The 69,833-nt window shown below is 52.9% G+C and overlaps 2 protein-coding genes and 2 long non-coding RNA genes across 5 annotated transcripts in view; 2 read left to right on the top strand and 2 right to left on the bottom strand.

Annotated features, from left to right (window-relative positions):
- The window catches only part of LOC114111205 (uncharacterized), a 15,018-nt gene extending 7,401 nt beyond the window's left edge, over window positions 1-7,617 (bottom strand). Inside the window, exon 1 of one of the 2 annotated variants that reach the window (XR_009598926.1) lies at window positions 7,267-7,617. This is a non-coding gene — a long non-coding RNA (uncharacterized LOC114111205). Of the gene's footprint in view, window positions 1-646; window positions 829-7,266 lie in introns of those variants that run through there. The other variant, XR_009598925.1, reaches the window with a different exon arrangement.
- Window positions 7,618-35,355: 27,738 nt separating this feature from the next.
- Window positions 35,356-68,619, top strand: CD99 (CD99 molecule (Xg blood group)). The gene is made up of 10 exons (XM_027963297.3): window positions 35,356-35,594; window positions 46,701-46,730; window positions 48,962-49,003; window positions 50,721-50,768; window positions 51,621-51,689; window positions 53,357-53,404; window positions 54,389-54,457; window positions 59,618-59,731; window positions 64,988-65,041; window positions 65,235-68,619. Exons 1-10 carry the CDS (start codon window positions 35,378-35,380, stop codon window positions 65,258-65,260), a joined length of 717 nt encoding a protein of 238 aa, XP_027819098.2. The 5' UTR covers window positions 35,356-35,377; the 3' UTR covers window positions 65,261-68,619.
- Window positions 38,676-45,227, bottom strand: LOC121818229 (uncharacterized). Its single transcript, XR_006058300.2, has 2 exons — window positions 45,087-45,227; window positions 38,676-40,930 (listed from the first exon to the last, which is right to left on the bottom strand). It is a non-coding gene; the product is annotated as an uncharacterized LOC121818229 (long non-coding RNA).
- Window positions 68,620-69,473: 854 nt separating the features above from the next.
- Window positions 69,474-69,833, top strand: part of XG (Xg glycoprotein (Xg blood group)) — a 29,154-nt gene continuing 28,794 nt past the window's right edge. Inside the window, exon 1 of the transcript XR_006058299.2 lies at window positions 69,474-69,833. This exon is cut by the window's right edge and continues 2,639 nt beyond it. The gene's annotated coding sequence lies outside the window, so the exon portion shown is untranslated.

The following is a 69,833-nucleotide window of genomic DNA, read 5'->3' as shown; positions in this document are numbered from 1 at the left end:
AGACCACATGCCTGGACTCTCGTTTTCACCACACGGAGGAAAACCCCACAGCACCTCCCAGGGATTTGCAAGGAGCACGTGAGCCAACCTTAAACCTACAGGAGATGCTTAATGAATTGTGGTCCCTGCTCTCAGCCCCTTAAAAGCCACCCGGTGGTGCGGAGGGACTTCCCAGGTGGTCTTAAGTGGTTAAGAAGATTCGTGCAAATGCGGACGCCATGGGTTCGATCCCTGGTCCAGGCAGATTCCATATCAGTTCAGTATTCTCACTCAGTCGTGTCCGGCTCTTTGCAACCCCATGGACTGCAGCACGCCAGGCTTCCCTGTCGATCACCAACTCCGGGAGCTTGCTCACACTCACGTCCATCGAGTCGGTGATGCCGTCCAACCATGTCATCCTCTGTCGCCCCCGAGATCCCACAGGCCCCAGACCAACTAAGGCTGTCCTCCGGAACCGCTGGACCTGCGTTCTGGACTCTGGGAGCCCCAGCCAGAGAAGTCATCGCAATGAAAAGTCCAAACATTCCAACTCAAGAGAGTAGCCCCCGACCGCCGTAATTAGACAAAGGGCGGGCTCAGCAACGAAGACCCCCAGTGGAGCCAGAAATAGGCAAATACATTAATTAAAAAGAAAAAAACATTCCACCTGGGGAGGGGAGGTGTAAATGCAGCATCGAGAACAACCAGTGTACCGGACTTCTCCACACACACGTCGACCCCTCGCCCCACCAGCGGACAAGGCTCTGCGCTATTTCGGGCATCCTTATGCAACTGCCTCCGAGGGGCCCATCCAGCTGTCACCTTCTGCTCTCGCTATTTTAAGCTAGAAGCCGCATTTGCGAAATTGGTGTCCACAGTCATTTCCCTGGATTGGCTCCGGAAGAAAGCTGAGCTTTTCTCCAAAAGTCCCGGTCGTGGAGGGGAGTCGAGGGCAAGCTGGGCGTTGTTGGAAAGAACAGTGACAGGTCTACGTCAGTCCCATCACAGTGGGGACATGGGTTTCGGGGAAAAGACACTCCTCCCAGTGAGAAACGGGGAGGGTGTAGACCTCATGCGGCAGGAAGGTCAAGTTATAGATTCCACTTGGGGTGCACGGACTCAGCCTGTGTTGGCGTTGGAGGTGGGGGGGGTGTGACTTATGGCAACACCACCTTTTAGAGACAAATTGACTCCAAAGGCACAGACGGGTCTAGAACATTCCATGCGTGCTAAGTCGATTTCGTCGTATTCGACTCTTGTGTGACCCCGTGGACTGTAACCCTGCCAGGCCCCTCTGTCCATGGGATTCTCCAGGCAAGAATACTGGAGTGGGTTGCCATGCCCTCCTCCAGGGGATCTTCCCGACCCAAGGATTGAACCTGGGTCTCCCGCATTGCAGGTGGATTGTTTACCATCTGAGCTCCTAGGAGAGCCCCAGGACACTCCACGGGGCTGTTCACCTCTTCGAATGAACTGTCTTATCCCGGTGTACACAGCGCAGCATCTGAGCCTGGACTGCGGGCTTCAGACACTGACTCGGGGCCCCACCAGCCACACGGCCCGCCGCCCCTGACGAGAACTCTCCCCTGCCCCTTCCAGGTTCGGATCCATTTCACTCTGCAATCTCAAAGTAGCCTGACACGCAGAGAATACGGTGTCTTGAAACTTACAGGTGAGATGCTCCATCTTCGTCCAGTCGCTCAATTGTGTCCGACTCTTTGCGACCCCATGAACCGCAGCACGCCAGGCCTCCCTGTCCATCACCAACTCCCGGAGCTTACTCAAACTTGCATCCATTGACTCAGTGATGCCATCCAACCGTCTCATCCTCTGTCATCCCCTTCTCTCACCCTCAATCTTTTCCAGCATCAGGGTCCTTTCCAATGAGTCAGTTCTTCGCAGCAGCTGGGCAAAGTCATTGCAGTTTCAGCTTCAGCATGAATATTCCGGACTGATTTCCTTCAGGACTGAGTATCTTCATTACCTGCCAAATATTGCATCTTCGTGCCCACGTCTTTTAGAAGCATCTGCACCTCAGACCGCTTTGAGGGTGAACATCTGTGAAGTGAAGCAAAAGTGGGAACCGCAGCTACGGTACGAGCCATCGAGATGTTTCGACAAACGTTCTCTCCTTTTTTTTTTTTTTTCTTTTCAAAGCTGAAAATAGCTGGAGGAGCAGGAATCAGATTCCGTACCTGATTCTTTCCTGCCCTGAAGTCACTTATCTGGAGTTGTGACATGCTTACTTCTCCCACAGACTCTAGCTTTTCAGGGATACGGCATGGCGTGAGAGGGAGGCTGGCGTGTAGACCAGCTCATGGGGTATGAAACCCCTGGACCCAAATTTTTTTAGCTGAGACCACCCCCCCACCCCTGTCAGCACCCTGGGTCACACATCCTGAGCAAAGATAACTGCCCAGAAAAAAAACACTGAAAAAGTTGAGCACAGCTTAGCAACTGAACACCAACAATCAAACTAACACCTCTAACTACTTCTGGGCCTGTCTGCTCCTGTGCTGCTTGAGTTTAAGTGTTAGGAAGCTCTTTCTTCTTATTAAAGAAAATTTATTTTTATAGGTGGCAGCGTGAGAGCCCTGTGGCATATGGGATCTTAGTTCCCTGACCAGACCCGGGATTGAACGTGTATCCCCTGCACTGGCGGGCTGATTCTTAACCTCTGGATCTCCAGGGAATTCCCAGGAATGGGTCAGTTGCTCAGTCGTGTCTGACCCTTTGCGACCCCCATGGACTGTAGCCCACCGGGCTGCTCTGTCCGTGGGATTCTCCAGGCAAGAAGACTGGAGTGGGCTGCCATGCCCTCCTCCAGGGGATCTTCCCGACCCAGGGATCGAACTGTGGTCTGAGCCTGCAGGGAAGTCCCAGAAAGTTCTTTCTTCTCTGATTGACAAACACCCTCCTTATCTGTGTCATCGACGTGCCCTGCTTCTAGGCCCTGCAGGCTCTGTTCTCTGTTTTCCATGACGCTTATCTGCAGACTCAAGGAGCTCACTTCCATCAACTTAACTGATCTTTCAAAGAAGCTGAGATTTCTCTTTGCCTCTGTGGAGACTCTCCAGTTTGAGGAATGGGGCGGGGTGGGGGGGGGGCGGAGAAGCTGCAAGTGGGAAGTCTGGAGGTGTCTTTACACAAATCTCTGGTGGATCAAAACCGTTAAGAATCTTGTCTGCAGTGCGGGAAAGCTGGGTTCGATCCCTGGAGGAGAAAATGGCAACCCACTCTGGCATTTCTGCCTGGAGAATCCCATGGACAGAGGAGCCTGGTGGGCTACAGTCCATGGGGTCACAATGAGTCAGACATGATTTCAGGGACTACACAACAGCACCTGGAAATATACACTAATAAATTTTAATTTCTAGTGTACCCAGAAAAGCCTTAATATGACAATATCATTCTTAAACCGTAAGGAATAGGTTAAGATAGAAACACAATTTAAAACTGTTTTGAATGGAAATGAAGCCAATGCCGGTTTTGGCTGTTTTTAAACAACAAAAACATTTTGTACTGGGGAACAGCTGATTAAAAGTGATGTGATGGTTTCTGGTGGACACTGAAGGGACTCAGCCATATCCACTCTCCCCCAAACTCCCCTCCCATCCAGGCTGCCACACGACACTGAGCAGAGTTCCCTGTGCTGGACAGCAGGTCCTTGCTGGTTCTCCGTGTTAAATACAGCAGTGTGTCCATGTCCATCCCAGACTCCCTAACTATCCTTTCCCCCATCCCTCCCTGCTGGTGACCATAAGGTTATTACAGAGGATTGAGCAGAGTTCCCTGTGCTGCCCAGCAGGTCCTTGCTGGTTCTCCATGTTAAATACAGCAGTGTGTCCAGGTCCATCCCACACTCCCTGACTCTCCCTCCCATAAGTTCGTTCTCTGAGTCTGTGAGTCTCTGTTTGGCAGTTAAGTTCATGTGCATCATTTTGTTTTAGATTCCGCATTTAAGGGATGTCACAGGATATTTCTCCTTCTCTGACTTCCTTCACTCAGGACCAACACAGCTTTTGTTCACAAACACAGGTGAGCATGCACACAGGTCCGCGGGGACAAGAGCTTGGAGACTGTTGGCGACTGATCTTGTTTTCCTTGTGATCTTAGGAAAGTTACGTAACCATTTTCTTTTCAGCCTGTTTTTTTTTTTTTCCCTTCTGTTCTGTATAATTGAGGTAATCATTGGACTCATGTTGCTGTCAGGAGCATGAAACGCGATGTAAATAATAATCCTCTTTCACTGTCTGGAACTTTGTAACACGCTCTCGGGGACTATTAGATGCAAGTGTTATTTATAGGAATCCACATTCTTTTTTTTTTTTTTTCCTTTTCTTTCTGGCAAGCACTCGGCATTCCTTGCCCACCCCGTAGAAAGTTCAGAAGGGTACAGGGCACCTTGTCACTCTCTCTCCCCAGCCCTTGCAGACCAGCGACCTGGGTGGGCTTGCGATTCGTCTATCTGGACCCCCGGAGAATGATCCTTGGCAGAGACTGCGTTTTCATTAGACAGCTTACAGCCACAGGGTCCCCAGAGCTCCACCTCCAGGTCTCGGAGCTCCCGTGGAGAAGGGATGGAGGGGAGCCGTGGAGAAGGGATGGAGGGGTGGACAGATATGCTGATGGACATAGCAGGGGACGGGCCTCCCGAGTGGACCCCGTCTCCCGCCAGGGTGAGTCTGTCCTTCACCAGGGACTCGGAACTTCCTGGCCCTGTGACCTTGGGCGGCAAACCACCTTGCTTTCTGCACCTGAAATGGGGCTCCTGGCAGCGATCCCGAAGCCCATTTGGGAAGGTCTTCTGTAGATCACAGAGGCCACAGTGAACACGAGGGCCAAGGTTTCATTTTCTCTAAAGTGCTGTCTATTATTATTATTTTTTTTAATTTGTAAAGACGAGGTGTCTATATCCTGTGACAATTCCTATCTGACACCAAGAGCATTTACTTGGGGGCGGCGTGGCTTTACCAGACTGCGCTAGCTTCTGCTGCACCACACACGGACCAAGCTCCGAGCCCCTGCATATGCCCCCTTCCTCCCTGAGCTCCCTCTCACCCGCCAAGCCACCATGAGGCAGCCGCCTTTGTGCCCGACAGCCCGTCTGCATCCTGGGTCCCTGCCCTGATTTTTGCCGTGCCCCACTCTGCAGACACGCGGGGACGGCAGTGCGGGAGACACGTCTCCCAGGTCGTGGAGGTGACATGCAGGTGGAGGGGAAGGCTTCTCTGGGAAATGGAAGGGACAGCCATCTGCTGGGACTGAAGTGGCTCGAGACAAAAAGAACCCACAGGGAGGCGGACAGTGTACCAACCAGAGGGGAACGGGGCCCCAGGGCTCTGGGCTGCGTGTGTGGCCGCAGGGACCGACCGTCCACCAGCAGGAACCCCCACACACACAGGATGGTCACAGTTACGTAATGTGGGCTCTTTTTCCCCATCGACTGTGTTTTCCTCCCAGAAAGGGGGGGGGGGGGCGTCCCACGAGTGACGCCCCTCGATCCCAGCATCCTCATCTAAATCTTTTTTTTTTTTCCTTAGATTTCAATTTTAGAATTTAGGCGTCTGGACGACGTTTACATGTTGGAGTGCCTCTGCTTGTCACCACTGTGACCTCCCGCAGAGCGTGTGTTTGTTATCGTGTGAGCCGCGTGCTGTGTGTGAGACTCGGCGGTGTGAAGTGCTTTCTCCGATGATGGGGAGGGGGCGGAATGGTTTTTCAAGGTATCCGGACACCTTTTCATCCTGCTTCTGCCCAGCTCATGTCACCTGATACCTAGAGCACTGGGGAGCTTCAGAAATTGACATGCTGCTTCAGAAATTCACAAGTATTAGCCTGGTCTCTTTACAGAGTCAGTCCTAAGCTTTGGTTGTTGAGCTGGGAACGTGGTGGGGGGCGGGCAGGGGAAGGGGCTGGAGGTCTTGGGAAGCTGGGACAGGCTCTCTATGGGTGTAGGAGATAAACAGTAACATCTTAGGAGACAGGTTCCCCCAGCCAGCCCCACGCAACGCCTTCAGGACTCTTTACAAGGGGTGTGTGTGTGTGTGTGTGTGTGTGTGTGTGTGTGTGTGTGTGTGTGTGTGTGTGTGTTCGGGGAGGGGAGGCTGGGTTTCCTGGGATCTTTCTTGATTCCTCCTTCCCGACCACCACCAAAACCAACAGTGCTTTTGTTAATTTAAAAATGGGTCTCCCTTCCTCTCCCTCCTGGGGCCCAGACACTGGATCCTGGCAGATACACAGCGTGAAAAGCCGCAGAGCGCCAGTCGCTGGACTGGGGTGACACCAATTTCAACCCCAGGAGAAAACCCACAGGACCCAGGAGCGAACGCACAACACAAGGCTGATCGCCCCAAACAAGACGCTCTGGCTCCCCTCGGGGGAGGGGGGTTGTCCAATCATTCCTGGGGAGCAGGAGACAGTGTCTGCCTTTTCCGTCTCCTTTACCCTCGGGAGAGGGGGGAGCTGGAAATGGCTTAGTGGGAGAGAAACACCCCGGAGCGCGAATCGCACAGAGCAGAGCCGGTTGAGGGTTGAGGCAGCGCGCACATGACCGCCAGGACCCCAAACGTCTCCGCCACCCCCGGCTCATCCCCCCGCCGCCGCCCGCATTCCTGCCCTGATTACCCCAGGAAGACGACCTAGCTGTCTGCGGATGCATAAATTGGCAGTCTATTCCAGCTGGGTGTTTTCGCTCACACGTTCTTTCTGTAGAGGAACGCTCCGGAGGGATGCTACTTTTTTTTTTTTTTTTCCCTAATGTTCTTGCTAACAAGATCTTTATTTAAGTCACAAACTTGCTCCCGCAGCCCTGGTGTGGGGCAAAGCTTTCTCTTCTCTCCGTCTCCTCTGGGGTTGGTGGGGCGGGGGGGTGAACGCACTCCCCCTTGGGAGTGCCCGGGAACGCGAGGAGGGCGCACCGCGGGCTTTCGACCGCTTTTCCCGCGAGCCACGGCCTGGGGTGGCGGGGGGGACCCCGGGCGTTCGGTCCCGCTCGGACCCGGGCCGCTGCGCAGGGGTGACCGATGGCGGGAGCGCCCAGCCTCTCGGAGGGACCCAAGGCGCCCCAGGCGGGCGCGGGCCCCCCCTAGCGCGTCCCCCCCCCAGCGCCTCCCGCTGGCCGGAGAGTCCCGGGGCGCAGCGCCCCACCGGGGACGCTCCCGCGCCCGGCTCCCGCGCCCTGCGCGAAGTTGTGGCTCCTCTCCGGAACCCCCCCAACACCGCCGCCGCCACCACCACCCCCCGCCCTCGGCTGGCCCCGCAGGGCGGCCGCCCGAGCGCGCTCACCCGCTCCGTCCGGTCCGTCGTGAAGGTCACGGGCGGGGGGCGCGGCCCCCGTCCCGGGCGGCGGGGCGGCCTTGGGCGCGGCGGGGCGCGGGCGCGGCGGCGCTCAGATGCCGTGGTCGCAGTCCACATCGCGGCAGATGTACCAGAGGATCACGTAGAGGATGAGCAGGATGGCGAAGATGAACAGCGCCACCAGGACGGCCTTGGTCACGGGCGAGATGATGGACTGCATGGCCCCGGCGCGGCGCGCGGGCGGGGGGCGCGCGGGGCGCGGCGCTCACGACCCCCGAGCGCGCCCGGAGCCCCGCGCCGGCCCCGCGCCGCATCCGCAGTGCTCCGTGCCGGGGCTCCGGGCGCGGGGGGGGGCGGCCGGCGGGCAGCGAGGCAGGGCCCCCGCCGCTCGGCCGCGGCTGCTCCCGGGGCGGCTGCGCGCGGGGAAACCCCCCACCGCCGCAGCGCCCAGCCCGGGCTCGGTCCTGCGCTCAGCGCGCCCGGCGGCCGCGGGGCTGGGCGGGCGGCGGGCGGGCGGGGGCCGCGGCCATGGGCGAGGACGCGGACGGCCGCGAGGAGGCGGCGCGCCCCGGCAAGTCCCCGCAAAGTTGGGCGGCGGCGGCGGCGGCGGGCGCGCACTCACAGGTGGATGGAAGCCCGGCCCCTCGCGGGGCGCAGCGCGCGGCCGTGCGGGCGCGGGGGCGCGCGCGCGGGAGGGGCTGCGGAGCGGAGGGGGTGGTCGCGGGGGGCGGTGGCCGGGGGGCGACACCTGCCGCGTCCCTTGCCCCGCGCCCCCGCGCACGCGCGCCCCCGCGCGCCCCTGGCGCCGGTGCGCCCCGGTCCCCTCGCGCTCGCGGTCTCAGCCTTGGCGACCTCCCGCTGCTGGCCTCTCCGCAGGGTGGGGTGACGTGGGAGGGGGGGAGCGCCCGCCGCAGACCCGGAGGTGGGGGGCCGCGTCCCCGGAGTCTCGCCCACCCCCGCGCACACGCGCCTCGGCGCGCCCCTTGCGCCTGTGCGCCCCGCTCTCCTCGCGCGCTGTCTCAGCCTTGGCGGTGTCCCCAGCTTGCGTCTCCGCGTGGCCTCCCCCCGCCCCCGTCTTTCTAGCTGTCTTTCCCGAGTCCACACGTCTCCGCGTGACCCCTCCCTCCTGAATTCTCTCCGTCCCAAACCCCTAACTCTCCACCGGGCCCCCTTGCCCCATGCGACACTGGACAGCTGGTGCCCTGAGCGGTGATGACACAGGAATGCGGAATTCAGGGCTGGGGGCGAGGGGTCAGCTGATGGAGAAAGCCAGCCGCTTCCTCCTCTTTTCCCGCCTGTGGTTGAACTGGGGTGCAGGGCTTTAGTTTCAACCAGAGCGTCCTTACATAGAGGGGGGTGGGGTGGGGAGCGCACCGCAGCGGCTGCAGCTCCTGGAATAGCCATGTGGGTTTTGCCCTGCGGGGCAGGAAACCTCCCTCCATAGACGTGTGTCTCCCAGCCTCCAGGACTCGCCGTGTGGGTGAGGAACCGGATACTGTCCGCAAACACACACGCACCCCATTCTTTAGGCCGCAAGGGGCAGGCCCAGGGAAAGGAGAAGAAATCGGCTAAGGCAGGAGGAGAAGGGGGCGACCGAGGATGAGATGGCTGGATGGCATCACCGACTCGATGGACGCGCGTTTGAGTAAACTCCGGGGGTTGCTGATGGACAGGGAGGCCTGGCGTGCTGCGGTCCATGGGGTCGCAGGGTCACACCTGACTGAAGTGACAGGCCAGCCGTGGTGGGCAGGACGCAGGACCTGGCCTCTCCGGAGCAGCGTCTCCTGTGATGAGAGCTGAGTGGGGATGCAGGCAGGACGCCTGGGGTGACTGCAGGGCCAGGCTCTGGTCTGGTGTGAACCCAGGGCAGGAAAGACTCAACTGTGGATTGCAGAGAGACCCTGGACCCCTTGCAGAAGCCCCGCCTCTGCCACTGCAGTCTCCCCATCAGGACAGTATAAGGTGGGGCAGAGGGTGCCCGCTGGACCCAAAGCCGGATTCCTCGATGACAGCTCCTGGCGGCCAGGATGGGTCTGCGGTCTGCGCAGGAAGTAGGGGATGGACGCACCTGGGCAGGCGGGATTTGCAAGTAGGGGGGCGTCTCAAGCTCACCTGGAAGGACGAGTACCAAGTATCTGTACACACAGTCGCCCCCAGGAAGGATCTGCTGAGCAGGAATTTGTTGCTGTCCAGTCGATCAGTCGTGTCCCACTCTGCGACCCCATGGACCGCAGCGCGCCAGGCCTCCCTGTCCATCACCAGCTCCCGGAGCCTGCTCAGACTCCCGTCCATCAAGTCGGGGATGCCATCCAACCATCTCCACCTGTGTACGTTTGCCTAACACCTTTTCTTGCCCTCCCCCCCACCCCCGAGTGTAAAAACCAATCTGGAAATCCTGGCCAGAGCCTCCCTGGAGGAAAACTTGAAGTTTAGAAGGAAATCGTGGCTGGACGGACCTGCCCTCCTCCTGGCTCTGCTGCGATGTTTTTCAAAGTGCAGGTCGCCACTGCTGACATGGTCCTGGGTTTGATTGGGTGGATGCGACGGGCATCTGTAAGAAATCTGGTGGGTTATATATAATACGGCAGAAGGCGCCGCCTGCAGCCAGCAGCAACCTTGTGAGGAGACTCTGGTGTGTGTGTGTGTGTGTGTGTGTGTGAGCCCACACGCACGTGCTGGCTGGTGAAGCAGATTATATGTCAAAGGGGCTAGAGGCTCACATGGTGAAGAATCCGCCTTCCAATGTACGAGACCAGGGTTCGATCCCTGGGTCGGGAAGATCCCCTGGAGGAGGGCATGGCAACCCACCCCAGTATTCTTGCCTGGAGAATCCCAAGGACAGAGGAGGCTGGCAGGCTACAGTCCCTGGGGTAGCAAAGAGTCAGACATGACTGAAGCGACTTAGCACGCGTGCATATACTAATTTGCATGTACGAAGCCCAAATCCCCACTACATCCCTCCAGAGGTTCTTGACAAGCAAAGTGATGAGTGGACATCCTCTAAGCAACAGGCGTGTCCCCTGGATGGGTCCTCACTGGAGCTGGAGGTAACATTTGGGAACTCAGGGGCGAGGACACCCCCAAGGACTTGGAGCAGGCGGCCGAGACCAGGAAGGGTACCCCCACCCCGTGATCCAGCGCTCCCAGGTGACTAGCAGAATCAAGCATCCAAGTCTCTCCTTCCTGGTCATCCGGCTTCACGTGTCTGAGCAAAGCATTTGGCTGTGGTCCAACCAGAGATGCTGTGGATGCCCTGGCAAGCCGCTCTGTGTGTCCGTGGGCTTGGGGAACAGGTGTGTGTGTGCGCATGCCTTTCTAAACGGGCTGCAGATCTTCGGGGGTGTGTGTGGGGGGGGGGGCGGTAATCCTAGAGCAAGCTGGAAGCCGGCCAGCGTTTCATAATACAAGACAGAGCATGCTTCTTGGGAGTTTTGGGACGCTGTCTTTCTCTGGCTTGACTCAGTTGCCTGAATGACTTCAACACTCACTGCCCCCAGCCCCTGTCACCCCTTTGAACGCCCGAACGTGCATTTTTATCATAGGGAGCCCCCCTCCGAACGCACCCCCTCTCCCCGCCAACCACATCTATCTACTGTGAACAATGATGGATCTGGGGGCCCTGTCTCCCGGAGTTACATGTGAAATCACCAGTGTTCAACAGCCCTGAAGCTTGGTCAGGGGTCCCGTTCCTGGATCCCAGAATTCTTGCTCAGAAAAGCAGATCTGAAAAACCGTCCGTTGGCTGTCTGGGTCTGCGGCTGCTGGCTGAGTGTGTTTTTCAGTGTGTTTGTGTCTTTGGGTGATGTTGAAGTTCGCGTCAGTACCCTCCTTGATAGGTTCCTCTGATTATAGGTTGAGCCTACATGTTGGTCTATGCGCAAACAGAATTGCGCATTTCGGGAGCAAAAAAAAAAAAAAAAAAGATAAAGCAAATGATAAAAACTAAGGAGAGCCAATGAATTAAAACGGGGGGTTTCCAGAGTAACGAGGTGTCACCTTAGGACCGCGCTGGCATTTTGTCTTCTCAGTACGTGGTTTCTTGCTTTGCTTTCTCAGATTTCCTATCGTTGTGGCTGACGTGGACGCTGTACTCTGACTGAGCGTGATCAGACACGCTCAGTCGCGTCTGACCCTTGGCAACCCTGTGGACTGCAGCACGCCAGGCTCCTCTGTCCTTCACTATCTCCTGGAGTTTGCTCGGATTCACGTCCATCGAGTCGGTGACGCCATCCAACCATCTCATCCTCTGTCGCCCCCTTCTCCTCCCGCCTTCAATCTTTCCCCAGCATCAGGGTCTTTTCCAATGAGTCAGTCCTTCGCATCAGGTGGCCCAAGCTTTGGAACTTCAGCTTCAATTCTCCCCATGAACATTCAGGGTTGATTTCCTGTAGGACTGCCTGGTTCTTATCTTTAGGGTGCGCCTTTTTCTAATTTATCCAGAGCCTTTCAAAGCTTCCTATGGGTAACCTCAGCGGAAAATAGGGAAAGGTTTCCCTGTGGACGATCCTAATAAAGTTAAACTAATATTTTAGATGTACTGAATTTCTGGGCTTGCCTGCTGGCTCAGACGGGCGGGTATCCGCCTGCAATGCAGAAGACCTGGGGCTAGAAGATCCCCTGGAGGAGGGCATGGCAACCCACTGCAGTCCCCTTGCCTGGAGAATCCGCATGGACAGAGGAGCCTGGAGGGCTACAGTCACTGGGGTCACAGAGAGTCAGACACACCTGAGCAGCTGAGCACACAGCATACTGCATTTCTGTCTGAACAGAAGCCCTGAGACTCCCATGGAAAGGTCAGAAGCTGTGCTCCGCCTGCCTCTTCGAAGGGGGTCGCTTTACAAGGAAGCGTTGCTGACATTCCTGGCATAACTTCTGGGTTCCAAAAGACAGCCGCGTTCACCTCAGCGCTTTGGAAAGATGGTCATCACGCAATAAAGTAATAGAGAAGTTGAGACTTTTGCACTTTTAAAAACCCTTTGTTGCAGCAACTATCAGCGGATGACAAGACCACAGGAACCACAGGGAAAGGAACATTGTATTTTTGAATGGTTGGGTTTATAAGTATTTATTTAAAAAAAAAAAAGTGTTGATCAGATTGACTTTCACCTAATTCCTACATCAGGGAACTGTTGATGAAATATGGACTCTGATAAGTGGCTTGCAGACCTGAGGCTCCCAATTAACGTTTGAAACCCTCCTCAGCTAGCAGATGCTGAGAACCGAGTTCAATCTGTATTTATGCCCTTTGTGTAGAGGTGGAAGTCCTTGCTCCCTGCCCGGTGGGGCTTGATAAAAATTGATGGTCTTGGTAGTTCCCTGTGCATCCAGTGGTTAAGACTTCATCTTCCGATGCACAGCTTGCGGGTCCAACCTTGGTCTGGGAGGTAAGATCCTGTGTGCTTTGCAGTCCAAGAAATGAAAACGTAGAACAGAAGCAATATAGTAGCACATTCCATAAAGACTTTAAAAATGATCCACTTCAAAGGAAAAAAAAAAACACCTTAAAAAATACATGAGGGTCTGTTTATCAGTTGAGGGAGGAAGTGACGAAATCTGTGTGTCTTGGCAGGACCTGGGGGGTTCACGGGTTCCAGGTGTTTAGCTCAGTTCAGTTCAGTCGCTCAGTCGTATCCGACTCTTTGCGACCCCATGGACTGCAGCACACCAGGCCTCCCTGTCCATCACCAGCTCGGTCCGAGTCTGTGATGCGATCCAGCCATACCCTCTGTCGCCCCCTTCTCCTCCCGTCCCAGGTGTGTGTGCGGGAGTGGAATCCATTGATTTCTACAATAGATAATTGGAGTACTTCCCCAGCAGTCTGAAAACTGGGGGGAAGTCCAGTAGCAAAGAGAAGTCCAGATGCAAAGTAGATGGCTTGTAAGAAAAGGCTCACGTTTGAGACCAGCTCACCACCATCACCTCCATCGTTCCAAAGAGACAGAGGCAGCCTATGAGCACGGAGTGATACAGGAAACAGATGGGACCCTCTACTCCCATCCCAGGATAAAACAATTGGGGACTCACTCCCTGTAGATACAGACTCCAAGGTGAGACCAGCCGAACAGTTAAGGCAGGAGGCTGGGGCCAGGCCAGGTCACTGATTCCTCCTTCTCTGAAGTCAGGAGAACCCCCTCTGACCACATGTGCACAGAAAAGGCTTCTTGGAGGTCAGCAGGGAGTGATGGAAAATTCATGCCAGGCTACCCACAGGCCTCTTTGGTAAAATCAGCTTGGCTAAGAGATGGTCTGAGCGCACACACGGGGAGAGGGGGAGGAGATCCTGGTGGTGGTGGTTTAGTCGCTCAGTCGTGTCCAGCTCTCTGCGACCCTGTGGACTGTAGCCCACCAGGCCCCTCTGTCCGTGGGATTCTCCAGGCAGGAAAACTGGAGTGGGTTGCCATGCCCTCCTCCAGGGGATCTTCCTGACCCAGGGATCGAACCTGCGTCTCCTGCAGCTCTTGCGTTGCAGACGCATTGTTTACCACCGCGAAACCAGTAGTTGTATACATGTTAATCCCAAACTCTTAAAGGATATCTCCCCCACGTTGCCGCTTGCCATGTCTGGGAGTCTAGCTCAGATATTTCATTGTTTAATCCCCCTCTGACCTTGTGGGACACCCGCCTCGCAGGCTTGAGCTCAGGTGGCTTTTGACAGCCTGGCTAGATTTCCTCTGGGGACAGCAATGGTCCTGGGAGGATGGCTGTGTCAGGTCATGACTCAGGAAATCAGTCCTGAATATTCATTGGAGGGACTGGGACTGAAGCTGAAACTCCAATGTTTCGGCCACCTAATGGGAAGAGCTGACTCACTGGAAAAGACCCCGATGCTGGGAAAGATTGAGGGCAGGAGGAGAAGGGGATGACACTGGGTGAGATGGCTGGATGGCATCACCGACTCGATGGACACGGGTTTGAGTGAACTCCGGGAGCTGGTGATGGACAGGGAGGCCTGGCGGGCTGCAGTCCGCGGGGTCGCAGAGTCGGACACGACCTAGGACTGAACGGCAACAATCACAAAGTCTATGGCGCCACCTAGTGGTCACATGGGGCATTGCACTGGCTTCCTGGTTAGTTTCTACCCACAGTCGCCCAAAGCCTGGTCCAGCCCTGGGTCCACAGGACAACCTGCACGTGGGATGCTGGGCGCCTGTCACCTACCGTCCTGGGAACCCTGGGAGACTGCAGCGCAGGACGTGCCTGTTCTGTTGGGGTTTTCGAGATTGCTCATCTCATTTTACTACCGTTTAGCTAGCTGCTCAGTCGTGTCTACGCTTTGCGACCCCGCCTGGCTCCTCTGTGCATGGAGATTCTCCAGGCAAGAACACTGGAGTGGGCTGCCATTCCCTTCTCCAGGGGATCTTCCCCACCCAGGGATTGAACCCAGGTCTCCTGCAGACTCTTTACCACTGAAGCACTCTTAATTTATCTCTCCTTCATTTTCCTCTTTTCCATGTCTGTGAGTCTATGTTAGATTTTGTTTATTCTTGAAATACGCTGTGACCTTGTGGGACGCCCGCCTCCCCGGGTTTGGCTGGGGCTTGCTTGTGACAACCCTGCTGGGTTGCCTCTGGGGACGGCGGGTGGTCCTGGTTGGGGAGAAGACTCTTGAGAGTCCCTTGGACTGCAAGGAGATCCAACCAGTCCATCCTAAAGGAGATCAGGCCTGAAGATTCAGTTGAAGGACTGATGCTGAAGCTCCAACAGTTTGACCACTTGATGCCAACAACTTGACTACATTGGGAAACTCCTTGACGCTGGGCAAGATTGAAGGCAGGAGGAGAAGGGGACGACAGAGGATGAGCTGGTTGGATGGCATCACCGACTCGATGGGCATGAGTTTGAGCAACCTCTGGGAGACAGTGATGGACAGGGAGGCCTGGCGAGCTGCGGTCCAGGAGGTCGCAGAGGTCGGACACGACCTAGGGCTGAACGCCAACAGTGACACAGGGTTATGGTACCACCTAGTGGTCAGGTGCGGCATTGCACTGCCCTCCTGGTCAATTTCCACCCAGTTTCCCAAAGCCTGGTCCAGCCTGGGTCCGCAGGACGGCCTGGCCCTGGGATGCTGGGCACCTCTTCTCTTGGGAGCCCTGGGAACCTGAAGCGCAGGATGTGCCCATTCTATTGGGCGTTTTGAGATTGCTCATCTCATTTTGCTGTTGTTTAGTTGTTCAGCTGTGTCCAACTCTTTGCGACCTCATGGACTGGAGCCCTCCAGGCTCCTCTCTCCATGGGGGTTCTCCAGGCAAGGATACTGGAGTGGGTAGCCGTTCCCTTCTCCAAGGGATCTTCCCGACCCAAGGATCAAACCTGCGTCGCTGATGTCTCCTGCACTGGGAAACGTGTTCTTCACCAATAGCAACACCTGGGAAGACCCCTAGTACCCAGCTCCCAGCATGGCCTCTGGGTTTCCCTGGTTCCCGGTCTTAGCACAGATTCCCAGCATCCCACGCTCGTCACCAGGGATGCTGGCGGCATGTGGAGGGGCCGGGGGAGGGTGATGCTTGGAGGGCAGGCTCAGACGGCCCGCTTTTCAAGTCGTCCAAAAGCAGAGCGTGACCCACATTCTGGCGAGCCTCCCAGCAGTGACGGCACCATGGTAATTGGTGGGGTAATAAGTCCCAGGGTGGCCAAGTCCAGGAGTGGGATTTAAGGGCACTTAGGTTGAAGCAAAAGGGGGGCCGATATGCAGCAGCTTGACAGCTCCTCGGAAGATTCAGCTAGGCTTACTGTGTGGCCCGGCAACGCCTCTCCTAGCTGCAGACACACAGGGGCTGTGGAAACGTGTCCACGTGAAGATGTGTGCACTGGGATGGTTGCTGTTTATAGCAGAACTGTGGCAACCACTGTACACGTGGAGGCAATCTGAGTGTCCATGGATGATGGATGGATGAGCGGGTGGGTGGATGGGTGCGTGGGTGGGTGGATGATGGATGGATGGATGGATGGGTGGGTGGGTGCGTGGGTGGGTGGATGAGTGGGTGACGGATGGATGCATGAGCCGGTGGGTGGGTGGATGGATGATGGATGGATGAATGGATGATGAATGATGGATGGATGATGAATGGATGATGGATGGATGGACGGTGGATGGATGGATGGGTGGATGGTGGATGGATGGATGGATGGATGAGTGGGTGGATGGATGGATGGGTGGGTGGGTGGGAGGATGGGTGGATGGATGGATGGGTGGGTGGGTGGGAGGATGGGTGGATGGATGGATGGGTGGGTGGGTGGGAGGATGGATGGATGGGTGGGTGGGTGGGTGGGTGGGTGTGTGATGGATGGATGGGTGCATGGATGATGGATGGATGGATAGGTGGGTGGATGAATAGATGGTTGGATGGATGGATGGATGTATAGATGATGGATAGATGGATGGATGGGTGATGGATGGATGGATGGGTGGGTGGGTGGATGATGGATAGATGATGGATGCATGTTGGATGGCTGGATGATGGAGGAATAGATGGATGGATGGACAGGTGGATGTTGGGTGATGGGTGGATGGACGATGGATGGATGGATGGTGGATGGATGGTGGATGACGGATGGATAGGTGGATGGAAGAGTCTGTGGATGGGTGGATGGATGGGTGAATGGACAGGTTTGCAAAGAGCAGACACTCCCGACTTAGCACCTGAACAGCAGCAACAGTGGCTGGAAGTGAGCGCCTTGTGAGAAGAATGTGGTGGAGCTTTGTCGACAGGACCACTTCAGTGCTCCGTCTTGTCCTTCTCCTTCCTCCAGCTGCAGGGTGAAGAGGGAAATGGTGCCCCTATGGTGAAGAGCCTCTTTCTTTATCTATAGAGTCTCAGGGAGGGAAATGGTGTCCCTATCAAAACCCAGAACGCCTTCGACCATGCTGGCTGTTGCCTGGACCCGTCTAGGATCGCTGAGCATCTAGCGTGCGTTTTCCAGAGTAAGCTCCCCCACCCTAAACGCAGGCTTCCCTGGTGGCTCAGTGGCAACAAATCCGCCTGCGATGCAGGAGACCTGGGTTTGATCCCTGGGTGGGGAAGACCCCCTGGAGAAGGAAATGGCAACCCACTCCAGTATTCTTGCCTGGAGAATCCCATGGACAGAGGAGCCTGGTGGGCTACAGTCCCTGGGGTCACAAAGAGTCAGACACGACTGAGCGGCTAACCCTTTCACTTTTCACCCCCAACCGCAGCGTCGTCCAAGTTGTGTGTGCCCATCAACTAGGAAAATCGGGCTCACTGTCAATCACAGCAAAATGGTGGAAAGTCATCAGCGGCCTCCCACACGTCCAAACTGGCTCTAGCCCAGCCTGGGTTGGGGGGGTGGGGGCAGAGGGGGGGTGGGGCGGAGCAGGAGGGGGCGAAAAAGGACATTCGATTCGAAGGGTGGCCGCTCTCTTGATGAGTTTCAAAGACCCGCTCGTTTATTTTTCAAGAAGCGTTTTCACGGGGGAGAACACACACAGTAACTGGTGATGTTGCAAAGATCATGACTGTGGGTGAGACTTGGCCATCAGGAATGGGAAGTGGCATTTAGTGTGTGGTCGTGGTAGATGAGATTAATTAATTGATACCAAAAGTTATGACTCTGGAGGCAGTGACTTTATGGGCGTTAGAGGCTCAAGTGGTGAAGAATCTGCCTGCAGTGCGGGAGACCCCGGTTCGATCCTTGGGCCCGGAAGATCCCCTGGAGGAGGAAATGGCACCCCACTGCAGTATTCCTGCCTGGAGAATCCCATGGACAGAGGAGCCTGGCGGGCTACAGTTCACGGGGTTGCAGAGAGTTGGACAGGACCGAGCAACTAACTTTTCTCTAAGATGCTTTGAAGAGGTGGGCTTCGGAGAGCCACGTAAATCAGCGACTGGGTCCCCGGAAGAGGTTGGCGGACTCTCAGAACGTTTATGTTCGTGTGCTTTTGAATATGTACCTGTTCATTTCGCTGCACCACGTGTGAGCTGCGGCCCATGCGAACGGGTTCCCTGACCGGAGACGGAACCCAGGCATTTGGAGCTCAGAGTCTTAGCCCCTGGACCACCAGGAAAGTCCTTATTGTCTGAATACGTGCCCAGGAGCAGCCTTCCTCCTCCATTTATCCTTTAGCTTTTTCACATTTTTTTTTCCCCAGGAAGGTGAATCTCTGCATGACCAAGGCTTTAAATATTTTAATCAGTCAGTACTGCACACAAACAGGAGAATCCCAAGGAAAATGGAAAGGAAACATGAGTCTTTAATTTGCCCAGGTTCCTGCTAATTATGTTCCCGGGGGAGGCAGACGAAGCTCTCTTTTACATTAAACGTATAAAGAACCTCTTGACTTCTCATTCAGTTCAATTCAGTTCAGTCGCTCAGTCGTGTCCAACTCTTTGCGACCCCATGAATCGCAGCACGCCAGGCCTCCCTGTCCGTCACCAACTCCCGGAGTTCACTCAAACTCACGTCCATCAAGTCAGTGATGCCATTCAAACATCTCATCTTCCGTCGTCCCCTTCTCCTCCTGCCCCCAATCCCTCCCAGCATCGGGCTCTTTTCCGATGAGTCAACTCTTCGCATGAGGTGGCCAAAGTATTGGAGTTTCAGCCTCAGCATCAGTCCTTCCAATGAACACCCAGGATTGGTCTCCTTCAGAATGGACTGGTTGGATCCCCTTGCAGTCCAAGGGACTCTCAAGAGTCTTCTCCAACACCACAGTTCAAAAGCATCAATTCTTCGGCGCTCAGCTTTCTTCACAGGCCAACTCTCACATCGATACATAATGTCATACATAAGGACTTCTCATTAGTCCCTTGAAAATATCGCAGTGATTTCTGTGATATTAAAACTGCAAGCTTGGAAGATACACTGATTGTCGGGGAGCAGAGAGAGACGGAGAAGAAGGCTTAGCTTACCTGCGGTCAGGATGGCTGCTATTGATCTCATGGTATTAATTCTTCACATCATACTTTTAACTAAGTGCTAAGGCTCAGATTCAGACGTGGCTTCAGGGGCTTGAAGTGTTTCAGAAAAGTTTTCTCCTATCAGTGAAATATGCGATTGAAACAGAACACGTCTCTACCAAGGGGTAGCTGAAAATCCAGAGAGACTTCAGAGAGCTTCCTTGTGCCCTTAACATAGAATTACATTTTGACCTGGACGCTTCAATGCTCTGTAATAACCTTATGGTCACCAGGGGGAAGGACGGGGGAAGGGATAGTTAGGAAGTTTTGGGAAGGACATGGACACACCGCTGTATTTAACATGGAGAACCAGCAAGGACCTGCTGCCCAGCGCAGGAAACTCTGCTCAATACTCTGTAATAACCTTATGGGGGAAGGATGGGGAAGGGATAGTCAGGGAGTTTGGGATGGACATGGACATACAGTCTGCAGTGATTGAATTGTCAGGGAGTTTCCACCGAAACCGGAAGGCCCTGAGTGGGACACCTGGGGAGTCTTCTGCTTTTGTAAAGGTCAAACAACACACGGGCACTTCTGGGAAGGGGCGGGGCGTGTTCGGAAGGCACAGCTGAGCGCTCCGCCCCCTTCCATTCACCTTGCAAATCTGAGAGTGATTTTTGAGGACTCACCCTGGCCGTGGTGGCTCCCAGCCCTGCCTGCGTGATCCGGGGATCTGAAAAAAAGAAAAAAACAAACACAAAAAAACCCACCGAAGTCAGAGGTCTCCTCCTGCCCTGAAATTCTGATGTATCAGGAGGTCTTGGACAAGCCTCACTGCTGGCCAGAATCTTCACTTTCTCTGCCCACTGAAGCCGAATGAAAAATACGGAGACAGAGGTTGCAGGAAATAGAAACAGGGCTTTTATTCTCAGCTGGTGGAGAGGGGAAGCCAGTAAACTCATGCCTCAAGGACTGTTCCCCGCCTCCTGATGGGGAGTCTTGTTCAGTCCCTGTCCTGGTCCAACTCTCTGCGACCCCAAGGCCTGCAGCACGCCAGGCCTCCCTGTCCTTCACCAGCTCCCGGAGTTTACTCAGACTCATGTCCGTCGAGTCAGTGATGCCATCCAGCCATCTCACCCTCTGTCGTCACCTTCTCCTCCTGCCCTCAGTCTTTCCCAGCATCAGGGTCTTTGCCAGTGAGACAGTTCTTCCCATCAGGTGGCCAAAGCATTGCGGTTTCAGCTTTGGCATCAGTGCTTCCAGTGAATATTCACATGAGGTGTCTGAATGTTAGCACAGATGAGGTGTCTAGGGGCTTTTACAAGGTGAAGGCGTGCGGTCAGAAGTCCGTGATGAGGAACAGAGGTGATACGCTCTTCATTTCTTCCTCTTGCATTCTCACCAAGACAGTCTTAAACTGGCGTCAGTCACCCGCTAATTGACTCTGGCCGTCCGCTGACGCCGCCACCTCTTTTGCAATGAGTTAACTACAAGAGGAAGGGTGTTTTAAGGGTAAACACCAGATGCAGGACGTATTTACCGCAGAGTGGAAGGAAAACTACACGTGAGGTGTAGCTGCTGCAGGCTCAGAGGGCATAAAAGGCAACTTAGTTTCAGACATGCAGACTTAGGAGCAGCTAAGTAACAACAACGACAAAAAAAAAAACAACCTCAAAATACTAAAAATGTCTAGGCCTGCTCACTGTTCTAACTTCTTTGTTCTTAGGAAAGGGAAAGGAAAAAAAACAAAAAAACTCATTCTTTTTTTTTTTCTCCTTTTCACTGCAAACAGCCTCTCCATCGCAAGCTCAGGGCTGGGATGTGTGAAACTCGGAGATGAAACTCTTGGCTACACTCAGCGCCCTAAGCTGACTGGCCTCACAGGACCGCCTGCGTGCACAGTCGTGTCCGACTCTTTGTGATCCCACGGACTGTAGCCCACCAGGCTCCTCTGGGCATGGGATTCTCCAGGCGAGAATACTGGAGTGGGTCGCCTTTCGCTTCTCCTGGGGATCTTCCCGACCCAGGGATCAAACCCAGGTCTTCTGCATTTGCAGGCAGATTCTTTAGCATCTGAGCCGCCAGGGACACCCAAGGAAGGAGAAACGATTCAGCAAGTCCACTCCAGCCAAGACATTCCACGCAAATCTCTTGATGACAACAGGGTCTTATCTAAGCAGTCTGCGTGTGTGCAGAAGCTTAGGCTCAAGAAGATGACTGCGAGGAACACCTCTGGTTCCCTTCAAGGCCAGCTGTCTCTTTTTTTCCTTTCACTGTATTCTTTTACTTTTTCTGGTTATAATGTGCAGACTGCTTTTAAGATGGAGAAAAGACCTTTGGACTTTGATGCCTGCAGAAAGGCTGTTAGTAAGGTGATCCCAGTAGAAGCAGCTGAAGAGCAAAGCCTGGGACTTCCCGTGTGGTCCAGTGGAGAAGAAACCGCCTGCCACAGCCTGGCGGGGCTTCCCTCGTGGCTCAGGCGGAAAAGAACCTGCCCGCAGTGCGGGAGACCTGGGTTCGATCCCTGCATAGGGAAGATCCCCTGGAGAAGCAAATGGCAACCCACTCCAGTATTCTTGCCGGGAGAATCTCATGCACAGAGGAGTCTGGCGGGCCACACAGTGGGGTTGCAAAGAGCCGGACAGGACTGAGCAAGTGATGGCATTGCATTGCCACAGCCTAGAGGGGTGTGATCGGATCGGAGGCGGGAGCAAAGTTCAAGAGGGAGGAGACAGGTGCATACTTGTGGCCAATTCATGTTGGAGGTATGGTGGGAACCAACACAGTATTGTAAAGGAGTTTTCCTCTCATTAAAAATAAACACATTTATTTAAAAAAAACCAATATTGTTAAGGAACTATCTTCTGATTAAAAATAAATAGATTTATAAGAACGAAGATTATAAAGGACCTATCCTCTGATTCCAAATAAACAGATTTATAACAAACAATATTGTAAGGGAACTATTCTCTGATAACAAATAAAGAGATTTATTTAAAAAAACAACACTGAAAAGCAACTATCCTCTGAATAAAAATAAACAATGTTATTTTTTTAAAAATAGTAAGGGAACTACCCTCTGGTTAAAAACAAACAATTTTATTACACAAAGCAACAACCTGCCTGCCAGTGCAGGGGACCCGCGTTCAATCCCTGGTCCCGGGAGATCCCACTTGCGTGGAGTCAGTAAGCATGAGCGTCATGACTGAGCTCCCGAGCCTCGCCTCCCGAGCCCACGTCCCTGGGGGTCTGTGCTCTGCTAGAGAAGCCCCCGCAAGGAGCATCCGCAGACCGCAGCTGCAGAGCGGCCCCCGCCCGCCACACCTCGACGCCGCCTGCTTGCAGCAGCCAAGACCCCGTCCAGCCGAAAAAACCTTTTTATAAAAGAGTGCGCACCCAGGGCGGTGACAGGCCCGGGGCAAGGAGGGGGATGCCTCGGGGAGCAAGCCTCTGAAGGGGTCGCCCAGAGATGAGAACGGGAGCGTGTCGCCTGGGAACACTCCAGGGCTGTGTTTGGGACCGGGACCACCCATGAGCTCACTGCTCGCCGGGCCCCACCCAAGACCTCACTTCCTCTTTTTCGGCCCCCTGAGCTGGTCACAACACGCAGCATCGCCCAGAGCATGCTCTTGAGGGCTTCCTTAGCAGCTCAGCTGGTAAAGAATCCGCGTGCAACGCAGGAGACCTGGCTTCCGTCTCTGGGTCGGGAAGACCCCCTGGAGGAGGGCATGGCAGTATCCTGGCCTGGAGAATCCCATGAACAGAGGAGCCTGGTGGGCTACAGTCCATGGGGTCACATAGAGCCGGACACGACCGATCGACTAACACACACGCATGCTGTTTGAGCTGCGGATCCTTCTTCATCTTCAATGGTCCATGCAAACCTTCACTTCCCCTCTGGGGAACGGCTCGGATCACCACCTGGGCCTCTGCCCGAGACCCCAGGAAGCATACAGAGCCCCCCACAGCTCAACAAGTGTTCATCACATCAGTTCAGTTCAGCCGCTCAGTCGAGTCCGACTCTTTGCGATCCCGTGGACGGCAGCACGCCAGGCCTCGCTGTCCATCACCAGCTCCTTAAAAGGTCCTTGGAAGAATTGGAGGTGGAACTGTCAGCCACTCAGTCATCTCTGACCCTCTGCGACCCCGTGGACTGCAGCCCGCCAGGCTCCTCTGTCCATGGGATTCTCCAGACAAGAATACAGGAGTGGGTTGCCATTTCCTCCTCCAGGGGATCTTCCCAACCCAGGGATCGAACCCAGGTCTCCCACACTGCAAGCAGATTCTTTATCAGCTGAGCCACCAGGGAAGCCCAAGAATACTGGAGTGGGTAGCCTTTCACTTCTCCACCAGATCTTCCCAACCCAGGAATGGAACCCAGGTCTCCCGCATTGCAGACAGATTCTTAACCAGCTGAGCCAGCAAGGAAGCCGAACCACCACGCAAATGCCTCCCGGGTCATGGCCCATTGCATTCTCTGCTTCCTGCCAGTGAGTCACCCCTGCCAGCTGCAGCCACTTCCTGAGACAGGGATCCTCGTCTTGCTGACGAGGCGCTGTCTCCTGCGTGGGGATTCCCCGCCCCGCCCCGTGCCGGGCTCAGCCCACGGCATGACATTCTTGCACGAGTCACTCAAATTCCTGAGCTTTTACACTCCTGTGTGCAAACGCATACTTGTACATTTGCTTCCCCACCCCAACCCTCCCACTGGGCACAGGACTTCTCACCCTTTGATTGCCAAACTGGGGTGGCTGTTGGGGGGGAGCTGGTTGTCTATGCTGCCCACGGGGTGCTCACAGACATGCCCTGACTGTCCCTGAAAGAGGGGTCAAACAGTCTGGTGCCTCCTAGAAGCTTGGCATTCAGAGCCACTCCCCCTGAGTTTGCCCGCTGGCTGGCAGGGCAGCTGAATGGGACACTGATGCCAGGAGGCTCTGGGAGAGTTGGAAAGGGGAGGGGCTGGGATGGCATTGCCCCTGCCCCAGGAAACTGCATTTTCATGCCCTAGTCCTGCAGCGTCTCAGCTCTTTTTCTCCATCATCCAGTGGACACAGGGGTGTGTTGGCCTCTAGTCGGTTCCCAGGGTATCACCCCACCAGGAACTAAGACGGACAGTCCACAGGCCAGGGGACCCACTTTTTCAGACAAGCGTGCGTATGCTTTTTTCCCCCATGGTGCCCATTAACTTAGAGACCCAAGTCACAGAACAGAGCTTGTAGATAGGTCAGCAGTTATCATCACAGATTGTTTGCCCCTTGGAAAGAAAGCTATGACTGAGCTAGACAGCGGATTCAAAAGCACAGACATCACTTTGCCGACCAAGGTCTGTAGACTCAAAGATACCGTTTTCCCAGCGCTCACGTATGGATGTGAGAGCTGGACCATAAAGAAAGCTGAGCACCAAAGAAGTGATGCTTTTGGTGTTGGAGAAGACTCTTGAGAGCCCCTTGGACTGCAAGGAGATCCAACCAGTCCATCCTAAAGGAAATCAGTCCTGAATGTTCATTGGGAGGACTGATGCTGAAGCTGAAACTCCAATCCTTTGGCCACCTGATGAGAAGAGCCGACTCATTGGAAAAGCCCCTGATGCTGGGAAAGATGGAAGGCAGGAGGAGAAGGGGACGACAGAGGATGAGATGGTTCGATGGCGTCACTGCCTTGATGGACATGAGTTTGAGTAAACTCCGGGAGTTGGTGATGGACAGGAAGGCCCTGCGTGCTGCAGTCCACGGGGTCGCAAAGAGTCAGACACGACTGAGCTAGTGAACAACAACATCTCATCTATTCGGGAAACCGGTAGCTACAGATACATGTCTCTGCAGTGGGCAGAGGGATGCTGGAGAGAGAGAGAGCTGCCACACCGGGCAGAACACACACATTATTTTTCATCTCCGGGGTGTGTGTTGTGTTTATTCAAAATATCCATGGCAATGACAGGTAGCTTTTGCAACGTGAATCTCTACGCCATCTAATCTGTTTGAGTGCCTTCCCCTCACTTACAAAGCTTGCCACAGTGCAGGAAATCTTAGCTGATCTCCAAGACTGTTCTTTGCGGTTACAGAAAAGCCAGATTTCGGGCCGCAGGAAGTCTCCATGGAGAACACGAAAACAAAACAGCAGAAACCGGAGGAGTCAGCAGGCAGCCTCGCTGCTGAGCCACGCGGAGACGGGGTGTCCGCCAGGGTGGGGGCAGTGGGGAGGCCGCTGGGCGTGTTGTGTTTTTTTTTTTTTTTGGTTTCTCTGCTGCTTTTGTAAGCTGTGTTTCTTTCCACTTGGTTCTGAAGCAAACAAACAAAGCCCTGTACTGTAACCTTCGTCTGTCCCGAACCTAAGAGAAGGGTGTTCCTCTTGGAGCAATAAATGTGTTATTTTCACACCAGGACCGGAGGGACGAAACTAGCATTTTCCCCTGAGACATGGTGACTTAATTTACAGTTTACAACCTCTCTTAAAAAAATATTTATGGTATACTGGAGTGTAGTTCATTGACAATGCTGGGTTAGTCTCGGCTGTACCCCAAAGTGACTCAGTTATACAAACACATGAATCTATCTTTTTTTTTTAGATTCTTTTACCATGTAGCTTATTACAGATCATTCACCAGAAGTGCCTAGGATATACAGTAGGTCCTTGCGTGCGTGTGGGATCAGTCGCTTCAGTTGCGTCTGACTCTCTGCGACCCCCTGGACTGTAACCGCCCAGGCTCCTCTGTCCAGGGGATTCTCCAGGCCAGAATACTGGAGTCGGGTGCCATGCCCTTCTCCAGGGGATCTTCCCAACCCAGGGATCAAACCCGAAGTCTCTTACATCTCGTCAATTGGCAGGCGGGTTCTTTATCGCTAGTACCCCCTGGAAAGCCCACAGTAGGTCCTTGTTGATTATTTTCTATGTATACTGAAGGATGGGCTTCCCTGGTGGCTCAGCTGGCAAAGAATCCGCCTGCAATGCAGGAGACCTGGGTTCTATCCTTGGGTTGGGAAGTGAGGAAGACAGGGGGTGTGTGGGGTCAGACACCCCCCCAGAAGCAGACACTGAGGCTCGGTCTCCAGGGGGGACTCCCTGTGGGGTCAGGACCTGCTGGCAGGGACCTCTGGGCGATGAGTCACTCCTGGGGAGGTCATCAGACACGCCCACGGCCACCAAGGTGACGGCAGGTCACAGGGCGGCCAGGCCCGTCCAGCTGACTGCCCAAAAGGACACAGCATTCCAGCAATGCCAGCCTCTGGGAGCAGTCGCCAGGGTCTCCCAAGGGGGGCTCCCAGACACCGGGAAGATGGAACTGGAAAATGCGGAAGGGAGCCCAGGAGAGGGGCAGGAACCAAGCTGGTGGTCGGCCGGGTCCTGGAAGACAGTCCCCCTCACTCCTGATCTCAATGCAAGTCCCAGCGGACGCCGGAGCTTCCAACTGAGCAGTTGCCACGTTTGAGGTTCCCAAGACCCTTCCTTGCTGTTCGGTTCAGTCACTCGGTCATGTCCGACCCTTTGTGACCCCGTGGGCTGTAGCCCTCCAGGCTCCTCTGTCCGGGGGATTCTCCAGGTGAGACCGCTGTTGCCACGTCCTTCTCCACCTCTGCCCTCACTGTGGATAAACTAAATCTCGGAGTCCCCCAGCCCCGTCCCCCCAAGTCCTTGACTTGGCCGGTGTTTTCTTCCCCCCTCCCCAGGGGGTGTCACGGCCCAGGGACGTCCTGATCGGAGCAGACAGATTAGCTCCAGAGTAAGAAGGACTCGTGATTTTGACGTGACTGGTGACTCCAAATGTCTTCCAGATGCTGAACGATCCATGCTTGTTGGTTGTTTTTTTTTTTTTTAATCTAATCCATCCCTTGGAAGATGAAAAAGTATACGGCTGTCATTCTCCTTTCTGTGGGGTTTGCTTTCTTGAGTCATCAGCTGGTTGCAACTTGGGGACCCTTCCAAGATGTGTGGGAGCCTCCCGATTGTTCTCGGGCCCGGGGGTGTTGAGCTGGGAAAGGGAATTTCAGGACAAATGAGGAGAGAGATCTCCACGTGTGACTGTTAAGGAACGCTTCCCAGCCAGCTGTCTGCTGCAAACATTCACAGATCAGGTTCTCTTTGTCCTGGGAAGTAGGAACCTATTTTACACACTTGATTCTTCTAATTTTGAATGTTTCCCTCCTATTAATGCTGTGTTTTATTCTCTTTTATTTAATTCTGTTCTATTCTGTTTTTTTACTAATGCTGTACTTTATTTCATTTTATTTAATTCTATTGGATTCTGTTGTTGTTTTTTAGCCACTGAGTCGTGTCTGACTCTCTGGGACCCCATGGACTCCAGCCCACCAGGCTCCTCCATCCATGGGCTTCTCCAGTCGACAGTACTGGAGTGGGTTGCCATTTCCTCCTCCAGGGGATCTTCCCGACCTATGGATGGAACCCAGGTCTCCTGCGTTTGCAGGCAGATTCTTTGCCTACTGAGCTATGAGGGAACCCCATAATATGTTTACGTCCTGTTCCAAAATAATGCAGTGCAGAAACTTTAGCAAACAGATACCAAAACCTTCCTCAGCATACACGAACTAATTAAGGAAAGGTTTCGTGTGCCTTCTGTCATTTTCTCTCCGTCCTCTCAGGAGAGTTTCTGTAGAATATGCATTGCTTAGGCTGTGCCTTTAGGATTTACGAGTATTTGCAAACCATTAAACGATCTTCGGAGAAGCTTTCAAACGGCTGCAGTTTCCAAGTATAGACTGATTTCTGGCAGTTCCGCTAGCTGCTTTGTATATGTGTGCGTGTGCGTGTATCTTTTTACTATTCTGCTGTTGTAAAGAATATTCTTGATAGATAGAGGTTGTCATGGAGTGAATGAGTGTGTCTTTCCCAGAATTCACATATGAAAGCCCCGATTCCAAAGGTGATCGTATTAGGAGTTGTGGTTAGATTAGGAGGCTGGGTTACACAAGAAGGTGGGGTTAGACAAGAAGGTGGGGTTAGATTAGGAGGCGGGGTTAGACAAGAAGGCGGGGTTAGATGAGAAGGCGGGGTTAGATTAGGAGGTGGGGTTAGACAAGGAGGCGGGGTTAGATTAGGAGGCGGGGTTAGATTAGGAGGCGGGGTTAGACAAGGAGGCGGGGTTAGACGAGAATGTGGGGTTAGATTACGAGGCGGGGTTAGATTAGGAGGCAGGGTTAGACAAGGAGGCGGGGTTAGACAAGAAGGTGGGGTTAGATTAGGAGGTGGGGTTAGACAAGGAGGCGGGGTTAGACAAGGAGGAGGAGTTAGACAAGAATGTGGGGTCAGATTAGGAGGCGGGGTTAGACAAGGACGGGGGTTAGACTGGTAGGCGGGGTTAGACGAAGAGGCAGGGTTTTAGGGCATTATAGACCAGTAGTGGGATAGGATTAATGTCTTTATAGGAGAAACAGTGGCCTTTGACTGTGTGGATCACAATAAACTGTGGAAAATTCTCAAAGAGATGGGAATACCAGACCACCTGACCTGCCTCTTGAGAAACCTGTATGCAGGTCAGGAAGCAACAGTTAGAACTGGACATGGAACAACAGACTGGTTCCAAATAGGGAAAGGAGTACGTCAGGGCTGTATATTGTCACCCTGTTTACTTAACTTATATGCAGAGTGCATCATGAGAAACGCTGGGCTGGAGGGAAGCACAAGCTGGAATCAAGATTGCTGGGAGAAATATCAATAACCTCAGATATGCAGATGACATCACCCTTATGGCAGAAAGTGAAGAAGAACTAAAGAGCCTCTTGATGAAAGTGAAAGAGGAGAGTGAAAAAGTTGGCTTAAAGCTCAACATTCAGAAAACGAAGACCACGGCATCCGGTCCCTTCACTTCATGGGAAATAGATGGGGAAACAGTGGAAACAGTGGCTGAGAGATGAAGAAACAGTGGCTGACTTCATATTCTTGGGCTCCAAAATCACTGCAGATGGTGCCTGCAGCCATGAAATTAAGAGACGTTTACTCCTTGGGAGAGAAGTTATGACCAACCTAGACAGCATATTAAAAAGCAGAGATGTTAATTTGCCAACAAAGGTCTGCCTAGTCAAGGCTATGGTTTGTCCAGTAGCCATGTATGGATGTGAGAGTTGGACTGTGAAGAAAGCTGAGCACCAAAGAATTGATGCTTTGGAACTGTGGTGTTGGAGAAGACTCTTGAGAGTCCCTTGGACTGCAAGGAGATCCAATCAGTCCATCCTAAAGGAGATCAGTCCTGGGTGTTCATTGGAAGAACTGATGTTGAAGCTGAAACTCCAGTACTTTGGCCACCTGATGTGAAGAGCTGACTCATTTGAAAAGACCCTGATGCTGGGAAAGATTGAAGGTGGGAGGAGATGGGGCCGACAGAGGATGAGATGGCTGGATGGCATCACCGACTCGATGGACATGAGTTTGAGTACACTCTGGGAGATGGTGATGGGCAGGGAGGCCTGGTGTGCTGCAGTCCCTGGGGTCGCAGAGAGTCGGGCATGACTGAGTGACTGAACTGAAGAGGAAGAGGCACCAGAGCCGTCCCTCCAACAGGTGGGGACACAGAGGAAAGGTGGTCACCCGCCAGCCAGGAAGCTGGCCCCACCAGACACAGAACCCGACTACTGCAGGATCTCAGACTCCCAGCCTCCAGGACTGCGGGAATAAGTGTCTGTTGTTTAACCTGTGTGCACACATCTGTTTCACAGTTTATATATATATATGAGCTTCCCAGGTGGCGCTAGTGGTAAAGAACCCGCCTGTCAAGGGACGAGACAAAAGAGACTCAGGTTTCATCCCTGGGTTGCAAAGATCCCGTGGAGGAGGGCATGGCAACCCACTCCAGTGCTCTTGCCTTGCCGGGGTCCAACCCCGGTGGATCCAGGGTAATTCGAAGGGGAGACGGAATCAGTGTCCTAGGAAAAAACTTATTTAATTACAGATATATAGAGAGACTGGAAATGGATAGTGTAGTAGGAAATATTAGTGGAGAAAAAGAGGCTGAATAACTTGGTTTACGTGGGATACCAATAAAATTCCAAGACAAGGAATTTGCACCATCTACGTTGGGCGACCGGCACCACTTGAATATCGGAAGGTGCCCCTCCTTGGGCTCCTTCTCACGTGGAACTTAAAAGCCAGGGCAAGTAAGTAGATGTGGCAGGCACCCACCCTCCAGGTGGGAATTCAGCCAGAAAAACAGGGAGAAAGAAACGACATGGGGGAATCAGTCTTTCCAGAAACTGATCTCTTTATTTTTTAGGTTTGCTTATATACCTTTTGTTACACATAGAGATAACTGGAAATTTTAAAGTCATGCAGGGGTCAGCAGTCCTGACCTTTATCAAAATCAGGTGCCTCACATAAAAGTATACATAAAGGTCTTAGGGGTTTTACATCATCTTCTGGCCATGAGGCCTGCTGACATTTTACGATCCTTTCTTTCTGATAACCAAAAAACTGATTTTTTCGAAGGGTGTTTTTTCTTAAACCAGGCACCACCCTCTGAAGGTGGCAGATAAAGTTGCATTCCTATTGGGAGAGGGTGTAGTGGGTTACAACTAAGAAAGGAATTTATTTGACCTAAGGTTAACATGATTAATCTTAAAGGTTAATACTTATTTCTCCTATATGCTAGTTATATTCATTATAAGGGCAGGGACTATGGAGATTTAGCAGCAAAGATCAGCCCAACAAATGAAAACCCTTCACCAATGTTCCCCTTAAGATCTATTTAGTCTTAAGATAGTGATAAAGTTACATTTTTGCACAGCAAGGACACAGTGATTTATAACAAAGTACAGTGATCTATTACAAAAGAGAAAATTCCTTAACTCAAAAAGTCTAGTATTGCTAACATCAAAAACTACTCTATTTCCTTTTCTATATTCCAAATACATTAATATATTCCCAGGTGCCTAAGGATATGGAGGCCTGGCAGCAATCATTGACTCAACAATGAGAAAAGCCCTATGCTAATTAACATTTTCAAAATACTCCAAACTCTCTGTGCTGTTTATGGTTGAGAGGTAGTAAACAATCATGTGCGTAGTGGCAGGAGTGTGGATAATCCTGTCACACAAGCTAGTCTGCCTAGCTGGCTGAGAGGTTTGACCTGAGACACCCTTGTTACACCCAGGGCAGGGAATTAGCAGCAATTATTGGCACAACAAATGAAAAACCCTTCATCAATATAATCCTTAACCAACCCACTATACCAATAATTTCTAACTTCCCAAAAGAATCTGCCTTTAGTAAGTTTAACACATCTCGTGCCTCTCACGATTGGGAGGCTATAAACAATCACATGTGGCCGGACGAAACTGTACAGGCGGGCTAGATAACCTTCAGAGGAGTTCGTAAGTTGAAACACTCTTGTCACGCCCAGGAATTTTTATTGACTTGGAGCTGTAAGTTAACTCCTTCTCCGAGAGAGGTAATGGGGGTCAGCCCCCGTAAAGTCAGAGGTATAGGTGAGAGCATGAAACAGTAAAGTAGGCAGACCCTGGTTTTGGGGGTAGATGCTCGGGAACAGGGGGTTTCCTGAGGCTCGATCCACCTTTGTGTATGCCGAAGCCTCCTTCCTCATGACCTTTGCCATGGGCAGAGTTCCTCACGCCCACCTGGACCCCGGAAAGTGGCGCCCAAACAGGAGCCACTTTATTCCCGGACTGTGGGAATAAGCGTCTGTTGTTTAACCTGTGTGCACACGTCTGTTTCACAGTTTATATATATATATGGGCTTCCCAGGTGGCGCTAGTGGTTAAAGAACCTGCCTGCCAAGGGACGAGACAAAAGAAACTCAGGTTTCATCCCTGGGTTGCAAAGATCCCGTGGAGGAGGGCATGGCAACCCACTCCAGTGCTCTTGCCTGGAGAATCCCATGGACAGAGGAGCCTGACGGGCTACAGTCCATGGGGTTGCAAAGAGTCGGACACGACTGAAGTCACTTAACACGCATACGTAAACACAAAGGTCTGGCTGGGACGGCAGATTACAAATGGACCAGTCAGATGAACTAGCCGTTAAAAACTGAAGAAATAGATTAGGTCCCAGAATAAGACTGGGAGACACCGAGAGTAACAGTGACAAGTAGAATTGCCTTTTGCATCCGTCAGAAATGGTCCAACCTTGGTCACGTCCTGTGGTTCAACTGGTATGTATATATCGAAGCTGTTACCGGAGTAGCTTCATTTGCTTGACACCCAGCAAGCAGTCAATCCTAAAGGAAATCAACCCTGAATACTCACCAGAAGGACTGAAGCCGAAGCGCCAATACTTTGGGCACCTGATGCAAAGAGCTGACTCATTGGGAAAAAAAAAAAAGAAACCCAGATGCTGGGAAAGACTGAAGGCAGGAGGAGAAGGGGATGACAGAGGATGAGATGGTTGGCTGGCATCACTGACTCAGTGGACAGGAATCGGAAGCAAACTCCGGGAGAAAGTGAAGGACAGATGACCCTCACAGGCTATAGTCCATGAGGTGGCAAAGAACTGAACACGACTTAGATCCTGAACACGATCAGCCAAAGCAAACTGCCATGCTGAGATCTCCAGCAGACAAAGAGCTTACTCACAAGAGCTGGACGATAAAGACGGCCGAGCGCCCAAGAATGGATGCTTTTTGAACTGTGGTGTTGGAGAAGCCTCTCGAGAGTCCCTTGGACTGCAAGGAGATCCAACCAGTCCGTCCTAAAGGAGATCAGTCCTGAATATTCATTGGAAGGACTGATGCTGAAGCTGAAACTTCAAGCAATACATGTACAGAAACTTAGCAACTGAACACAACGTTAGTTGAATGCGTTGACCTAATGAGCCCCTTTGCTTGCCTGTCCCCAAATGCGCTTGGTCCCACTCCTGGTCTGGCTAATGAACTTCACTCTAGTTCCGTGGTGTTTGGATACAAGGCAGGAAGGTTTTTCAACTAACTTAATTTCATTCTGGAAGTTAGAGCCTCTTGGAAGCCAAAGCGTCTGCATGATGTTATGGAAATTTTTTGTTGTTTGGAACCAAGGAAAGCAGCACTGAAAGAAAAAAAATGCAAAGTCATCATAATGAATCAGAGAAGTCTTCAAAATGCGTCTCTGGAGAGACATAAAGAAAAAAAACTCCAAGCCTGCCATTCAGAGCGCAGTGGTGCCAAAGATGACAGCTGATGGTGGGGACTCAAGTCTCTCACTGATCAAATATGCCCAGCTTCCAGAAGCTTCTAAAAAGAGAAACGTGTCAGCCATGGTGCAGGGCAGTTGTCAGAGGGTGGAGATTTGCCAGGTAGGGTCTTTCTTCTGAAGGTACTTGGGATGAAGTGGAAAGCTCCCAGGGAAGGGTCTTTGGAATCTGCCAGGAAGCACATGGCTCCTTCACTGAGAGGCTGACTTACCTCAAGGTGGCAACACGGCTGCAGCAGCTCCAGAATCCCTTTCCTCCCTAAGAAGCGTCCCAGAAGTCCTCTTGTTTACAACCGCCCAAGGTCCACACCCTCTACTGGCCCCAAGACCACGATAATTGGCACAGTGAAAAGCCTGGAAAGTGAGACGCGGGAAAAGATGCAGAGAGAAGTTTGCAAGGAGGTGTGGGTCTCTCTGGGCTTCCCAGGTTGCTCAGTGGTAAAGAACTCGCCTGCCAACGCAGGAGATGAAGGCTCGATGCCTGGGTCGGGAAGATGCCCTGGAGAAGGGCATGGCAACCCACTCCAGTATTCTTGCCTGGAGGATCCCATGGACAGAGAAGTCTGGCAGGCTACAGTTCCTGGGGTTGCAAAGAGTCAGACACGACTGAAGGGACTTAGCACGCACGCATTGCAGGGGAGGGGAGGCGGAGGTGGGGGGGCTCCCTGACTGAGCAGTCAGTCCACGTTAACTATAAAAAAGTAACACTTCCACAGGCCGTTTTTCTGTTTTTCTGTCCCCTGCCCCGTCCCCCACATGATTACATTATGTAACTGCAATCTTGTGTGTGTTGGGGTTTCCATTGGCCAAGAAAAAAGAACCACCGTTCTCCGCGCCTCCGAAGTGTTTGTTCAGCTGTCAAGGAGTCCTGGGGTGTGTGTGGGTCATTGCACCTCTCGAGCCAGGTGTGTGTCCCACACAGGGGAACACGTGTCCGCTGTGTGTACCGGCAGAAGGTATCGGCAGGACAGCGGTGTGCGTGCATGCGTGCGTGCGTGCGTGTGTGTGGAGGGGGTGGGGTGGAATGGGAGGAGGGTTCTGAGTCATCCTGAGTGGAAAGGCGTGTGATGGGGAGGGTCTGAGCCCAGGGGGCAGGGTGGAATGATGAAACGGTGACTCAGGGCTATTCTAGGTCTCACCCGCTGTTCCGAGGCCCTGAAGGCAGGCAGAGAGCATTTTAAGCGCTTCGCTTCCCCAGGTGGCGCCAGCGGTAAACAGCCTGCCAATGCAGGAGACATGTGTTCGATCCCTGGGTCGGGAAGATTCCCTTGGAGGAGGGCATGGCCACCCACTCCAGTATCCTTGCCAGGAGCATCCCATGGACAGGGGAGCCTGGCGGGCCACAGTCCATGGGGTGGCAGAGAGTCGGACACGACTGAAGCTTCTTAGCACCCACCTAAGCCTGGGACAGGGCCAAAGGGCCACGCTGCAGCTGTGGCTGGCGACTGTCCCCAGAAAGGTCTCTCCCCACCCCCACCCTGGGCGCCAGCTGCCTCGAATGGGTAAGAAGGCCCGGTGGCCTGCACCTCCCCATTCCTGCCTTTGGGGGGAAGATGCTTAGGGAATGCAAAGAACCTGCAAAGGAGGTTCTTGGCCAGTCTGGGAAGTAAGGATCAAGTCGTGTCCGACTCTGTGTGACCCCATGGGCTGTAGCCCCACCAGGCTCCTCTGTCCATGGGATTCTCCAGGCAAAAACACTGGAGTGGGTTGCCATGCCCTCCTCCAGGGAATCTTCCCCACCCAGGGATCGAACCCACGTCTCCTGCGGAGGCAGGCGGGTGCTTTACCGCTAAGGCCACCTGGGAAGCCCCAGGGGCGTCCGCCCTGCGCCCTTAAAAGCCTCGCCCACGCTCTGCGGTGTGCTGGTCCAGGCTGGACTCGGGCCCGCGGGCTGCGGCGTGCAAGGCAGAGGGGAGCACACTTAACAGAGAAGGGGAGGGGAAGGGAGTCTGTCTAGGGGTTCCCAAGAAGACAGCAGAGGAAGCGGGGCGGAGAGACGCGGCCCGAGCCGGAGAGGGTTGGATTCCAGCCCGCGCGGCCCTCCCCGGCGGCTTGCTCCCCGGGGGCCCAGCGTTTGGGGCGGCGGCCGCGGGCGGGGCGAGTTCAGGCCGGGGCGGGGCGATGGCGCCGCTCCCGCCCCGGGTTCCGCCCGCCTGCCCGCCCCGCCCCGGGCGGGCCGGGTGGGGTTGTCCTGCCCGCCCGCCGCAGCCCGTGCGGCAGCCCGCGCGCGCGCCACTCCCGGGACGCTCCCTGCGCTGCGAGGGGCGCACCATGGCGCGTCGGGCCGCCCTAACGCTGCTCCTGTTCGGCCTGCTCGGAAGCCTGGTGTCCACCCAGGGTGAGTGAGCGCCGGCCGGTGGGCACCCCCCTGCCCCCGCCGCCCCCGCCCAGGGGCGCGCGGATCGGACTTGGCCACCCGCGTTGGGACCCCAGGGAAGGGGGCGCGGCGAACCTTAAGAGGCGATCCGTGGCGGGTGGACATCGTTTGGCACGCAGTTTGGGGGGCGCACTTGGGGAGGGTTACCTGGGGGCGGACGGTGTCGGGGCTCACCTGCCTGGTGGGGGCGCACGATGCCGGGACACGCGCCTCGGTGGGAGGCTTACTTTGTGTGGCTGCAGCCGGGGCGCGCGGGGCGGGTCGGCGCCGGGGACCCCTAGGGCTCTCCTCCCCACGGCAAGGATCCGCTATGCCAGCCGGTGGCCGACGCCGCAAGGAGGCGGGCTCCCTCTTTCCGCTCGCTTTCTCCCGGTGCGCCTTTGGAGGCGGACCCTCTCGAAGTTTTTTTTTTTTTTTTTTTTGGCAGTAGTTTGTTTGCTTTCAAATCCACAAAGTCTTCAAGTTGGAGGCACCCAATGGGCATTGGCGGCGGCCTCAGACCGCCCCCCGCCCCGAGACCCCACCTCCCGCTCTGTCCCTCTTCCCGTTTCGTTGCGGGCCCACCCGTGCGCCCCTGCAGGGGCCCCGGTCCCAGCTGCGCGCGGGCCGGGCCTGGTGACGGCTGCCTGCCCGGAGCCACGCCCTACGGCCCCGGCCTAAATTTGGACTCGGCCCGGGAGCCTGAAACCCGGGAGAAGGGGAGGGAGGCAGGAAAAACTCGGAGGCCTGGAGACCATCAAGCGGTGTGTGTGTGTGTGTGTGTGTGTGTGTGTGTGTGTGTGTGTGTGTGTGTGTGTGTGTCTTAGGGCCGTGTGTCTTGATGAGCGCGCCACTCGGGTGCAGGGCTCGGCATCCAAGAGACGCCTAATGATCAGCTATGTGGCCCAGGAGATAATTGGGAAAAACCCTGGAAAAAAATAAAGGACGCCCAGCGTGCCTGTCTGTTGGGGGCATTTTTCTTTCTCCTTTTAAAATGGAAGTTGAGATCCTGGTTTCCAGCCTTCTCTGTCCTTTTAAAAGGAAAGTTGCTGGGTGTGGCTTTAAAAAAAAAAAAAACCGGTTTCTCCAATTAACGGTTGCTTTCTCTCCTTTATATATGGTTATTTTTTAAGGAAACAGCGACAGGAAAGGTGTCCACTCTTCAGGACTGGATAGATCAGTGGTAGGTATGGTTTAGGAACCAGACTGCAGGACCCCAAAGACCTAAAAAAAAATGTTGATATGGAAATTTCCAGCTCAGCGCTATGAAGGTTGCATTTTTTATGCCCTGGCTCCCGCCTGCTGTTTGTCTTAGGGAGGGCTTGCTAATTAATGTGTGAACTTTTAAACTGTGCCCCTTCCCTGGTGGCTCAGCTGCTACAGAATCCGCCTGCTGTGCAGGAGACCCCGTTTGGATCCCTGGGTCGGGAAGATTTCCCTGGAGGAGGGCATGGCAACCCACTCCGGTATTCTGGCCTGGAGAACCCCATGGACAGAGGAGCCTGGTGGGCTGCATTCCCGGGGGGGGGGGGGGGGGGGGGGGGGCACAAAAGCGGCTTTCAGTTTAAAACACGTTCAAGAACTTGTGCGTTTGGGGGGAGGCTTTAAAAGACATTCAGCCTGATCCACGGGGACTTGCTGGAATACTTTTATAGCGTGGTGGGGAGGGCCCGGATTGGGTTTCCTGTTTCTCTCTTTCCTGCCTTAAAACCTGCCTGGTTTGCTCCACCGTAAAGTTCTCCGTGAGAGAGCTTTGTTGTTTGTCTGTTGCTGTGTGTGAGTCACACCGGCTGGCGAGAGTTTTTCTAGCCCCCATGAGGCTGCACTGTTCGGCAGCTGCCCACCAGCTCGCTCTCCTGCGTGTGGTAGTATACGCGTGGCCGAGCTGCTCTGCTCGTTCATCCCGCCTTCTCCTTCCCCCGTTCTGTCCGCCCGATCCGTCCTCCACATCTGCCGCTCTCTTCCTGCCCTGCAGAGAGAGAGGTGCGTCTCTACCATTTTTCCCTCGATTCCGCATACACGGAAGCCTAGAGTCTTAACCCCCCGGATGGCCAGGCAAGTCTTTTCCTGCACCAGTTCTTAGGATTAATAAGGCATAGTGCGTTTATGGATCTCCAGAAGTCCTTTTGTGGGTATATAACGGGCTTCCCTCAGAGAAGGCAGTGGCACCCCACTCCAGTACTCTTGCCTGGAAAATCCCATGGGCGGAGGAGCCTGGTGGGCTGCCGTCTATGGGGTCGCACAGAGTCGGGCACGACTGAGGTGACTTAGCAGTTAGCATGGGGGCTCAGATGGTAAAGAATCCATCCGCCTGCCAGTGCAGGAGCCCTGGGTTCGATTCCTGGGCCAGATAGATCCCCTGGAGGAGGGCATGGCAACCCACTCCACTGTTCTTGCCTGGAGAATCCCATGGACAGAGGAGCCTGGAGGGCTGCAGTTTATGGGGTCACAGAATAGTCAGACACGACTGAGCAACTAACCCTTCATGGACTTCCCTGGTGACCCAGTGGCTAAGACTTTGAGCTGCCAGTACAGTGGGCATGGTTTAGATTCCTAGTCGGGGAATTATTTCCACATGCTGCAAAGAAGACCCAGGGATCAAACCCCGGTCTCCTGAACTGCAGGCAAAGTCTCTACTGTCTGAGTCGTCAGGGGAGCCCCAGCTAGCACCTGGTGTCGTCAAAAAAAAAAAAAAAAAAATATATATATATATATATATATATATATAAAGTAAAAGCAGCTAAGTAAATGTCACCCCTTCAGTACAGGTTGTCAAAACAGGTTCCTTTAGCCATGCAAAATATTTACCCACCTTTGAAAAGGGCAGAGAAAGGACTTTGGCCTTGACTAGACAGACCTGTGTTGGCAAAGTCACGTCTCTGCTTTTCAATACGCTGTCTAGGTTGGTCACAGCTTTTCTTCCAGGGAGCAAGTGTCTTTTAATTTCATGGCTGCAGTCACCGTCCGCCGTGATTTTGGAGCCCGAGAAAATGAAGTCTGTCACTGTTTGCATTTTTCCCCATCTCTTTGCTATGAAGGGTTGGGACCAGATGATATGACTGTATGTATCATGAAAACAGTGAGGGAAGAGAAGTCTGTACCTGTTTCCAACAGAGTTTTTGTGGATTTTTTTTTTTTTTTTTGGCTGCACTGGGGACTCAGATGATAAAGAATCCATCCGCTTACCAATGCCGGAGACCCAGGTTCTATTCCTGGGCACTGGGTCTTTGTTAGACTTCTCGGATGGCTCAGCGGTAAAGAATCCGCCTTCCAATCCAAGAGACCTGGGTTTGAACCCTGGGTCGGGAAGATCCCCTGGAGAAGGGAACGGCAACCCACTCCAGTCTTCTTGCCTGGAGAATCTCATGGACAGAGGAGCCTGGTGGGCTGCAGTCCACAGGGTCGCAAAAGAGTCAGACAGGCCTGAGCACACTCGCAAAGGGTCAGTCTCTTGTTGTGGCGAGTGTGGGTTACCGTCCAGTTGCAGAGCAGCAGGTCTGGGCATGGGGCGTCAGTCCCTGCAGCTCCCGGACTTGGGAGTCCAGGCTCGGTAGCTGTACTGCCTGTACTTGGTTGCTCTGATGCATTTGGGATCATCCCGGACCGGGAATCGAACCTCTGTTCTCCTGCATTGGTGGGTGGATTCTTAACCAGTGGACCACCGAGGAAGGCCCAGCCCTAATTAATTATCACCCTTACAACCATATGGGAGAAAGACACACACACACACTCTTCTACCACACTCAGCAGTTGTGAGTATTTTTTTATGCTCGTGTCCTCCTGGGAGAACGGCCTGGTTGTATGGGACACGCAAATGGTGTGTTGTGTTTGACTCTTTACGACCCCATGGACCGTGGCACCCCAGGCCTTCGTGTCCATCGCCAACTCCCGGAGCTTGCTCAAACTCATGTCCATGGAGTCAGTGATGCCACCCAACCATCTCATCCTCTGTCGCCCCCTTCTCCTCCCGCCTTCAATCTTTCCCAACATCAGGGTCTTTTCCAATGAGTCAGGTCTTCCCATTAGGTGACCAAAGTATTGGAGTTTCAGCTTCAGCATCAGTCCTTTCAAGGAATATTCAGGACTGAGTTCCTTTAGGATGGACTGGTTGGATCTCCTTGCAGTCCAAGGGACTCTCAGGAGTCTTCTCCGACACCACAGCTCAAAAGCATCAGTTCTTTGGCACTCAGCCTTCTTTACGGTCCAACTCTCCCATCCATACATGACGACTGGAAAAACCATAGCTTTGACTAGACGGACCTTTGTTGACAAAGTAGTGTCTCTGCTTTTTAATATGCTGTCTAGGTGGGTCATAGCTTTTCTTCCAATAAGCAAGCGTCTCTCAATTTCATGGCTGCAGTCACCATCTGCTGTGATTTTGAAGCCCCCACCCCTTCCCCAAGATGAAGTCTGTCAGTCTTTCCATTGTTTCCCCCCCATCTATTTTCTGTGAAGGGTTGGACCAGGTGACATGACTGCACGTACGATCATAATGAAAAAGTTTGAAAGGTCCCAGGAATCTCCAAAATATGACACACAGACAAGAAGTGAGCCCAAGTTACAGTGAAAATAGAGCCTGTAAATTTGGTGGCGTTGGAGCCGGATTGCCCCAAACCCTTGATTTGTTAAAATAAATAAATAACTGTCAAGGAAAACACAGTAAAGCCAGGTCTGCCCGTGCCTGTCACAGCTGCAGCTGTGTCTCTTCGTGTAGGGAAACAGAAGTTCCTTTTGTTTTTTTTTAAATTTCCTGTTCGTATTCTTCACCGAGTTCTTAGAGCAGTTTTGGGAGTTGGCGTATGGGTGTGTTAGTTTCAGCTTTGTCTTAGAATGACTCGGTGCACCAGCCGTTTGGCTAACTGAGACTTTTTTTTTTAAGTCCTGTAAACCGGAGACCAAAAAGTTCCTTTTTTTTTTTTTTTTCTAATAATTCCCCAGTGTTTCTCCACGGGGTGGTGGGGTGGGGGGTTCGAGACCTCCGACGTGCTATGAGTTGAGTGCGTTCAAAGAAGATCATCAGACAGGTCAGAGGAGCAAACACCAGCTTGCTTCTGCCCACACTTTGCTAAGTAACCCCTGGTATGGTTTCAGACCGGTTCGTGTCTCTGGGTGGACCTGGCTTCATAGTGAAACCTCTTTGTTCCTGAGGGTCACAGGCTGGGTGGGGACTTTGACATGCGTTTGCAAGTCTGAAACCTCTTTCTTTTTGCTCTGCGTTCTGCCCGTGAAAGTGTTTGATAGAATCTCTTTATTGTCCAGAAGAGACAGTCAGGACATCAGCAACTTTTCAAAGAGCCGAGTGATGATTCCTTAGGGTGCTTTTGAGAGAGAAAAAAAAAAAAAAAAGATTACTTTAAAAAAAGTATATTTTTAATTGATTGATGATTGCTTTACAATATTGGCTTGGTTTCTGTCATGCAGCAACATGAATTAACCATCACTTCAGTTCAGTCGCTCATGCGTGTCCGACTCTGCGACCCCATGGACTGCAGCACACCAGGCCTCCCTGTCCATCACCAACTGCCGGAGTTCACCCAAACTTATGTCCATTGAGTCAGTGATGCTATCCAACCATTTCATCCTCTGTCATCCCCATAAGCGTACATATGTCTGGGATTCCCCAGCTGATACTAGTGGTAAAAAAAAAAAACCCACCTGCCAAATGTTAGGAGACCTGGGTTCAGTACCTGGGTGGGGAAGATTCCCTGGAGGAGGGCGTGGCAACTCCAGGGAATCCTAGCCTGCAGAATCCCATGGACAGAGGAGCCCGGCAGGCTACAGTCCAGTGGGGTCGCAAAGAGTCGGACACGACTTAGCACGCACACACATACATGTCCTCTGACTCTTGAATCCCACCTCTGAGTTTGCCTAACGGCTAATCTTTCAGCAGAAACTCTGCAGGCCAGAAGGGAATGGAAGGATACCTTTAAAGTACTGAAAGAAAAAAAAAAAAGTAATCTATAACCAAGATTACCTGCAAGGATCTCATTCAACATTGATAGGGAAATCAAAAGGTTTACAGATAAGCAGTCATTATAGAGCGTTTAACACCAGCAAACCAGCTTTCCAGCAAATACTAAAGGCACTTCCGTAGGGCAGCACCCACAGGAGGAAGGAAAGACCTAGAACGATGAAGGATCCTGACCCAGAACGATGAAGAATCCGCCAGGAGGAACCCAGATACGTCAATCATTGATTTTCCAGTGTCTGCAGAGAGTTAGGGTGAATTCCCGCTTGTTCACCGCCCTTCCTTGAGCACGCGGCTAAAGTCAGAAGGGTTGCATTCCAGAGCTTGGAAGGTATTAGTCATCCCCAGACCCTGTAGCCAAAAACATTGTGACCACTTCTTTTTATCAGCGTCCCTCCCCTTCTCCCACCCCCCACCCCCACCCCCAGCCTTGTCTGATTGCACTCTGCCCCTCTGCAAACCAACCAGAAGCGTCGTGGTGGTGTGACCGCGAGGGCGCGGTGGACCGCATCAGGGGTAGACAGCAAGCAGATGATGCTGCCTCTGGGGCGGGCGAGGAGGCGTGCAGATTTCTCTTTGCAGGGCGAGAATTCAAGTGTGGCCCGTCACCATCTGCTGTGATGGTCTTAGAGGTCAGTGATCCATGGAGGATCCAGATGCCTTCATCTTGGGCACAGAATGAAGCCTTGCTGGACAAAGGGAGCCAGGCAGGTGAATTCTTCAGTGCTTGAACAAGGGTTCACACGGTGTAGGATGAAGACAGAGGGCCTGGGTGGGTCTGAGAGCGGCTTGGTGGGGGAGGGGGCCGTCATGGGAGGTGAGGTCACGGGGATGGGGTGCTTGCCTGACCCATGAGAGCATCCCCCACCCCTGCCACTGTGCTGAGGACTGAGTTAAGGACCACTGGCCTGACTGGGGCTTCCCCGCTGGTGCAGCTGGTAAAGAATCTGCCTGCAATGTGGGAGACCCGGGTTCGATCCCTGGGTCAGGAAGATCCCCTGGAGGAGGGCGTGGCAAACACTCTTGCCTGGAGGATCCCTGTTGACAGAGGAGTCTGGCGGGCTACAGTCCACGGGGTCGGAAAAAGTCAGACAGGACTAAAGCGACTTGGCACAGCATGCAGGGCCTGGCTGGACTGAGGCAGCCCTTGGTAGATGGGATTGATGATTGATGGATGGATGATGGGTTATAGATTTATAGGTGACGGACAGGATGCATGCCTAGCTAGATAGCTAAGGTCAATAGATGCAATGATTGCACAGTTGGATGGATGGATGCATACAGGTAGGTAGATCTTGACGTTTTCCAGTGGTCATGTATGGATGTGAGTTGGACTGTGAAGAAGGCTGAGCACCGAAGAATTGATGCTTTTGATCTGTGGTGTTGGAGAAGACTCTTGAGAGTCCCTTGGACTGCAAGCAGATCCAACCAGTCCATTCTAAAGGAGATCAGCCCTGGGTGTTCACTGGCAGGACTGATGTTGAAGCTGAAACTCCAATACTTTGGCCACCTCATGCGAAGAGTTGACTCATTGGAAAAGACTTTGATGCTGGGAGGGATTGGGGGCAGGAGGAGAAGGGGACGACAGAGGATGAGATGGCTGGATGGCATCACCGACTCGATGGGCATGAGTTTGAGCAGGCTCTGGGAGATGGTGGTGGACGGGGAGGCCTGGCGTGCTGCAGTCCATGGGGTCACAAAGAGTCAGGCATGACTGAGCGACTGAACTGAACTGAGATCTTGAAAGTGAAAGTCGCTCAGTTGTGTCCGCCTCTTTGCGACCCCCATGGACTGTACAGCCCAAGGAAGTCTCCAGGCCAGAATCCTGGGAGTGGGTAGCCTTTCCCTTCTGCAGGAGATAGATGTTAGATGAATGATCACACATAAATGATACATAAATTGTAGATAAGGTGAATAGACCAGCTAGACTCCTTATAAACTTCTCACGAGGCTGTGGCTTGTCCTCTCTGCATTCCTGCAAGATAAGGGGACTCAGGGCTGGGGAAGAAGGGGAGTGTCGCCTGGGGTGTAGACTACACACCCTGTTCGGCTGCAGGAAGCAAGCTTCCCTGTCCGCCTCTGCAAAGGCGGATGCTGGCTTCCCCCGAGATCCCACCTGCCCCCCCAAAACTTCTCCCCAGCTTACGCTTCACCTCTGTAACCGCTGATGGATCTAATCCATTGTAATCATGCCCGGGGCGTCTACACTGTGCGGGAAGAGGGCTGAGCGCCGGAGAAGGGCTGCTTGCCCCCTGTGGTGCTGCACAAGGGCTCTCTGAGAGGGCTCCCTCAGACAGCCGGGAGATGCCGCCGTGGAGGTGGTTCGGTGTCCTGCACCCACGGGATGACTGATCTTTGCTGACTCGGTGTCATGGTCTGCCCGTCCTCCCGTTGGAGTGTGCCCACGTGTCACCCTGGCGGGACTCCAGGGAAGATGGACCGTGGCCTTGAGCTCCGTGCTGGGCACCCGGAGGCTTGGTGGTTATTAGGGGCACAGACTCGTGGTTTCTGCGGCAAAGCCCCAGACAGTGTCCCCCACGAGGAGCCCAGTGCGCAGGCCTTGGGGACGCCTGGGGTCTCGAGAGGATGGGATGACGGAAGGAAGGAGACCAGCTGGCCGAGCGTGATGGGGAGGATGCTGGGTGATGATTCACTGCCTGGTGCCCTCTCTGGGGCCCGCCTCGCCCCGTCTGAGTCACGGGGTGCCCCCCTCCCTGTCCCCTCCTCCAGCACATCCGGAGGCTTGAAGGGGCACCGCCTGCAAACCACAGACGCGCTGCAGGCTTCCGGCCTGGGGGCTGGGGTCCTGCCACGCTCTGCAGCGAGCGAACCGCTTTGACGGTTTCTGCCTCTGAGGTCTGCACCGGGCACTCAGCTTCTGGCCGCGTGGACAGTCCGCCCCGCCTCCATGATCGCTGGGGTGGGGCTTGGGTTGGGGGGGGTCTGTGTATGCGCCTCCCCGCCGAGGTGGGAGGCACTCAGGGGAGCCGTCAGCTTCTTGAAGTCGGGGTGGGGAGACAGGAGGCAGCCTCTGGGGAGAGCGGGGGCCTGGTCAACGTGGAGACGCCGCCCAGGTGACGGGTGGAGAACCATCCCGGCTGGGCGTCTGAGCCTGCAGTGAGCGCCGCTAAGCAGGGAGGCAGTGTGTGCGCACCCCCTCAGACAGAAGGTGTGTGCACTGGTTCAATACGTATTCACGCACACGCAGCACTGGTTCAATACGTATTCACGCGCACGCATGCACACAGCGCTTGTGCAATACGTATTCACGCGCATGCGCACACACGCGTAGACGCACCCGTGAGCGCGTACCTGCAGCGCACACATCCGCACCAGGGTGAACGGCGCCGTCGCTCAGTCATGTCTGACTCTCTGCAACCTGGCGGGCCGGCCACGGGATGCTCCAGGCAGGAACACTGGAGTGGGTCGCCATGCCCTCCTCCAGGGGGTCTTCCCGACCCAGGGACCGAGCCTGCATCGCCTGCGTGGGGAGGCGGGTGCCTTACCTTCCGAGCCGCCTGGGAAGCCCAGATGTAGGAGTGTGTGCGTCTGAGTCTTAAACCCCTTATTCATCGCCCCACCGCCACTTCTGCCTTTTGGGAACCACAAGTTTGTCCCCTGTGTCTGTGAACCTGTTTTGGTTTTATAAATAGCTTCACTGGTCTAATGTTTTTTTTTACATTGTACACGTCAGCGATACATGATATCTGGCTTTCTGTGTCTGACTGACTTCACTGAGTATAATCGTCTCCAGGTCCACCCATGTGGCCGCAAACGGCATGACTGCATTCTTTTTTTAAAAATAATACCTGTCTGCCTGTTCTTAATACACACTTGGGGGGAAAAATCACGCACAGAGACACACTGCCCCAAACTCTACACACCCAAACTGCACACAGATTCTTTACCATCTGAGCTGCCAGGGAATCCCAAGCCACTCTAAATGGGCACAGATACATAGACACACACACTCAGTCACTCAGCACACAAAGCTGCCCGCCCGCCCGCATCCACACAAAAGAGGAAGGGAGAGGGAGGCGGTTCTAGTCTTTCTGTGTGCCATTCTGCAGGACGGAACATGTCCTGACCGTCTGGAGCTTCCCGGGGATGAAAGCGGCCTGTTAGATGCCCGGCACTTCCTGAGGTTGGGGGAGGGGTGGTGCGTGTCATCTTTGATTTGTGCACATTTGCAAAGACCCTGATTCTGGGGAAGATTGAGGGCGGGAGGAGAAGGGGGCAACAGAGGTTGAGATGGTTGGAAGGCATCCCCGACTCAATGGACATGAGTTTGGGTAAACTCCGGCAGGTGGTGATGGAGAGGGAGGCCTGGCGTGCTGCAGTCCGTGGGGTCGCAGAGTCGGACATGATTGAGTGACTGGACTGAACGGAACAGTGATCCTTCAGTCGGCCACCATTCTCCTTCCTGCTAACCGGACGCTCAGCAGAATTACCTTGGCTTTTCTTCATCTCATCGTTAATTGGAAATAGAAATAGTGTTGACATCGTTTCAATAAAGCAGCCAGCAACCGGATAGAACAGCAGCGGAATAAAGGCAGTTCCCCCCTTCTCGGCAGCAGTTAAAAAAGAAAAGGAAAAGTTACCCTTTTCCGGATTGTCTGGTGTTTCTACAGGAAGTACGTTTTGGTTGTTTAGTTATAGACAGTTATGCCACGGGTTTTCCTCTCCACGTCTTTCTCCGTCGTGTGTTGGAAATTGGGCTTTTCCGGTAACTCAGATGGTGAAGAATCCTGCCAGTGCAGGAGACGCGGGTTGGATCCCTGGGGCGTGAAGAACCCCCTGGAGGAAGGAATGGCTACCCACCCCAGTGCTGAAAGCTGTTCCCTGCCGATTTCGAAAGACCTGCTTTTTTTTTTTTAGAATAACTCACGTGCAGAATTATCCTGGTTTCCCACTAGTTTAATTGATGTTAAACCCGGAGATCGTCGACAGTCTAAAGCATAAGCTGACATGTTCTTACTTTTAGGCTTCAGGGTGAATATTCCAAGAGAGAACTCAACACGTGATCCACCTTCCAAAACCACGGCCCCTTTTTATTGTTTCCTTACCTTCCGAATTTAATTTTTCGTAGCTAACTGGACTGTTTTTTTTTTTTTTTCCAGATGATTTCGATTTATCGCTCGCCCTTGATGGTAAGTCAGATTGCAAGCATTTTATAGACTTGGAATAGATTCTATACATTATCTGCTATACTATACCATATTACTATTAGTAGATCTTTTGAAACACGTCTAAACGGCGATCACCAGACTCACATTTGTTGAGGAAAATCGAGATGCTCTCATCGGGATACGTTAATCCTTTTTTTTCGATTGAATGACTTCCGTACTCTGTGGCAGTCAGGAGGCCACACGGGATTGCCAGGCGCTGGGAGAAGTGGGCGGTCCCCCGTGGGCTGGTCCTCGGTGAGCTGATTCCCTGTGGACTGGTCTCTCATGGGCTGATTCCCTGTGGACTGATCTCCCATGGGCTGATTCCCTGTGGACTGGTCCCCCGTGGGCTGTCCCCCGTGGGCTGGTCTCCTGTGGGCTGGTTTTCCATGGACTGGTCCCCTGTAGGCTGGTCTCCCGTGGGCTGGTCCCCTGTGGACTGGTTTTCCATGGACGGGTCCCCTGTGGGCTGATTTCCTGTGGGCTTGTCCCTTGTGGTCTGGTCTCCTGTGGGCTGGACTTTTGTGAGCTGGTTTCTTGTGGGCTGATTTCGGTGGGCTGTCCTTTGTGGGCTGGTCCCCTGTGGGCTGGTTTCTGTGGACTGGTCCCTCATGGGCTGATTTCCTGTGGGCTTGTCCCCCGTGGGCTGGTTATCTATGGACTGGTCTCCTGTGGGCTGGTCCCCCATGGGCTGGTTTCTTGTGGGCTGATTTCCTGTGGGCTTGTCCCCCGTGGGCTGGTCCCCTATGGGCTGGTCTCCCGTGGGCTGTCCCCCGTGGGCTGGTTTCCTGGGGGCTGGTCCTCTGTGGGCTGATTTCCTGTGGGCTTGTCCCTTGTGGGCTGGTCTCCCGTGGGCTGGTTTTCCATGGACTGGTCCCCCGTGGGCTGGTCTCCTGTCGGCTGGACTTTTGTGAGCTGGTTTCTCGTGGGCTGATTTTCTGTGGGCTGGCTTCTGTGAGCTGGTCCCCCGTGGGCTGGTCCCCCGTGGGCTGGCTTCTGTGGGCTGGTCCCCCGTGGGCTGGTGTTCCATGGGCTGGTGCTCCACGGACTGGTCCCTCTGTGGACTGGTCCCTCTGTGGGCTGGCCCCCCGTGGGCTGTTCCGCCGGGATCACACTGACTCCATCCCTCATCCTGTGGCTGCATCTCCCCAATCTCCGCATCTCCTTTCACGCGGCCACTTGGCATCAGCGCCTCTCCATCTCCCAGTCTCCGTCTCGTAAGGGCCCTCGTCTGTAAGGGTCTGTGCTAATACACCATGAACCCCCACCTTCACCAACGTTACTTGCAAAGACCCTCTTTGTAAAGAAGGTTGGATGCTAAGGCTCCCGTGGAATCTGGGGGCCCAGGATCCATCCCAGGACATCTCTTTTTAGCTCCTGGGGTCCGAAGTGGAGGCGTCAGTGAAACCACAAGAGCAGCAGCGTTCCCAAAAGCCATCGGTTGGGAGTGTTGGGGAGGGGGATAGTCTTATCCTTGACGGTGGGAGCCTTCTTCTGCTTGGCTGCTGGGAAGAGGTGATCTCAGCCCCACTCTGCCTTGCTGCCCAGAGAGTCAGCCTTGGTGGGAGTCCCAGGTGGCCAAAAGGGTGCCCTGCCCAAGAAACCGGAACAGCCTTTTAGTTTTAGCCAGGGGTCTGCCATCCCCCGGCTCCCCCAGCTCCTGCAAAGGCCCCGAGCTCTGCCTCGTGTCCTGCTGCTAAACGGCTGTTCTCTGGGCTCCCTCTTCCGCTCCTTGGCCGCTGGCTGAGCTGTCTGGAAAACATGATGCTTCAGACAGTCTCTGACTCTTTTTTTTTTTCTTTCTTTCTCTGAAACGTATTTATTTGGCTCTGCTGGGCCTTTGTGGCAGACCGTGGACTTTCTCTAGTTTTGGCGAGCGGGGGTTACTCTCTAATTGGGGTACACGGGCTTCTCATTTTGGGGGCTCTGCTTGTTGCAGAGCAGGGGTCCTAGGCCACGCAGGATTCAAGAGTTGGATCTTGAAGTGATTCAAGAGTTGTGGGAGTGTGGGCTTACTTGCCTTGTGGGGTCTTCCCAGATCAGGGCTTGAATCCCTGTCCCCTGCATTAGCAGGGGGATCCTTAACTCCTGGACCCACCCAGGGAAGACCACCCCTCTCTGACTCTTTTGAAGGAAAACAGGAGAGCGTGGAGGGTTGACTGTGTTTCCCAGCCGCCAGATTTCCTGGCTGAAATGTCTTTTCTCTTTCACAGATGACAAGAAACCCACTCCTCCTCCACAAAAACCAGCGCCCGGTAAGAAGCAGAGGTGCTCAGCGTCCAAAAACACAGCACAGAAGCTGTCATGCATCCCACTTTCACCAGGAGCTGGGGGAGATGCAGACGGCTAGATGCCCGCAATGGATACAGCCTGGTTAATATTTGAACGATGCTGTGATGTCTCACGTCCAGCAGCGGCCGTAAAAGAGCAGACGCTGACACTTTGGCGAGCTGCTCTGGGGGTCCCGTGGGAAGCGTCTCTTTATGCCGAGTATCTGTTACTGGATTTCAATACTCATCTCTCGGGAGGAGCAATTTTAGAAGCTGGGACCCTCTTATAACCCGTGAGCAGACTCAGATCTCAGTGTCCACGAGGACCATACCTGATGTCACTCACACTTTCTGGAAAAATCTCAAGATTCAGAGACCAGTGACAGAACTGCCTAAGGATCAGATTCACTGGGGTGTGGGGGCGGCTTCCCAGGTGGGGCTAGTGGGAAAGAACCCGCCTGCCAGTGTAGGAGACATGAGAGACGCAGGTTCGACCCCTGAGTCGGGAAGATCCCCTGGTGGAGGGCGTGGCAACCCACTCCAGTCCAGTATTCTTGCCTGGAGAATCCCACGGACAGAAGGGCTGGGTAGGGTACAGTCCATGGGGTTGCAGGGAGTTGGACACAACTGAAGTGACTTAGCTCACACACAGACACACGCACGCACGCACGCACGCACGCACAGATTCACTGGGGGTTAGCCGCCCAGCATTCAATCAATGCCCAAAGTTAACCGAGCTCTTATCACTTATTTATATATATATATATGTATATATAACAGCTCCGTTTAATTATTGGATTTCTCATGTAAAAAGGTGAAAGTGTTAGTCAGTCATGTCTGACTCTCTGCAAGCCCGTGAACGGTGTAGCCCGCCAGGCTCCTCCATCTGTGGGACTGTCCAAGCAGGAATGCCGGAGTGGGTTGCCATTGCCCTCTCCAGGGGATCTCCCTGACCCAGGGATCGAACCTGGGTCTTTTGCATTGCAGGCCATGTCTTTACTGTCTGAGCTACCAGGGAAGCGTCGTGAGTAAAGGATAGCGTTGCTCATGTGACTCTGTGTTTGACCCACCCATGCATGCAGAACATGCTGGCTGAGTCACTGTTGAACAACGGAAATGTGAACCATCACGAGCTCCCTGGAACGCTGATGGTGTTTCCTACGTATGACTCACGATGGCTCAGAACCTTGTGCTGGGTGGGCACAGAACCTCTCCTGGGTGTCTCTGGGACTTGAGTCCTTAAGACAAAGAAGGCCACCTCTAAAATCTCCAACCCGCTGAAACATCACATCAGTTTATCGAGCACGCCTGGGTCAGCCGAATCACTTTTTCACTGGATGTGAACCCAAATCCGGCCACGCGTTTCTGTTGTTGTATTATAACAGCTATGTTGCCAGAGTCACGGGCGACTTGGGAGAGTTGGTTTCAGGGTGGACAGTCAACGGGGAAACAATTGTCTGCAGACAGAAGTCGGAATTCCAGCTTGGTCCAGGGGGCCCATAACTGATTGATAGATACCTTTCAGGATTTTGACTTTCCCCTTTGATTCTTTTCCTGGAAGAGAAGAAGGGTGTGAACACGGTCAGGAGTTCCGTATTGCGGTTGGTACACACTGATACGTTCTACTGTCTGCGTCGAAAGCCATTTCTGCAGAACTTCAGTTCACGCAGAACTCCAGTGTTCACTGTCTTTTCTCCTTTAGGGAATGATGACTTCGATTTGACCGATGCCATTGGTGGTGGAGGAGACGGTAAGTAGTCTTGTCGGAAATCTCCTGTGGGTCTGACCTGGTTATTGGATCATTTCAAAGAGGCTTTTTTCTCTTTTAATGAAATCAAATGAGTTTGCCCCCCAGAAAAGCCTAAGGAACGGGTGTTATTGTTTGTTGGTTCTGAGTTTTTGCCTTTTGTCTGTCTTCTTTGGATTTAGAACTTACGGTGTCTGCGGGGATATGAGACAGAATGAAAACACCCTGGGCACGGCTGGCCTCGTGGGGTCGTGGGGTCACGCCCTGTAGGTCTTCCATCCTTGGTGGAACGAAGGCTATGTGGCCGCTGTATTCAAAATAGTAGAACAGTTTGAGCAAGGATATGCAAAATGCATTCTCAGTTGGCACCGGACCCCACAAATTCTGTGGCGGGCCCAGCCATCTGCTTTATTTGCTATTGGAAGTGAAGTGTTACAGCTGGATGCTGACGGACAGAAACCCGCAGGTGGCTGCGTGTACGTATCCCCACCGTAACAAGGTGTCCCCGGCCGTGACGAAGGGCACACTTTCATTTCCCACAGTCCGGTTAGCCAGCTGTATGCAAATGCTTCCCAGATGGCGCTTAGTGGTGAAGAACCCGCCTGCCGCTGCGCCAGATGTAAGAGACGTGGGTTTGATCCCTGGGTCGGGAAGATTCCCTGGAGGAGGGCATGGCACCCCACTCCAGTATCCTTGCCTGGAGAATCCCATGGACAGAGGAGCCTGGCGGGCCACAGTCCATGGGGTCGCAGAGAGTCGGACACGCCTGGAGCGACTTGGCACCCACACGTGCAAACGTGTGTTCTGTGTTCTTGACCTCAGAGTGCTCATAACTGCAACCGTCCTCTTTGACAGATGACCGAGTGTCACCCAAGCCGCCGAAGCCAAAACCTCAGCCAAACCCCAAGCAGCCTGGCACTTCTGGTGAGACCCTGGGGCTCCTTGTGTGTGTTTCAGAGTTCAGTGACCTCTGTGTCAGCTGAAAGGAGGTCATTCCAGACTTAGCGTGATCCTACAGTGAATTATGGCAATCCACTCCAGTGTTCTTGCCTGGAGAATCCCGGGGATGGGGGAACCTGGTGGGCTGCTGTCTATGGGGTCGCACAGAGTCGGACACGACGGAAGCAACTTAGCAGCAGCAGCATTAGTGAATTGGAGAAGGCAATGGCACCCACTCCAGTACTCTTGCCTGGAGAATCCCATGGACGGAGGAGCCTGGTGGGCTACAGTCCATGGGGTCGCACAGAGTCGGACACGACTGAGCGACTTCACTTTCACTTTCACTTACAGTGAATGCTCTGTACAAGGGAATTCCAATTTTCCAGTCTTGGAAAGCAGTATTCAGAAAGATTTCTTTTTTTTTTTTTTTGGATTTGATGTTTAGTTTGCTGATTTTACTTCCAAGATTGCAATGGAAATTAAATAAAAAAGAAAAACAGTGTAAGGTTTTAAATATAGAGAATCAATTTGGGAAGGCATGGGCTTCCCTGGAAGCTCAGCTGGTAAAGACTCTGCAACGCAAGAGACCCCAGTTCGATGACTGGATCTTGAAGATCCCCTGGAGAAGGGACAGGCCACCCACTGCAGTATTCTTGGGCTTCCCTGGTGGCTCAGCTGGTGAAGAATCTGCCTGTAATGCGGGAGACCTGGGCTCCGTCCCGGGGTCGGGACGATCCCCTGGAGGAGGGTATGGCAGTCCACTCTAGTATTCTTGCGTGGAGAACCCCACGGACAGAGGAGCCACTCATCCATATACATACTCACAGACACACACACTCACACGCACACATGCGCACACACACACACACACGTACGAGCATGCACACACATAGATGGAAAAACCTTCGTTTAAGCATTCCAGAGAGCCTTCTCCACGAGTTCTTTCCCTATTCCCCGTTGCCCACCGAAACTCCGCATAGTCCGCTCCTGGAAACCACCCTATGTTTCGGGCAGCTTGCCCAGAGGATGGTGGAGAATTTTGAACAGTGGAATTTGTCTCATCACGGGCTCCCTGGGGCAGGAACACTTTCCCAGGAGCATCTCATGATAACTTGGTAAGTCGAGTTGGGTGGATACATAAGCTCTCCCAGTTGTCTCTGGGACTCGAAAAAGAGTCTTTAAGAAGGCAGCATCTGAAACCATCAGGAGTCTTTCATTTTGTGGACAGAAAACATCCTTCTGTGGAGCACAGCTGGGTCAGTTGAATCCCTCTTTCAGTGGGCACTAGCCTAGATTTGGCCGCTGATATCCGTTCTTACATTGTAACATCTGTATTGCGAAAGTCATTGGCAACTTGGGAGGGTTGGTTATAGGGTGGACAGTTAATGGGAAAGAACTCTGTGCAGGCAGAATTTGGAATTCCTGCTTGGCCCATGGGGCCTAATTATAAGTTGCTTTCATTATTTTGATTTCGTTTTTCCTTGTATTTTTCTTCTTGACCTTACATTCTTCTAAGACTGTGAAAACGGTCGGAGTTTGGTTTTCCTGTTGAGTTTCTGGTCAGCCTGATAACTCGGTAGTGTCTGTATGGAAAGCCATTTCTGGTCTTCGTTTCACGCACAACTTCAGTCTTCACTGTCTTTCTCCTTTAGGGAATGATAACTGGGATTTAAACGACGCCCTTGATGGTGGAGGAAAGGGTAAGTAGGCTGTCTTAAATCTCCTACGTGTCTGACTTGATTATTTATCATTTCAAAGGAGTGTGTCTCTCTTAAAGACGTCGAATTTGTTTTCGCCGGGAAACCCTGAGGAATAGGTGTATGGTTTCTGTGATTGAGTTTTTGGCTTTTTTCTGTACGCCGATAAGAAAGGTATATCATGAGCCCACGTGATGGGGGAGGATCAACCAGGCTGGGGAGGTACCTGGACACAGGTACCTTATCTTTTGTTTTAGAACTCTTAGAGTCTTTGGGGTGTGTAAGGCACTTTGAATACCATTGGTCGGGCTGAGCCTCACAGGCACGTGGGAACACGCAGGAACCCCACACTCACAAGGGGCTCCATTTTTGGTTGAACAAACAGAGGCCACACTTTCATTGCTCACGGTTCAGTGTGGCCGCCGTATTGAAATTCCTGGTACAGTTTGGAGCACGGACGTGCAAAATGCATTTTTCACTCTGCACTGGACCCCACACGTTCTGCAACTGGCCCAGCCATCTGCTCTATTTTCTGTGGGAGAGACAGGAAGTGAAGGGTTATAGCTGGATGCCGACGGACACGAATCCGCAGGCGGCTGTGTGTACGTTCATCCCCAGCACGACAAGGTGTCCCCGGCCGTGACAAAGGGCACACTTCCATTTCCCACTTAACTGTCTGTACGCAAGCGCTTCCCAGGTGGTGCCAGTGGTAAAAAGAAACAAACAAACCCTGCCTGCCCAAGGCGGTGCACATAAGAGATATGGGTTTGATCTCTGGGTCTGGAAGACCCCCTGGAGGAGGGCATGGCAACCCACTCCAGTGCTCTCGCTTGGAGAATCCCTTGGACAGAGGAGCCTGGCGGGCCACAGTCCACGGGGCCGCAGAAGAGTCAGACACGCCTGAGCGACTTACACGCACTCGTGGAAACGCATGTCTTGCTTTCTTGACCTCAGAGTGCTCATAAGTGCAACCGTCCTCTTTCACAGGTGGCGGAGCGTCACCCGACTCACCGAACTCAAAACCTCAGCCAGACCCCAAGCAGCCTGACTCTAACGGTGAGACCCTGGGGCTCCTGGGGTTCCTTGTGTGCGTTTCAGGCTTCCGTGATCCCTGTGTCAGCTGAAAGGCGGTCATTCCAGGGTTAGCGTGATCGTACAGTGAACACTCTGTGCAAGGGAATGCCGATTTTCCAGTCCTGGAAAGCAGTATTCAAAAACATATTTTTTTTTTTTGTTTTGGATTCGATGTTTAGTTTGCTGACTTTACTTACCAGGTTTTAATGAAAGCTCAGAAGTATTCAGTGTGATTTTTAATATAGAGAATGAATCTGGAGAAACATATGAGCTTGAGCAAAAGCTCTTTGTTTTTTCTTGATGCTTGTTGCTTTTTCTCACCCATCTTCGTGTGCTCAGAGACATTTGACTGCCATTAGTTTTCTCAGCTGAAGAGCTGTCGAAACTTCCCGTTTTGAGTGGACTTCTTTTGCTCATTGAAATGCATTATTTGTTTGTATATCTCGCACATTTATGTATTTGTTTGATGGTATTACCAACTCAATGGACGTTGAGTTGGAGCAAACTCTGGGAGATGGTGATGGACGGGGAGGCCTGGCATGCTGCAGTCCGTGGGGTCGCAAAGAGTCGGTCAAGACTGAGTGACTGGCTGAACTGATTTATTTGTTTAATGTTTAACCTGGAAAAATAGGAATAATGTCCATCTTCTAACACAGTGAAGGGGATTATTCTCTCTGGTATTTTATATCCGTTTAAACGCAAGCAATGGTGAGTGAAACGGTCAGCCTTTAATTCATACTGTGTTATAACCTTCTTGTTCACTTGCCAACTCGCGTCCGACTCTCCACGACCCCATGGACTGCAGCACGCCAGGCCTCCCTGTCTGTCCATCACCAACTCCCGGAGCTTGCTCAGACTCATGTCCATCCAGCCGGTGATGCCATCCACCCACCTCATCCTCTGTCGTCCCCTTCTCCTCCTGCCTTCAGTCTTTCCCAGCATCAGGGTCTTTCCCAATGAGTCGGGTTTTCACATCAGGGGGCCAGAGTATTGGAGCTTCAGCTTCAGCATCAGCCCTTCCGCTGAAGATTCAGGCCCGATTTCCTTCAGAACGTACTGGTTGGATCTCCTTGCAGTCCAAGGGACTCTCAGGAGTCTTCTCCAGCACCACAGTTACAAAGCATCAGCGGCGCTCAGCCTTCTCGATGGTCTGACTCTCACATCCGTACACGACCGCTGGGATAACGATGGCTTTCAATGTGCAGACCTTTGTCGGCAATGATCTGTATCTGTGTTTGCTTTTTAATATGCTGTTTACGTTTCTCGCAGCCTTCCATCCATAATGTCAAACTTTTCGCCAACGAGTATTCCAGAAGCATTTTCTGAAGTTATTTGCAAGTTTTAATCGTACGAGTTTTCTTGGCAGTTAGGTGCCACCACACCTGATGGCTGATTCTGAAGATGGTGTGTGTCTTCTGATCGTTCAGAATGGCGGGTCTCTTAGTTTATCATAGTTGAGAACGTGGGTGTCCCAGGGGGTCAGCATGGGCGTCGGAGGCGGCCTCTTAGGAGGGTGGGGGGTGGTGGAGGGAGCTCAGCACTGCTGAAGAGCCCGCGTGATGGGGGAGAATCAACCAGGCTGGGGAGGTACCTGGACACAGAGCTGCAAAGCAGACAGACAGTGCGCGCACACACTCAGGCTCAGATGCAAGGCACACGTGCCCACGCACATGCGCAGCGCTCGCTCAGTACATGCGCAGCGCTCGCTCAGTACATGCGCAGCGCTCGCTCAGTACATGCGCAGCGCTCGCTCAGTACATGCTCGTGCATGCAGACACACGCGTGTAAACACGTGTGCACTCACGTCCCTCCGGGCGCTGGTGCAGTGGGCCCCATGCAGTGTGCACGCTCTGGGCAGCACACGCACGCATGCAGGCACACGAACACACACGCAAACGTGAGACGCACATCCGTGCACACACATGCGCGTACGCACGCCTGTTAGTTGGAAAAACCTGCCCGTGATGACCAAGCCTGTTGCTGTCGGTGCAGCCTTCCAGAGAGGCTTCTCCACGTGTGCTTTCCGTATTCCCCGCTTTCCCACCCAAACTGGGCGTCTCCCAGTCCTGGAATCCCTCTGCTTTGGGCAGCTTGCCCAGAGGACGTGCTGGATAAATCGAGCTGTGGAATTTGTACCATCACGGGATCCCTGGGGGCAGCAACAATGTTTCCCACTAGGGACTCCTGCGATCCCTGTTGGGTGGATACATTGCAAGCTCTGCCAGCTCTCGCTGGCGCTTGAAAAAGCGTCCTTAAAACGAAGAAGGCAGCCTCTGAAACCATCAGCAGTGGTCACATCATTTCTGTCCAGCGCAACGGGGTTTGGAACCTCCACGTCGCAGAAGTTGTCTGCAGCTTGGTAGAGGATGGTGGTTATACGTTGGATGGTCAGAGGCAGAGAATGCCCCACAGGCCGAAGCTGACACTGTGGCTCAGTTCTCAAGGCCTAATTGATTTATAAAGCACTGTCATTAGTTTGGTTTGGCTTTATTCTTTTCCTTGAGGAGGAGAGTGAGGTGAAAGCAGTCGGGAATTTGGTATTTCTCTGGAGTCTTTGGGCTTCCCTGGTGGCTCAGCTGCTAAAGAATCCGCCTGCAATGCAGGAGACCTGGGTTCGATCCCTGGGTCGGGAAGATCCCCTGGAGAAGGGAACAGCTACCCACTCCAGTTCTCCGGCTTGGAGAATTCCTCGGGCTGTATAGCCCATGGGGTCACCAACACTCGGACACGACTGAGCGACTTTCGCTTTCTTGACCCTTTGCTCAGTCTGATATTCTGTAGCATCCGTACCGAAAGCCATTTCTGCCGTTCATTTCAGCTAGAATTTCAGTGTTGAGCGTTTTTCTCCTTTAGGGAATGACGAGTCCGCTTTAAAAGATGCTGTTGGTGATGGAGGAAACAGTTAGTAATTAGCCTTAAGTCTCCCATGTGTCTGACTGGCTTATTTATCATTTCAGAGAGGCTTGTCTCTTTGAAGGAAGTCGACTGAGGTTTCACTCGGAAAGCCTAAGGAACAGGTGTATTGCTTGTCGTTGTTGAGGTTTTGTCTTTTATCCGTATGCTTACTTTCATTTTGGGCTTTCTGGGTGGCTGCTGCTGCTGCTACTGCTACTGCTGCTAAGTCACTTCAGTCGTGTCCGACTCTGTGCGACCCCATAGATGGCAGCCCACCAGGCTCCCCCGTCCCTGGGATTCTCCAGGCAAGAACACTGGAGTGGGTTGCCACTAGTGGTATAAAGAACCGACATGCCAGTGCAGGAGACTAAGAGATGCGTATTTGATGCCTGGGTGGGGAAGATCCCCTGAAGGAGGGCATGGCAACCCACTCCAGTGTTCTTGCCTGGAGAATCCCACGGACAGAGGAGCCTGGGGGCTGCAGTCCACGGGATCTCAAAAAGTTGGACACGACTGAGGTGACTTAGCACACACTGAGTCTGCGGTAGCATTTAGGTCCATAAAAACCATGTTCGGACCTGAATTTATAAAATTTGTGTTGCTAAACAATGCTCACCATTATGTGAGCCTTCAACAAATAACTTGAAAGATCAGGGGTCAGACTTGTTGTTGACTAGCTCAGTCGTGTCCGACTCTCTGTGACCCCATCAATTGCAGCACCCCAGGCCTCCCTGTCCATCACCAACTCCCAGAGCTTGCTCAAACTCATGTCTGTCAAGTCAGTGATGCCATCCAATCATCTTATCCTCTGTCGCCCCTATCTTCTCCTGCCTTCAATCCCTCCCACCATCAGGGTCTTTCCTAAGGAGTCAGCTCTTTGCATCAGGTGGCAAAAGGATTGGAGCTTCAGCTTCAGCATCGGTCCTTCCAATGAATATTCAGGACTGATTTCCTTTAGGATGGATGGGTTTAATCTCCTTGCAGATCAAACACCGGCACAGTCCAACAAATAAGAGGCCGGTGGCTTTGGATTTTTTTTTTAGACAGGACATGAAGATCTGGGCTTAAAGCTCAACATTCAGAAGACTAAGATCATGGCATCCAGTCCCGTCACTTCATGGCAAATAGATGGGGAAACAGTGGAAACAGTGTCAGACTTTATTTTGGATGGACAGGGAGGCCTGGCGTGCTGCGATTCATGAGATCGCAAAGAGTCGGACATGACTGAGCAACTGAACTGAACTGAACTGAACATCACTGCAGATGGTGATTGCAGCCATGAAATTAAAAGACGCTTACTCCTTGGAAGGAAAGTTATGACCAACCTAGGTAGCATATTGAAAAGCAGAGACATTACTGTGTTTACAAAGGTCTGTCCAGTCAAGGCTATGGTTTTTCCAGTGGTCATGTATGGATGTGAGAGTTGGACTATAAAGAAAGCTGAGTGCTGAGGAATTGATGCTTTTGAACTGTGGTGTTGGAGAAGACTCTTGAGAGTCCCTTGGACTGCAAGGAGATCCAGCCAGTCCATCCTAAAGGGGATCAGTCCTGGATGTTCATTGGAAAGACTAATGTTGAAGATGAAACTCCAGTCCTTTGGCCACCTGATGGGAAGAGCTGACTCATTGGAAAAGACCCTGATGCTGGGAAAGATTGAGGGCAGGAAGAGAAGGGGACGACAGAGGATGAGATGGCTGGATGGTATCACCGACTCAGTGGACATGAGTTTGAGTGAACTCCGGGAGTTGGTGAAGGACAGGGAGGCCTGGCGTGCTGCAGTCCATGGGGTCGCAAAGAGTCGGACACGACTGAGCGGCAGAACTGAACTGAAGAGCCGGGAGTTTGGTTGGGTGAGGTCGCAAAGCCTCTGAGTGGTCCCTGCCGGGTCCCCTCTGCTGTGTATTTATCTCCTCACCCAGGAGCCTCCTCGCTAAGCTGGGAGGTCCCCTGCGCTGGTCCTGGGGACGGGACGAGGTGGCGTTTGGCATCCCTCTGGGGAGCCACTTGACCGGATTGGTAGTGGTGTGCATGGCGAGATGAATTCCGGTTCCAGGGGTGAATTCCAGGCAGAGGCTCTGGAGTGGGGGTTCCCTCTGTGGCTCCCCTGGGGTCCCCGCATCTCAGGCCTCAGCCCTGCTATCTTCCTCCGGGCGGGGCCACCAGCCGGCCCCCGTACCCCCGACTCCGTGGTCTCCCCCGTGAGCGTTCCCTCCTGCCCATCACGGCGCTCTGTGCTTCTCCCCACAGAGGAATCGCCAGGCGTGATCCCGGGGATCGTGGGTGCCATCGTGGTGGCCTTGGGAGGCGCCATCTCCAGCTTCATCGCCTACCAGAAGAAGAAGCTGTGCTTCAAAGAGAATGGTGAGGCCGCTCACCGCCACCTCCTTTCCGGGGGGTCTGGGTACCGCATATTAAAAAAAGCTAAAACAGAAGCAGAGCTCTGGTTGGCACAAACCGCGGGGACGGTGGCTGAGGGTCCCTAACACGGCTAGAAAACCAGGATCTGACTGTGCCGCTTCGATTTGGGCGCTTCCTGCTTCTATCCGTGTGAGCTTGTGCAAGTTCCTAACCATGCCACTTTGGAAGGTTTTTATGTAACGAGGACAGGAGAGGTGATGGTCTGTGCTTTAGACTTCCAGTGATGCTCAGTGAGGTTGTGTGTGAGAGTCTGGACGGGTTGCCTGGCAGAGAGTGCGGAAGGAACGTTATCTCTCTTCATTGTTACTGACGTTTGCAGCCACTCTCATCCACTTGCTAGCCCCCACCTGGTGGCTCAGCTGGTAAAGAATCCCCCTGCAATAATGCTGGAGACCTGGGTTCGATCCCTGGGTGGGGACGATCCCCGGGAGAAGGGAATGGCAACCCACTCCAGTATTCTTGCCTGGAGAATCCCCATGGACAGAGGAGCCTGGCAGGCTCCAGTCCATGGGGTCGCAGAGAATCAGACACCACCAAGCGATTCACACACCTCGTCGTCTTTAGGATACCAGCCATAGCCGTGGGGCCGCCATATTATTCTCTCAACCCAAGGGGATTACAGCGGAAACACCAGGCAAGTGGTTCCCTTTTTGCTGGAACCTGGGACCAGGGGATACTCAAAATAGTTGGATGGCCCAGACAGTTTGTAGGCGGAATGTGGAGAATGCCGCAGTCAGCAAGTGGTGATGGGACCTCCGTCAATGGGCACTTGGGCCCTTGTTCTCAAGTCCTGTTAACTTGGGATTTGTGTTGACGTCAGCAAACTCTACTACTTTGAACACAACTGCCCTTTGTGCGGCTCTGGAAGGCTGTTGTCTAGGTCTTGCTTTCAGAACCACTAGAGGAGCGGGTTGTGACACGGTTTGTGGGAGGCCGCGTGGGCCCTCTTCCTGGGAGGAGACTTGAGGTGTTTGAGCGTCTCATCCTATGTAAGATCCTGAGTCCTTACTGGGCCGTCTGCCTGCTGATGTTGTCTGCCTAAGGGCCTGCTTCCTGAGGGATCTTGGGAAATTCCCAAGGAGACTTGAGTTGATGCTGATGGAGAGGGAAAGTCAGCCCCGAGGGTTGGAGTCTGACCCTCCGTCTTGCAGCATTTCAGGCCCACAGACACGGTTTGCAGCCCGAAGTTGACAGTCCGACGCGGGCGTTTGGGTGCGGAAATCTAAACTAGGCGGCTCTTTTTATAGCCCTCTGTTCGCCAGAGGAGGGTAAGGGTTGCCTGATGGCATCTTATTTCCCATGTGGGTGTGGGTGCCTTCCATCTGGCTGCTCTCAGGATGGTGTGCTAGACTGGCAGAAGGGTGGGCATCCAGCAATGCCCAAATGGACAGATGACCGAGTTCCAGGAGATACTCGTAAAACTTCTGCAATTACAATCTAGGCGAGGCTAGAGGGAACACAAGCCAAATATATAGATATGTATTTTTTTCTTTTGTTTATCCTAGAACAAGCAAAAAGAGCTTCAGAGAGGAAGCCTTCGATGGAAGGAAATCAGTGTTTCCTTTCCCTTTTTTATTTTATTTGGCTGTATGAGGTCTTAGTTTGGCACGTGGGATCTAATTCCCTGGTCAGGGATTGAACCCAGGCGCCCTGCATTGGGAGGGCAGGGTCTTGGCCACAGGACCACCAGGGAAATCCCAGTGTCTCTCTTTCAAGTACATTTTCCCCTTGTCTGAAAGATGCTTAAACTCAGAGCTTGGCACTCAAGCCCGGAGACGAGGAAGGCGCTCGACAGGGAAAGTGAGCACCGGGGTACCAGCCCCAGGATTTTCTGAGAAAACCGGAATGTGTGTGGGCGATTGGCACACACACAGTCTCATATGAACAGCAGAGTCGAATGCAGAGCGGTGAGGAGTCTTTCTGGCTCGGTGGGTAAGATGCTCCGTGTTGAACCCAGGCATTCCAAAACGAGTTTAGTGCCTGTCGTCAAGTTACGTGTTTTGATGAACCGAGATGGCACAGAAACGTCGAAACCTGGTCCATCAGGCGTGGGAAGACCCCAGGGGACCCTTTTTCAGCGTGCTCTGCACACGGGGCCGTTCTGTGAGAGTCGTCTTTTCTGGGGTGTTTCTTGTGAGATGTGCGGAACCCACATGGAGCTGTGAGTGTGTGGAGTTTCCGTTTTGGAAGGACGTGGCTACCACGGCGGGCCCCGGCGTGTGGCTGTGTTGTCTGTCGCTGGACGTGGTGGGTGGCTCACGGCTCGTTTGCTCACGGCAAATCTCCTGGCTGCTCCCTTAGTGCCCCTGGGGGCAGGGGATTCTGGAGGCTTGGGTGACAATGAGCCATGGGCACGCGCCCTCCCATTCTCCCCTCTTGTCCTGGCCTCCTCCTTCCAGCCTTCCTCTGTCTGCCTCCCGATCCGTCCTTTCTTCTTTCTCTTCCTTGCTTCCTTTCTGTCTCTCCCTTTCTCCCTTCCTCTTGGTCTTTCTTCCCTTTTCTTTCTTTCTTTTCCTGCCCCCCGGCCACCGTCCCCCTCCCCCTTAACCCCAGCATCCACTCCAGTGATGCTCTTGCCGTATCAGCCCGTCTGCTTAACTTCTGAGCCCAGCAGACGGACGTATCTCTTAACAGCTTGCTGCTGCCCGCAGCCATGGGCTCTTGCACCCAAAGCCAGGCTCTCAGATATTTGTCTCTGATTGATTTTGGTTTTCTTTTTATTTATTTTTTCATTGTCCTTTTCCACTCTTCCTTTGCAGATGAGTCGAAAATCTAGGGGACGTGTGGAGAACCCCGGGCAGGGGCGTGGAGATGATCCTTTCTGATCAGCATCTGTCTTGAAAAGCAAACCTTGTCTGCCCCCCCCCTTTTTTTTCCCCCCTCCTTGCTACTAAGACGTTTCCCCAGGGACGTTTCTCCCTGACCCCTCAGGCCGTACTGTGACGTGTCTATGTTTTCTGCCTTGTCGAAGCACAGAAGCTTGGGATGCTGTATTCGAAGGCGCACTTTGCCTTCAGAGAAGTGAAGACGAATGCAGACGTGGTCCCTTTTAAAGTGGGAACCGACACACAAACGGGGCTGGGGGGCTTCCGGGAACAAAACTAGCTTTGCCAGTCACCTTCCATCTTGCCTGTTGGGTGGACCATCCTGTCTGCAGGGGGTCTCCCCCCTCCCCTCCCCGGGGCAAAGCCAGCCCTAAGCCATAGGATATGGCCTTTCACACTAATGATGGAATTTGTAACTTTCTGACTCCATAGGCCCTGGATTTTTACAGCCCATTACCATGAAGTGGTTTTTTTTTTTTTTTCCTCTAACTCTTTCTCTAATTGGTTTTTGCCAATTACGTGAATTTCGCAGTTCTCAGCGAAAAAAGGAGAACCCGCATGCTTACGGACAACCTGAAAATCTCACCATCTTCAATTGCTTTTTTGTTTTAATTCTTTTTAATTGGAAGATAATCGCTTTACACGGTGATGTTGGTGTCTGCTGTACAGCAGCGTGACTCAGCCGTATGTATACTTATATTGCCTCCCTCTTGAGTCTCTGTCACACCCTCCTGTTAACCTCCTTCCCAACCCCGACTTAAAATTTCTGAGAATGTCAGTGCAGAAGTCAACGATGGACAGGGTCTCTGACCGCCTAGAATTCGTGCATGCTTGTACCCCTCCATAAACACGGAAGTCAACACCGGATCTTTCTTTCCCTTTTTCGCATCAGACCATCTCCTTCTTGCGTGTAAATACGAGTTTTCTTTTTCCAGCCTCGTGCTGAGGGTCAGGGTCGTGTCCCTTCCCAGGGTGGTACAGCCGGTACTGGTCTGGAAGCTGAGTTGCACGATTTGGGATTAGTAACGGGAGGTGGCTTGAGAACCCCGCAACGGGGTGTCTCTCAACGCTCTTCTCGTGGGCCCACCACCCTCCACCAGTCACCGTGATGGCCTTGACCCTGGTCACTTCCGCGGCCGGCTGTGTCTTTGAAGGGAGTATTCTCGGTTTTGAGGAAATGAAGCCTGCGTCTCGGTTAGCGTGCATGCATGCTCAGATATGTCCGGCTCTTTGTGACCTCAGCAACTGTAACCCGCCAGGCTCCTCTGTCCATGGGATTCTCCAGGCGGAAATACTGGAGTGGGTTGCCTTTAAAATAGTTCATTTTTAGTTGGAGGATAATTGCCTTACAATACTGTGTTGCTCTCTGCCGTACATCAACAAGGGGTTCCCCAGGGGCTCCGAAGTTAAAGCGTCTGCCTCTAATGTGGGAGACCTGGGTTCGATCCCTGGGTGGGGAAGATCCCCCTGGAGGAGGGAAATGGCACCCACTCCAGTATTCTGGCCTGGAGAATCCCATGGACGGAGGAGCCTGGCGGGCTACAGTCCATGGGGTCGCAGTGAGTCGGCCTCGACTGAGCGACTAACACTATATGCGTTAATATACAAGAGTTACCTTTCTCTTTCTGACTTAGTTCACTCTGTATAGCAGAGCTCATCTGCCTCGTTTGAACCGACTCCGATGCAAATAAATGCGTTTTGACTGGGAACATCGTGTGGTTTTTTTTTGGTGCACTTGGCATTTTATGGAAGCGTCGTTGATTGGCAGCATGGTGTTGGTTGCTGCTGTACAGCCGAGCGAGTCAGTCATCTGTGCGTTCCTCTGCGATATTTTATTTTTCGGCGCTGCTTTTCCCCACGATATTCAGTAGACGCTCCCTGGGCTCTGTAGGAAGACCTTGCTCTTCATGCTGTATAGAAGAGTTGGCATCGGCTGATGCCTCACACTCCCAGGCTGGCTGTCCCTGCTCCATCCCCTCTCCCTCCTGTATTTTGAATTCTGTCTCCTCACACTTGAATTCTGAACAAAGGATCCTATGCTCACAGATCCTTTCTGGGGACGGTTGGTTGGGGGACCGGCGGGAAGAGTGTTGATCCTCTTGGCGTCGATGTGTGTTTGAGAAATCGAGGAATAGAAATTTGGAAATAAAAAGGCCGACGCAGAAAAGCAAAGGAGCAAAGAGGCAGGAACCCCAGCGAGGGAGCCCTTCACACCCTGATGACCGGGGCGGTTCCTCTGCTTTCCGGGAGGGGCTGGGTAGGCAGCTGAGTGGGCTGATGCCGATTCAGCCTGGGAATGATGAGGGGGTGCGTTGTCTCTGTATTCACTGCCGCCCCCTGCCCCCACTCGGGCGCGTTTTCTTCTTGCTTTCAGCCGAAGAAGGCGAGGTGAATATGGAGAACCATCGCACCAAGGCTGAGCCAGCAGGTGAGACAGGGTGGGAGCCTTATCCCTCATCGTCACCCACTGTCATCCCCACCTGCATCCCCACCGTGGCTGTCTCCCCTCTTCCAACCGCTGCCCTGCCCGCCCACTCAGAGGGGGTTGGGAGTGGAGAGGCCTGGAGAGGCCTTGAAAAGAAAAAAAAAATCACATGTTCTTGTGTCTTTGTCCTCTGCAGTCCAACAGACTCTTCTGGAGAAATAAAGACGTTTGGCAGCCAGGTAACCGCAGCGGATCGCGAGCTTGCCTGCCGAGCCGCTCCAGAGATGGGCTGGAGGAGCAGAGATGACCCCTTGGGACCTCACTCTGGCTTGTCCGTGCCTTCTCAAGCTGGATTCCTCGTTTCACCGCTGGGATGCTTTATTCCCCACTCCCCTCTCCACCACGTCCCCCTCCGCCGGGCTGGGCGGGTGAAACTTGACTTGTGGTGAGTTTTCCATCCACCAGGGAGGAAAATCACACTCGCCTTCTCCACGACCCCGAGGGGGCTTTCCCGTGAGTGCAGGGAACGTCCGACCGACTGATCGCCAAGGCCCATCCAAGTTGCCAAGTTCCCAACCATCATCGTTCAAACGCCACCGAGCTTCCCCGAGCGGAAACTCTGGACCGTTTACAAACTGCCTGTAAATGGAATGCATCTGAAACCATTGACTCTTTAACGAAGTGGGCGTTAAGCCTCAAGCAAGTTTCCTCAAAAGTTCTTTCATTTCTTGTGAAATTTTTTTTTCCCACACCAGACTAATAAAAAGAAATTTAGAAATCAAGTCCTATTTACCTAAATGTCTTGCCGGGAGGTGCCTTTTAGAGGAGGCTGTTGGAAATTTAGTGAAGCTAGTGATGCGGCTTCCCAGTTCCCTTTTCTGTAAGACAGACATCACCCTAAGCACTAGCTCGTATTTCTGGCATTTGCTTTTGTCTCTTCCTTCCCTTCTTTGCTCACAGTGGTGGTGGCGCTTTACTTGCTAAGTCTTGTCTGACTCTTTGCAGCCCCGTGGACTGTAGCCCGCCAGGCTCCTCTGTCCATGGGATTTCGCAGGGAAGAGTACCGGAGTGGGTTGCCATTTCCTCCTCCAGTTGATGACGTTGTGGGGAAAATATTTGTTAGCAGCCCTTCTGCCCTGCATCAGATTCTTTCCTGTATCTTCCTTGTAGGTAAATGCCAGGAATTTGTTTTTTATGATCTTTATAACACATTTATCAGCCTCCACGGGAGAGCTTGGTTTAACTGCGGGGCGGGGCACACTGTTTTGTGAGAGACAGTCGCCTATATTTTCTAACATCTTAAGTGTGGGCTGAGTGCTTGCTCGTCACTGGGCTATTAGCAATGACCTTCTCCGCCTTTGAAAGCAGTTCCTCCACTCACAGCAACGCACACGCCACACGGCTTCCAAAATGCAGGCTTTCCTGTGTTGAGCTGGCCAAAACGTTCGTTTGGCTTTCAGTAAAAATAAAAGACACGTTGTTCGTTTTCGTCCACAGCTCTAGTGAGCAGCGTGTTCGTTGAACGAACCTTTTGGACAACCCCATACAAGGGCTTCGCTTGGGGTTTTGTGTTGATCTCAGAAAGCGTGCAAGCCTTGATGTTGCAGACGGGCTGGACCCCACCCATAGACTTCCCTCCCCAGAAATAGGAGGCTGTTTCCCTGATTTTCTTGAAGCGCAGACCTGCTCGCGTAAAGCGCTTAGGGTAGTTATCCAGGGTAGCAGCATTTACCTGAGTGAAGACGTAATCTCATTACTGATGATGGTGTGAAGAACCGTTGAGTGCCTCACGTCAGTCACCGTGGATTCAAAGGTATGATGTCAGCACCCCTGTGTGGGCGGCTCTCACAAACCACCCGACCTGGGGAGCAGCTGCCGTCAAGGTATGGCCTGTCGCGTCCGACTCTCTGCCATGCCACGCACTGCAGCCCCACCAGGCTCCTCAGTCCATGGGATTCTCCAGGCAAGAATCCTGCAGTGGGCTTTGCCGTTTCCTTCTCCGTCCAAAAGTTCCTTTGGGTTTTTCTGCAACACCTCACGAAAAGCTCAGAATTGACTTTTTGGCCAACCCCATCTCGGTCATGAATTCTGGGTCTTTCCTGCTTGGAAGCTCAGAGAGACTTTTATCAGTTGTTTTGTGGCGTGGTTTGCAAATGAGCCATCTCCTTATTGAAGGTTCAACACCACTCTCTCCACGAGCCTTCCTCCCGTCATTATTGAAAAGCATTGGGAGTTTCCTTCTCAAGGTATTACCGGAGATCGCCACCTGTCTATTGAACTTGCTCTGTCTTGGACGCTATGATAATTTTTGCATATATGAAAAGATGTTTAAAAATGAAGATTTGAGTATTTCTCATATCCATTCATCGCTTCATACGACAGATACCTGTGGCCTCGGGTGTGTACAGGGGTGGACGTGACATCTGGGTTCTACAGGACAGAACAGAAATAAATGTCTTCACTCAATGGAAGGGGTCGACCAGTTGTCCAGAGCTGAGGGCTGGCTGAGTCAGTGTGCTCAGGTCCTCTTGCTAACGCGTTCAGGTCACCCGGTTAACAGAGGGAGCAGAGAGTGTCCACATTCAGCCTCAATGAGTCATCAGAGCCCGTGCTCTGACTTGCTTTATAAAAAGAAAAAATGTGCAAAGTCTCTTTGTAACTCTGTGAATAATGTCGACACTTTTATAAGCATCGCAATCATAGTATAAGCATAAACGTCTCATTAACAGACTAGTGAAGGGGTTAAGTATACCAAATTGTGACTCACTCCTAAATCTACACACGTAAGAAAGAAGTCAACTAGGATTTTATTATGGACAAGGTGTATGTACATGCTTGTAAACTCAGCTCAATTTCTTGTTGACATTGAAATAAATAGGACTTTGGCAAAGGTGGGGCCTTTGGAAAAGTTGAGTTTAAATTGGGTGGTTTGATGATTTAAATGCTTGGCATAATGATTGCTTTAAAGAATCATTTTGGAACTCCTGTATAAAGAAATCACAGTCCAACAAGTTTTGAAATCAATATCAACATTTTTATTTAAGTGAGAACCCACCAGCAAAGGATTTGTTACAAGTCTTGGTCGTAATGGATTTGATCAGCCCATGTAAACTGTGGTCAATTTTCTGCTGTGAGATACTGTAGTGAATAGCTTTGGAAGCACAGGTTTGTGGCTCCGTGGAAGTACAGGGTATGTGTTGCGTTAATGCCTGAAGTTGGCTTTGTGGGGGGGGGGGGGGACAAAAAAGCATGTGTATATTTAATTTTTATGGACATTGCCCAAACACCCGCTCTAGAGGTTCTGCAAATTCACGATACACCCCAGTGAGGTCAGATTTGTTTCCTCACTGCCGAGCAACTCTCCAACGGGTGCCCGTCTCTGAGTTGAAGAATGATATCCCATCAACTGTGTTTCTGTTGCATTTCTCTTAACACAAGTGAGGTTGAGAATCTGTGTGGGAGACCCACTGAGAGTCTGTTTTTGAAGGAAATGAATATGCTGTTTGCCTGTGTGTGTTATTGGTCCTTTTATTATTGATTTGTAGGAACTCTTCACATATTAAAGATATGAGTTGCCATAAGTACCGAATGTGGTTCTCCACTTTATGCTTCACCTTTGAACTCTGAAGTGATATTTTTCCCCACTCACATTTATTATTTTTGTGTAGTGACCTTAGTTAAAGTTTCTGGGCTTGTTGTCACACCTAGAAAAAGCATCAACCATTCTGATGTTAGGGCTTCCCTAGCGGTAAAGAACCCACTTGCCAGTGCAGGAGACATAAGAGACCCGGGTTTGATCCCTGGGTCGGGAAGATCCCCTGGAGGAGCAGATGGCAGCCCACCCCAGTATTCTTGCCTGGAGACTCCCATGGACAGAGGAGCCTGGTGGGCTACAGTCCATGGGGTCACAAAAAGTTGGACATGAGTGGAGTGACTTAGCATGCACGCATACTGATATTATTTACAAAACAAAACAAAAAATCCCCTTGTGTTGCCTTCTGAAAGTTTTCACAGTTTTTTAATTAAAATATGCTTTGAGTAGAATATTTTATCCCCTAGGAATGCATTTTTATCAAGGTGATGAGGAAGAGATCCCTTGATATGTAGTTGTGTTTTTTTTTTAAACCATCTTGGGATAATCCCACTATTCCCAAACCAGTTATTGAATAAGCCATGTTTTCCCCCACGGATTTGAAATGCAGTTTACATCATCCAATAAATTCCTGGAGATTGAAGAGGAGGAGTGATTTTTGTTTGTTTGTTTCTCTCCTCTTGGATCCTTTACAAAACAGGTTGGTGACACCTGCTTGAAGACATAAAATAGCTCTAACTGCGCCTTGCAGGGAGTCAGGCATGGTGACACCTGTGTCAGCTATTTTTGTACCGGCTTTCCATCCAGGAAAGCCACCAGCTTAGATGCTAAAAAGCCACCTGCAGTGCAGAAGACCCGGGTTCGATCCCTGGATCAGGAAGATCCCCTGGAGGAGGGCATGGCAACCCACGCCAGTGTCCTTGCCTGGAGCATCCCGTGGATGGAGGAGCCTGGTGGGCTACAGTCCATGGGGGTCACACAGAGCAACTCACACTTCCATCTGTGAGGATTTCCTCCGAGTCCTGTCTCAGCTCCACGCTTTCCTCTCCTGCCGCCCACACCTGAGAACCGGCCCCTGCATCCGCCATTCTCTTGCTTGCGAGATTCCCCAGGAACGGCCGGATGCACGGTTGTGCACTCATGGGCCGGCTCAGCCCTGGGCTGAAGCAGGTCCTCCCAGGGGCCAAGGGCCACCTGCCGCTG

The sequence above is a fragment of the Ovis aries genome, chromosome X, assembly GCF_016772045.2.
Source record: "Ovis aries strain OAR_USU_Benz2616 breed Rambouillet chromosome X, ARS-UI_Ramb_v3.0, whole genome shotgun sequence".
NCBI lineage: Eukaryota > Metazoa > Chordata > Mammalia > Artiodactyla > Bovidae > Ovis > Ovis aries.
Note: the sequence above shows the minus strand (reverse complement) of the source record. Positions and strands in the feature narration are given on the sequence as shown.

Bases quoted from the DNA above. Each gene is read 5' to 3' on its own strand.
- CD99 (XM_027963297.3), top strand. From the start codon at position 35,378: ATGGCGCCGCTCCCGCCCCGGGTTCCGCCCGCCTGCCCGCCCCGCCCC. The intron at 53,405-54,388 runs GTAAGTAGGCTG...CCTCTTTCACAG, and splicing joins CCTTGATGGTGGAGGAAAGG to GTGGCGGAGCGTCACCCGAC. The intron at 65,042-65,234 runs GTGAGACAGGGT...TGTCCTCTGCAG, and splicing joins CACCAAGGCTGAGCCAGCAG to TCCAACAGACTCTTCTGGAG.